The following is a 72,089-nucleotide window of genomic DNA, read 5'->3' as shown; positions in this document are numbered from 1 at the left end:
CAGTGACATTAAAAGTTAATAATCTCATTTAATAATAATACCTAGGTATAAGGACATGGCTGCGTGAAATATAGTAATAAACTCACTCAAGGGAATCTAATATGTTAAATATCCTGTCAAAGCAATCATCTTGTAATTGTGTCTTACTGTTGGTTCACCTGTGATCTTACTTCACTGCCTGTTCTTTCAACTACTTTATGTTTTGTATTTGAACTGCAGCTGTTATTGTAAAGAATGAGTTGGGAGCTACATGTTGTATTACATACCGGTGTAATTCAGTTCAGGTAAATCACAGATGCTGTTTTGTGACACCAAATTCTCATTTTGTTTCTATATTTTATAATGTTAATTACAACATTTTACACTGCATGGAAACATAAATGGAAAATGAAGCTAATAAATTATGTAACAGTGGGTTTGATAAGGCCAAATATATCCGCACCGTATCATAAATGTAATCAAAGCATAGCAGATTTTAAAAAAATGAATTTCAGTAATGCAAGACACATGTAATTTTCATTTAGAGTTTTATACAAAAAAAATTGGTAGTTACTTTTATTTACAAAGCAGCTTTACAGAACCAATTATACTTCATTAATATACAAATAAATTGTGCTGACAAGCATCCAGCATTGGAGAACAAAATGCATTCCAAATTAATATTTAAAAATTCTCAAGTTATGCGCAGAAGGAATCAATTGAGTAAAATTAGAAAATAGGTGGCTATTTGGCAGAAAATGTGAAGGAGCAAAATAGCAGTTCTATCAGAGTTTTCAAAGCATTATTAAATTAAATTGCAGCTCCTTACATGAGCTTTAAATGGTGGTGGATAATATAGTAAGATCTTTGGCTTGGCTTCGCGGACGAAGATTTATGGAGGGGGTAAAAAGTCCACGTCAGCTGCAGGCTCGTTTGTGGCTGACAAGTCCGATGCGGGACAGGCAGACACGATTGCAGCGGTTGCAAGGGAAAATTGGTTGGTTGGGGTTGGGTGTTGGGTTTTTCCTCCTTTGCCTTTTGTCAGTGAGGTGGGCTGGCATATAGTAAGATAGTCAACTGTCAAATGTGAAAGAAGGGCGGGAATTAAAATACTGCTTGATAGTTGTGTTCTCATATTAGTAAGGACATTCTGGAGATTTATCCGTCTTGAAGGGTTTCCACCCACAACATTTACAGCTCGTTGCTCCCTGCTGATCAACCTGCAGGTTGGCTTTGAACTAAATTTATCACCTTGCTCACAATGATCTCTCCCACACCTCTCCCTGCCAACTAATCAACACCTTGAGATCACTACTGACTAGGAACCTTAGAAGATCAAAAACATAGCTTCTGTGGTGAGAAAACCGATCCAGAGGTGGATGATCTGCAAAGTGATTCATATGCTGTCTCTCCAACTTGTCTTTGCCATACATATGGAACAGATTAGCAATTGGGTGGGCAAATCCTCCATTTGGCTTGGTGAATCTAGCTTCACAAGCTTGATATAGATGAGGGCAATGCGTCTTGCACATCTGCATCCAATCCATCAACCTTCCCATGGACTCCCTCCACCAGCTGCAGTGTGTATTGGGTTGACGCGGTAAAGCTATTCACCAATGCTTCTTTGACACCACATCTTCCACCAGGAGCTTTTCTCCGCTGCCATTATTCTGTCCCCAACACTTTAGAATAACCATCGCCGCACTGGCTGCCATAATTCAAGAAAGTATTCCCCTTGCACCTTCTTAAGGATACACAGCAATTGCTGTCCTTGCAGTGATGTGCGCAACCAATAAACAAATAAAAAGAAAATAATGCAACAGGCAAATACTTTCTTCTGATGAACATCCATATAACAACAAATGGAGATAGGATATCAGGAAAATTAACCTTATTTTTGATTGCACATTTACTTGAAAAGTTAACAGTGTTAATTCAGGTTTTCCACATCCTGCTGCATTCCACTAAGTGATTTTGATAAACTTATCTTTTTGGCTCTCTTTTGTCCCTTTACGGATTGCCAATTGCATCAAATGCATATCTCATTACCCTCAAAGTCCTATTTTCATGAGACCCAAGGACAGTTAATTACAAATCTGAAGGTGCCTATTTTTGGACAAGGGTTATCGTGGAAAGTGAAACAGAGCAAAGGAATTGCAGCATTCAGTTTGACTGGAAAATTTATTTCTTTACTAATTTAGCAGGTGCATCAAGTTATTGAAAACAGATAGTTAAAATCTACTGAGAAATAACCGATGAAGAAATTTAATATGACTCCGTTATGTTCATTTGAAGCAATTGCACAGTGACCAACACACACAGTGTTTAAATTAAGAAACTTACCTGCTGAAAAATCTCACCTATGCCCATTGGTCAGAAAGTTCTGAAATAAATAGGTTCCTAAGTTTAGATCTCTTTAAATAATACAGTTAAATGTGATTTTCTCCTATTCTTAAAGAACTATACATTTGAGAAGCACATAAAATCTTATTGGATTTTGGAAAGCATTAAGATCAATCTGTGTCATGAGAAGCATAAGTCTCTTTAATAAGGACTGACAAATTATGCAATGTATTTTCCTCTGTATTCAGAAATTCTATTAGCCTCTTCATAAACAAATATTACTGTCAGGGAATAAGATTAAAGTATCTTTGCAGAAAGTATTCATTTATTTTCATTAAAAAGTTCTCAAAGCATGCAATAAATGGACATTGAAAGGAAAATCAAGATGCCTGCCCTTTTCTCCTTAGTCCAATATATTAAATCATTCTGCTTCAAAGGAAAGGGACTCTTATAATAGCTATATTAGAACAGATAATTGAAATGTAGTGTGTGCTGGCAAAAAAAAATTCAAGTTCTAATGGAAATCTGAATAGAGTGCATTATTGTATGAATCGGCTAAGACTTAATGCTAAGACTTTGGGATATAGATAAGATGGAGAGGGTGCAGAGAAGATTTACAAGAATCTTGCCTAGCTTACAGCATCTAGAATACGGAGAAAGATTAAGGAGACTGGGACTTTATTCATTGGAATGTAAATGGTTGAGAGGGGATTCGATAGAGGTATTTAAAATTATGAAGGGAATAGATAGACTAGACGTGAGTAGACTCTTTCCCCTGAGGGCAGGGGAGGTTGGAATAAGAGGGCATAAGTTAAGGGTAAGGGGGCAAAACTTTGGGAGAAATGTTTGAGGGTGCTTCTTCACTCAGAGAGTGGTGGCAGGATGGAATGATCTTCCAGTGGAGATAGTTGTGGCAGGGTCTTGTCTGTCATTTAAGAGTAGGTTGGATGTGTACATGGATGTGAGGGGGTTAGAAGGTTATGGGCGGAGAGTGGGAGGGGGAAACTAGTGGAGTTATTCAAGTGAACTGGGGCGGACTTGAAGGGCTGGTATTGCCTATTTCTGCGCTGTAAATGGTTATATGGTTATATGGTAAGTCTTGAATATGGAATTGGAAAGATTTTCTGAAATACCTGTTGGAAAATCTGAAATTATTACCCTTATGGTGTTTTGAACTCTGAAGTAAATATTTTTTCAATTAGTTAACAGTTAATTTAGCGAATGATCAAAAATGCTTTGAGGCGATCTCAATGAAAAGGGTAGGTGTAACACAATATCTAAGAATAGAAGTAATTTTTTTATAAACTCTTTCCTTTCCATAAGTATTTTTAAATAATCTTTAAATCTCTCAGGTCAATTATCTCCTTTTGGGATGGTTAATGGCTTATAGTAAAGTTTCATTTTATAATAGGCTTATTCCACCTCAAAGAATTTAATGTAGACAAATATGAAAGATTCACCTAAAAGTTAGGAAAAAAATAACAAACACCTGTCAAGTATTAATCAGAATCAATATCTTGCAATAATTTGAAATGAAAACATAGAAACCATAGGGAAAAGATTGCTATTTTGTGAGGCTAGTCAAATGTATGAGTGAATCGACCATTAATTTTAGTCATGACTGCACATTTGCTCAACCAAATTCAGCAAAATGGAATGCACATGAGTCCACCCCAATGTATCCTCTCACATGCATTAAAGACAGGAAATCTTTACCATCTATATTATTTTGGCGCCCATGACAATAAACTCATTATTATCATTACTAAGTAAGTTCTACGAGGACTGTGTAACACTGATGAAACCCAGTAAGATGTTGATATGACTGATATATGATGAAAAGCTGAAAGAATTTGTGGGAAGTGGGAGGGAAAAAGAGCACCCAGAGGAAACTCTTTACCAACTCCAGAGTCCTCAATTCTGAATCAGGATTGAACCCAGATCACTGACTGTAATGCACCAGCTCTACCATCCTGACAGGGATTTTTCCTAGTTTTTTTGCTCTCAATTCCAGCTCCCTTTTGCTCTCAATTCCACCTCCCTATATTGTATGTAAGAGATTAATGATCTTTCTTATGGGAATGCCCATGTCCACGTGACGTCATGTAATAAGTTACATTCAATATGCGGGTCCAGTTAGACGCCATCTTGACAGAATAAAAAGTGATCACAGTTCCTATCGTGTGAGACTATTCTTAAAGGTATAAACATGACAGAATTGGTGATGAAAATCAAAACAAAATAATTCTACACTCCGGATGACAGAATCTATGGGAATTTGAGTAAAGAGGACATCAGAGGTGAGAATGATTTTGGCAAAAATGGCGTCCAGGACAAAGGCGAGCAGCAACAGGAAGAAAGCAGTGGAAAAATTTGCAATGAAGACAATGAAAGAGTGAGAATAAACAGTACTTGGATAGCAGATTTACTTTGGTACTGGATATTAAATAATGAAAATGGCAGAGGGACGTTTTGGAGAATATAACAAGACTGAAGACTGGCATGATTATGTAGATAGGTTTGATATGTACTGCATTGTCCATCATGTGATAGGTACTGAAACTTTCATTGTTTTTGAGCGAGGTGGGGTGCAGAGCATATGGTCTGAGCAGGATTCTATTAGCACCGGTAAAACCACATACCAAATCTTATAATGAGTTATGTGACCTTGTCAGAGACCATCTGTCCCCAAAGCCAATAGTGATTGTGGAAAGATACAAACTATACCAGAAAGCAAAAGGCTGGCGAAACAGTGAGCCAATATTTGGGCGAATTGCCTAAGTTTTTGGATGAAGCCTTGAGAGACATGTTGGTAATCAGTCTGGCTGATCACCATGCCCAACAACAACTGTTGATCACAAAAATCTTGGACATTAAGTCTGTCTATGAGACAGCATTGAGTTTTGAAATGGCCAATCCTCACATCTATGGTCTACATGGGGAACCACAGAGTGAAGGGAATAGACCGACAGGAATGTTTTGGCTGTGGGAGAAATAACCACAGCCCTGATAATGGTTATTGCAAAAAAGCTCAGTGTTATTTGTGTGTCAATGTGGGACACATCAAGTCAAAGCATCCAAGACAGAAAGAAAAAGAGAGAAAGAGGGTCATGGGAGGAAGAAAAAAAAACCAGAAATGTAAGTATTAAAAAAATCTTCCTATATTAAAAATTTCATGGAAAATGACGTAAGTTCTAGCAGTGAGTCAGAGTACAAAATTGAGTCTGAAAATGACAGGACCTTAGCATTAATATACATCCATAGTGTATTTGATCACAGGTCAGAAATTCTTGTTCGTATTAAAGTTAACAACAAACCTGTCCAGATGGAACTCGACACAAGGGCGGCTGTGTCATTAATGCCGAAATATATGAAAGAGAAACTACTGCCCGAACTTAAAATGAAACAGTATGACATAGTGTTAAAAATGGTTACAGAAAAGAAAGTTAAAGTGTGAGGGAAATGTAAAGTGGGCATCAAATATAAGGGACAGACAAAGAAAGGACCTCCTCTCTACATAGTAGATACAAAAGGACCCATCTTGTTTGGAAGGAATTGGTTGTCATACATCCAACTTGATTAGAAGGCAATTAGTGCAGTTAGGAATGTACAGACTGTTGGTGATAAAAACTCAAAGCTGAAACAGGTGATTCAGAAGTGCCACACAATGTTTCGGAAATCTAGGGAGTTCAGGCCAAATTGCAGTTGAAACCAGATGCCAAACCCAAGTTCTTTAAGCCAATGACAGTACCTTTTGCTATCATGAAGAGAATTGAGACAGAACTCCACAGATTAGAAAGTGACAGAATAATCAAGAAACTTCAGTACAGTGACTGGGCAGCTCCTGCTTTACTAGTCAGAAAATCAAGTGGTGACATTCAAATTTGTGGTCACTACAAGGTTACAATTAATCAACCCTTGCAAGTCCCCAGACAACCAATTTCGAGAGCAGAGTAATTATTTCAAGCTCTGAATGGTGGAAAAATAAATTCACGAAACTGGATTATCACAAGCTTATCAACAAGTCAAATTGGATCCCGAATTGAGAAAGTATGTTGCCATCAACACTCATCTGGGATTGTTCACCTACACCAGGATGCTATATACATTATCATCAGCCCCACCGATAGTTCAAGTTTTTATGGAAAACTATTGCACAGACTGAATGTTGGATGTTACCTAGATGACACCATCATTATGGATCATGATGACACAGAGCATCTAGCAAACCTGGAAAAGGTCGGAACCAGGTTAGAACAAGTTAAAGTCCGACTACGTAAAGACAAGTGTGTGTTTATGTTATTTAGGATTTACGATTGATTGTGAAGGAGTCAGGATGGATGCAGCTGACACCGAAGCTGTCCATCAAAATGAGCTGAGTTGCAATCATTCCTGCAAGCACATCCCCAACGTAGTAACCAAATGTTAGAATATTACCAGAAAGGGTGTTGGAATGTTGAAACTGGCAAAGCTTTCAATCACTTGAAGAAACTATTGACCTCAAGTGACAATGTTCTTGTTCACTACGTCCCAGACAAGGAAGTGACCCTTGCTGTTGATTTAGGTGCGGTATTGTCACATAGCACAGAAAAGGGAGAACAACCAGTTGCATATGCTTCCCATTCTTTGACAGCCTCTAAATGAAACTCTGCAACTGGAGAAAGAAGGATTGGCCATAATATTTGGTCTCAAGCGATTTCATCAATATCTACATGGTAGGAAGTTGATCTTAGTGATGGACAATAAGACATTGAGCTTGATCTCAGGCCCCATGAAAGGTGTTCTTGTGCTAGAAGCCGCAGGAATGGTCTTGCTGATGCATTATCGCACTTACCTCTGCCTGCAACAGGACAGACAGAAGGGAACCTCAATTGGACTCCAGAAGCCACAGCTATCAGGTACAGCTTCACCACTTGCCCATTACAGATAAGGCTGTCAGCAAAGAGGTAAGAAAAGAGGCCACACTATTGAAGACTTTGTACTTTACCTTGAATGGGTGGCCTGTTACCCCCGACATGAAAGCTTTTTATACGTGGAGATACGAAAAATGCAGGTTGCCTGTTGTGGGCGAAAAGAACGATCCTCCCCAAGAAATGGTTGTTGATTACCCATATGCTGACAATGGACCTCACTTTGTGTCAGACGCTTTGAAGCAGTTCCTGCCAAACAACAATATGCAACACCTATTATCTGCACCCTACCCTCCGAGTACGAATGGGGAAACCAAGCACTTTGTGCAGACTTTTAAACAGCAAAGAGTTCATTAAAAATATAATGGAATCATAAAATCACAGAATTTCTGTTATCATACACAACAACACCGCATTCCACTACAAAACGCATGCCAACAAAACTGATGTTTGGATGCAACTTGAAAACCCAACTTGCTGCATTGCCCCCAAACATCGGACTTTGTATTCAGAAGTTGATATCCCTGAGTAAGCCAACAAGGTCTCTGGAGAGTGGAGCACAAGTATTGGTACGAGATTACAGGGAGAATAAAGAAACATGGGAAAGAATTGTGCTTCTCAAGAAACCAAGTCCATGTTCCTATTCTGTACTAGAGGGTGACAAGATATGGAAATGATAAGTTAAGACCAATAGAGGATCCCATTTCAGTGCCAATTTCCGATGATCCTCCTGACCTTCTGCCTTTGGCACAACTCATCTCTGCTGCCCCATGGATAGCCCCATTACCGGTTACTGAGACACCATCCTTAGTGACTGCTCAGAAGCAAGATGCTGGCCAAGTACCAAACACATGGCCAGTAGTGTCAGCCAGCAATGAGAGGTTAGAAGTTCATATTCCTGTTTGGTATCGTTCATCCCTGAGAAGATCCAAGAGAGAAAAACACATCTCAAAGACTATGTGCAGTGACTTAAAAATGTGTGTTTTCCCCAATCTAATGCACTTTCAAGTTATATTGTTTGGTACTTCTAGTTAAAGTAATCAATTGAAGTGGTGCTTAAGTATCACTGCAGTGTCCACAAGTGTTAACATATTTAAGTTAAACTGTATAGTTATTTACAAGTCAGCACAATTTTATTTTGTAGAGTGTTATGGGAATGCTCATTTCTGTGTGATGTCATGTACTGGTAATATGTTACATTCGATATGCATGTTTAGTTAGATATCATCTTAAACAGAATAAAGAGTGATCACAGTAGGGTAAATTCACAGCAATCTTCCCACAAGACCACCAACACAGATGCTTTAGAACAGTGGCAAAAAGCAGAGCATTTGGATTCACAGTTGTTCCAAAGGACCCATTATCTGGAGGAAGAGCAGCAAACAGACATGAATTTTGTATCCAAAAAAATGAATAAGCAAAACTAGCACAAAATAAAAATGGCCCATGTGTTTATAAAACATAAGGGCAAAATAATGAGGAAAGAAAAAGGCATGAAGAAAAGTAGGCCAGGTTTGGAAAGGATCATTTAAAGAGAGGCAGAGTAATGGTTTAGTTCTTCTGTGATATCAAGCTGTTGGAAGAATCATTGAATCAGTGCAGATCAAGTGGTGCTTGCATCTCTGCCAGTTCTCACATAAAAAATGACTCAATTTCTGCAATTTTTTGACATAATTCAATATTTTCCTTATTTGATTTATTTATTTCCTTTCTATTACTCTTCATTTTCCAATTATGGATTCTGTCTCCACCATTGTTCCATGGAATGGATAATATTTCTAATATTCAGGACTCTCCACTTTTGAATTAAATGCCTTTTCCTCCTGCTGGTGCCAAACCAGCCTTTGGCCAAGTGAATCGTAGACCTTTTTCACATGATGGGAGGGTGGAGTTGCATGTTGCCATGGGCCAGGCAAGCTTGACGAAAGAACACCTGCTTTGTCCTTGCTTAAGAGGCAGGCAGGGCAAGCCCTCTTTATAATCTTTCATCCTTGGCAAAGCAACAAAAACAAGTTTGATATTATGCAATTTTATTTCCATGTCTTGATATTTTTCCGACATTATTTTTTCTCTGAACTTTTCTGTTGATTTTGGCAGTCATGACTTTACTGTGACAGAGTATTTAGAGGTGTTTTGGGAAGGATTATTAGAGCAGGTTGCACACAAACATTTTAAAACACAGAATATTTGCAGGACTTTTGCAAAGTGCTTTTTATTTTAAAAAGAGCAACAAAGTTGCAGCATACAGCTTGCCTGGGAGAGCATGTGATTTTTGCAGGGAGACAGAACAGTTTTGCTCTCAGAGAGGGAGAGAATGAAACAGAGAGAGGAGACAGAAATCAGTTCCAGAAGAACAAAGCTGGCAAACATCTGGAAGGCTGCCTGGTCAAAGGAGAAGACCGGCTGTCTGAAAGGTGACCTGAAAGAAGGAGGATCATCTGGAGAACCCTCAAGGGAGAAAGCTTTGTCAGCAAGATTAATTAAATAGGAATCAGGTGCAGATGTCCTGGAACAAAAGGAATCTCTCTCTGAAGACCAACAAGAACCCTCCTGAGTGGTAACCATTTGCCTATTTAGCACCAAAGACTGGTGAACTTTGTTAATGCTAACTTCTGTGCACAGCACATGAATTGCTTGCAACCAGTGAGATTGGACTGTGATCCAAAGAACTTTTCTAATCTTAAATGCACATTACACACACCTGCGCTAAGTATTAGAGGGGGGATTAAATGGGTTAGGTTAAGCAAGTAGGTTAAGTAATAAGTTAAAGTTTAATTCTGATTTTTTTTTGTTCAAATATAATTAAAAACTACTTTTGTTTAAGTACCCCTTTGTGTTCTGGTGCATATCCATTGCTGCTGGTTTTCGAGGTCCTCTGGACTCCATAACATTACATAAAAAATTGTTGAAATAGTAAAACACAATGCTGGTGAAAATGAGCAGGTCAAACAACATGCTTTATGTAGCAAAGATAAAGATACAAACTCATCAAGGAATGAAGAAAATGTAGGCAGCTGCCTGAACAAAATGGTGAGGGGAGGGTGTAGAGGGGCAGGGGGAGGAGCACAGTCCCACAGGCAATACGTAATAGTTGAATAAGGGAGGGAGGGGTGACTCTGTGAATGAAGAATAGGGGAAGTGGAGAGCTGGAGGGAAGAAGATGGTGGAAATGGGGAGGAAGAATAGGGAGTAGGCTAGCAGACACTGGAGAAGTTGACATTAAAGTGATCTCCCAGCCTGCACCCATTCCCTCTGAGATAGAGAAGGACACTATGGGAGCACTTGGATGCAGTTGATGACTCCCGCAGATGCCTGTGAAGTGTTGCTTCACTTGAAAGGGCTGCAAAAGGTGGGGAGGAAGGAGGTGCAGGCACAAGTGTGGGACTTCCTGCGGCCGCAGGAGAAGTTGCCGAGGGGGCGATTAATGGAAGGAAATGAGTGGATGAAGTGCTGGATGCGGAGGCTGGTTGGATGGTAGGGAATTCCTGCTTTTGTTGGTTCTGGAGATAGAGGGGGGTCAGGGAAGATGAGTGGGAAATAGTTGCTGAAAAAGTTTTCTTTCCATTTTTACCACTTAAAATTTGGAAGTCTGATCAGGACTCCTCAGTCCCTGTTCCATTCTCCTTTGCTGTTAAATAATCACTGGCTGACAGACAATGCTTGTGATAGTACAGATCTATCACCAATGTACATAGTGTATATAGTTACTGTATCTAGACTGTGCTTACAGCGATTGGCTGAGAGCTAAGCCACACCTATTGTTTGGGCCTTAAAGGGTTGTGTCCCTAGCCAGGTCGGATCATTCCGGACTGGTCGGCCACCTGTGAAGAGCTCCGGTCTTTTGCTAATAAAAGCCTTGGTTTGGATCAACAAGTCTTTGGTTCTTTCGACGAGCTCTACAATTTTATTAGCAAAAGGAATTTTTTTTGAAAGGGATGGAGCGTTTAACTCGGCCAGAAAAACTTGATATCGACCCACAGTCAGCTACAGCCTTCAAAGCCTTTAACTTCTGGCTGCTGAACTTTGAAAACTTCCTGAGATTCATTCAGGTAGAGGAGGATAACCAGCGTCTAACAGCATTGCTGTCTATGGTGTCCTTGAGAGTCTACGAGAACATCCAGGATGAGACCACTTACACCGCAGCCATAAAGGTACTGAAAGGACTGTATGATCAACCGGTGAACAGAGTTCATGCCCGGCTCATGCTTGCGTCGAGGAAACAACAGCCCGGTGAGTCCAGCAGGGCATATTTACAAGTACTAAAGGCATTGGGCAAGGACTGTAACTGTGTGGACAAAACTGCTGCCGAGATCACGAGCGACCTCGTCCGGGATGCCTATGTGGCTGGGCTCCGATCGAACGAAGTGAGGCTGCGCTTGCTCGAACAAGGGGTAGAAAAACTAGAGGACGTGGCCCGGATTGCAATCACAATGGAGGATGCAGCCTTAAAGTCCACCGAGCTCTCTAGGGACTGGACCCCATGTTCTGATGTGAGTAAAGTGCCCTTCTACCCTACCCCTGACGGCCTGTCGGCTGCTGCTACCCTGCCCCGTGCGAACCCGAAATGTTATTTCTGCGGGAGGAACAAGCACAGCAGATCCCAGTGCCCAGCAAGAAAAGCCAGGTGCCAGAAGTGCCTTAAAAACGGCCACTTTGCTGCAGTCTGTAGGTCTAAAATGGCCGCCAGCAAACACAGTGCCTCGTGTGAAGCCCAACCGCCACTATCCCATTCAAACTCTTCTTCCCCAGAGCTCTCGTCCAATGAGAGCGAGGGCTCCCCTGCACGGCAACGCCTGACGTCACGGAGACGCCGAACCCGGAAGGGGCAACCCACCGTCGCAACCATGGTGATGGCCTGCCTCTCGCCCGCCGCTGCTGCCGCCGCCACAGTCACCCCCGGGGCCGACGCTACCGCCGCTGCTGCCGCCGCCACGGACACCCCCGGGGCCGACGCTACCGCTGCTGCCGTCGCCGCCACAGACACCCCCGGGGCCGACGCTACCGCCGCTGCTGCCGCCGCCACGGACACCTCCGGGGCCGACGCTACAGCCGCTGCTGCCGCCGCCACGGACACCCCCGGGGCCGACGCTACCGCCGCTGCTGCTGCCGCCACAGACACCCCCGGGGCCGACGCTACCGCCGCCGCAGCCACCCCCGCGGCCAACCAGGTGCTCACCCTAGCGTCCATCGCTGACGACCGCCAGGGCCCGACCACCGATCACGAGCAACTACAAACCCCACTACTTACCATTCACCCGCCACAACAGCACTTCCGGGAGGTTCTCCAACCTGCTCCTCGAGCGTTGACTACGTCATCCCGTTGCGTGACGTCATCCCGTTGCGTGACGTCATCGCGCAAAACTCGCCTGTCAACTGCTTCAATAACATTAAACCAGCAATGCTCTCATCCCCTCACCAGAGCAATGGAACTGATTAAAGTGCATGGACACTACACCAATTGCTTATTTGACTCTGGGTCAACTGACAGTTTTATCCAGCCAGATCTGGCCCTCCGTTGGGGACTTGACATTATCCCCACTACCCAGAGGATCTCATTAGCGACGAGGTCGCACTCGACTGGGATAAAGGGGTATTGCATCGCCACGCTGGAAGTACAGGGCGTGACGGTCACCCACTTTAAATTATTCGTCCTTCCCCAATTGTGCGCCCCAGTGTTGCTGGGATTAGACTTCCAGTGTCAGTTCCAAACGGTGTCCCTACACTTTGGGGGACCCCACGCCCCCCTCTCGGTCTGCCATCGCCATCGCCCCACTCCCGAAGCACCCGAGCAACCCGCCCCCGTGCCCCGGGGCCAATCCTGCGGCCTTTCCACACTCCGGATTGCCCCGCCAGCACTCTTCGCAAACCTCACCCCTGGCTGGAAGCCTGTGGCCACCAAAAGTCGGCAATATAGTTACGAAAACAGGCAATTCATTAGGAGTGAGGTGCGTAGATTGCTGGATGAGGGCATCATCGAACCCAGTTCAAGCCCCTGGAGAGCCCAGGTGGTGGTTGTCAAGAATGGGGAAAAACTACGGATGGTGGTCGACTACAGCCAGACCATTAACCGCTTCACACTCCTGGATGCGTACCCCCTGCCACGCATCACGGATGTGGTGAACCAGATCGCCCAGTACCGCATTTTCTCCACTATTGACCTACGTTCGGCCTACCACCAGCTCCCGATCCGCTGCGAGGACCGACCATTCACGGCCTTTGAAGCGAATGGGCGGCTATATCAATTTCTCAGGGTACCATTCGGGGTCACAAATGGTGTCGCGGTCTTCCAGCGGGAAATGGACAGGATGGTGGACCAGAACGGGCTAACTGCTACCTTCCCGTATCTGGACAATATCACCATCTGCGGCCACGACATGCAGGACCATGACGCCAACCTAGACAAATTTCTTCAAACTGCCCGTCAGCTAAACCTGACTTACAATTTGGACAAGTGTGTTTTCCGGACCACACGACTCGCTATTCTAGGTTGTGTGGTGGAAAACGGGATAGTCATGCCAGATCCTGACCGCATGCGTCCCTTAATGGACTTACCCCCCCCCACATACCCAGAAAGCTCTCAAACGCTGCCTGGGCCTTTTCTCTTATTACGCACAATGGGTTCCAAACTACGCCGACAAGGCACGTCCTCTTATCAAGACCACCTCTTTTCCCCTCTCGACCGAAGCCACAGCGGCTTTCGATCGAATCAAATCTGACATCGCTGCTGCGACGCTGCACGCGATCGATGAGTCTGTCCCGTTTCAAGTCGAGAGCGATGCATCCGACTTCGCCCTGGCAGCCACCTTGAACCAGGCCGGTCGGCCTGTAGCCTTCTTCTCCAGAACCCTCCAGGGTCCGGAGAGTAGACACTCCTCGATCGAGAAGGAGGCCCAGGCCATAGTTGAAGCGGTACGTCGTTGGAGACATTACCTCGCTGGGAGGCGCTTTACACTGTTGACTGATCAACGCGCGGTCTCCTTCATGTTCAGCAACACCCAGCGTGGTAAGATAAAAAACGACAAAATCGCCAGATGGAGAATCGAACTCTCCACCTTTAACTATGACATCCTGTACCGGCCTGGTAAGCTCAACGACCCGCCTGACGCGCTCTCCAGGGGGACGTGCGCCAGCATACAGATGGACAGACTACGGAAACTCCATGAGGCGCTCTGTCATCCAGGGGTCACTAGGTTTGCTCACTTTGTCAAGGCGCGCAACTTACCCTACACAATTGAGGAGATCCGCTCCATGACCCGAGCCTGTTCGGTGTGCGCCGAATGCAAGCCCCACTTCTTCCGTCCGGATAACTCCCACCTCATCAAAGCCACCCGCCCCTTCGAGCGTCTTAGCGTAGACTTTAAGGGACCCCTACCGTCGACCAACCGTAATACCTACATCCTTACGGCCATCGACGAATACTCCCGCTTCCCATTCGCTGTGGCCTGCCCAGACACCACTGCCACCTCAGTGATACAGGCCCTTCACAGTATTTTCACCATCTTCGGGTACCCCAATTCCATCCACAGTGATAGGGGGTCCTCATTCATGAGTTCAGAGCTGCAACAGTACCTTCTGGAGTGTGGCATTGCTTCAAGCAGGACCACGAGCTATAACCCACGCGGTAATGGCCAGGTCGAGAGGGAGAATGCCACCATATGGAGAGCGGTTACACTGGCTCTCCGGTCTAAAGGTCTCCCCACCTCTCACTGGCAGGAGGTTCTCACTAGTGCCTTACACTCCATCCGCTCCCTCCTATGTACTGCAACAAATGCCACCCCCCACGAAAGGATGTTCCTTTTCCCGAGGAAATCCGAATCGGGAACCACTGTACCGGCATGGCTCACCGTCCCTGGCCCCGTCCTTTTGCGACGCCACGTCCGGCACTCAAAGAATGACCCCTTGGTCGACCGAGTGACTCTACTCCACGCGAACCCACATTACGCATACGTGGAGTTCCCAGACGGGCGGGAGGACACTGTTTCGGTGCGGGACCTAGCTCAGGACGCGGTAGACCCAGCAAACCCCCCAACTCCTTATGCTCCAGGCCCCGTGCCGCAACAGAAGGACCAACAGCACCCCAATGACTCGGGCCACCCTGCCGACAAAACGACTGGGGAATTGAGCGACGGAGCAGTCGCACCCGATGAGCCCGCTGGTGACACCACTCCAGCGACCCCAATCCCGGCACCACGGCGGTCACGCCGGATGGTCAGACCCCCTGACCGCTACAGTCCTTGACCTACCCCTTTTCATTCTCTCCCTCGTTTTTGTTTTTTTTTTTTCCCCGGGTCAATTCTCCAAGAAGGGGTGAATGTGATAGTACAGATCTATCACCAATGTACATAGTGTATATAGTTACTGTATCTAGACTGTGCTTACAGCGATTGGCTGAGAGCTAAGCCACACCTATTGTTTGGGCCTTAAAGGGTTGTGTCCCTAGCCAGGTCGGATCATTCCGGACTGGTCGGCCACCTGTGAAGAGCTCCGGTCTTTTGCTAATAAAAGCCTTGGTTTGGATCAACAAGTCTTTGGTTCTTTCGACGAGCTCTACAATGCTAAAAACCCTAATCTTGAAGTAAAGGTGGAAGACTCAAGCACAAAGCATCACTTTATGCATCGAGAAAAATAAGTTAAAAGATAGCAAAGAATAATCTTGAAGTTTACTTACAATTCAGGCCACTTCACGCTGCAGGCTAACGGGTTGTTCCACAGAGAATTGCTGGCTTGCTTCAGTGCACATCTCTGAATATAATGAAAGTAAAGATTCAACCATAGAGCATCGAGTGTGTTCCCAATCTATTTGAATGAGGTTATTGACTTACATTGAAAATATAAGTGCTTTGTTTTTGTTTATTTGTATTACTGTTGGTAATCCTTTAATATCAGTTGCCTATAATTTTATGAACTTATTGAGCAAAAATTGACAAATTTAAAATGTCAATTTTTGCAGGTTCTAATTATTACATGCACTTGATGACCAGTAAGTTGATCCTTGGGGCAATGGGGGCCCTGCTTCTCACTTTCTGCAGCCTAGACACCAAACACAGACCGGTCCACCTCCCAGAATGTCCAAAGTAGTGAGGTTAAGCAAGAGTTAGGAGCCGAGGGGCTGCATGATGTTAAAACAACAATGAGCCGATAGAAGGACTGTCTGCAAGCCCGATTTGTCCTATTGTGCATTTGTCAGATGTGATGGAATTATTATCATTACTCTTTAGGAAAATTATATGTAAAGGAATTGTGGGCTGGACAGGGGCACACTCACAGACACCATAGACCCTTCCACGCAGAAACCACTTTGAAAGTCAAAATGTTTGCTAAACCATTGTTGGCTGAAGCTGTGTAAACAACTACAAAAAACTGAAGTGATTCTTCATTGAAAGTAAGACAATAGTGTTTGCTGAGAGATGGCATCTGTTCAGAGAAGCAAGTTCTTGCTTGAATGACTTGTGCGGACGGGCCAGAGTCGTTTGCTCATGATTCATACTTTTGAGGTTGTTTGAAGAAACTTCAAAGACAGCAGTGATGTCATGTCACATGATGAAAGACATTTGAAAAGCTGCATTTTAATATTGCACCAAGAAACATCTGAGGTCAGAAATGCAGGTACTGTTTGTGTTGTGGTCTCATTACCATGGGAGATACACAAAATCAGTGGTAAGGAAAAGCTGTTTCAGCTGTCTCTTTGAAAAGAGGACAGATTCACCATGTCCATTTTTTACATGGCCACTTCATGTAACCTTGTCAGGGTTTGTGAAATCATCGAGGAAGAAAAAGTACTGAAACCTCCGTGCAATAGAGGGAAATCATTTGTATGAAGAAACAATTCTCTGAAAACAACTCTACAAGAATTTTGTAAGTTTGCTAAGGAGAAGTCTGATGCCTCATTCCTTCTCCATAACTGCTTTGGAATAACAATTTAAAGAATCTGAGTTTCAAAACAAAACTGACTGAACTTTAAAAATGGACTTTTCAGAATTGTGTTTAAACTGTAATGATTTGGGGTTTGCTACACACGCACACACACACACACACACACACACACACACACACACACACACACACACACACACATATATATTTGCACATAGTGGGGCTAAATTAGAGTTATTAATAAAAATCATGGTTTTGAAGATACCATTGTCTTGGTGAACTATGATCACAGATATGTAACACAGATCAAGCATGATGCTCCCAGATATATTAAATGCCACGATAATTCATACAAGCTTCGGTAACCTGTTCCCATGTGCCTTTCAGGACACACAGAAACAAACAGTAAATTTTTAATCAAGGTTTTAAGCAATCTTTTAATCAAGGTTTTAAGCTCATTATGGTCATCTTAGTAATGAGGGATATGGGAGCTTTGTAGTCTGTCTGACTGTTCCTTTAATCATTCCGTTCAAATTCATGCAGTTAGGTCCAAGATACTGCATTTCCTTAAATCTTATGATTTTCCAGTCTAGCAAGCTTCAAACTAGTCTCTTTCTTAACAAGCCCTCCAGTGGGAAGTTATATCTTTCCAGCATCCCTTAAACCTTTTGATTTTACTCACAGCAAAGATTCAAGCAATTTTAGTTGTACTCTCAACAGCAGGCTTAGCCCTATTAGAGAACAGATTTCTTAACGTGTTTTGCAGGAGAATCATTTGAAAGCTAATGGAGAAAGGAGAAAGGTCAGGTATTTTTTTTCCTTTGCTCCTTTTGTTACTGAACAGAAGTGACTGCTTGAGAACTGCTTTTTTTTAAGATTCATTTTGGTGAAATAAATGTTTGCATTTTAATGTTTTCTCCATCATGTATTTGGGGTTCTCTTCAATCCTTTTAGGGAGAGAGCTCCAGAATTCTTCAATTAGTGGGAATGAAGAGATATTAATACGAGTCTGATTCAGGGAAAGTGACTTGGAGATGACGATCCTTTTGTACTCCCAGATGAATAACTTGTGGGTTTGGTAGATGATGTTGAAGAAGTCTTGAAAGCCAGTTGCACTGCTTCCTGTAAGAAGCTACGGTCTTCCAGTGGCAGAAGTGACTACTTACATCTACAGGTAAGCTACCATTTCCATTCACAATTTAAATCCTGTGGTATTATGACTGCATGACTTTATTTGTGGATTTTGTGAAACCAGTTGACCAGTTGGCTGCCTCAATATCAATTTTGCTTTTAACACCAATGCTATGCTTGCGCTCTGAAGGCTCCTTGTGTTTGCTGTCACCATGTGCTGATCCCAATCTAATTTGTCCATAAGCATGCCTTCTTCTTCCTCACTCCTGTCTGCATTGTCTGCATGCTTGAAAGATCATAGGGAGAAAGGAAGCATTAAGGTACACATTTCTATCCATCAGTTGTGAACCAGTAGAGAACGTGAGATTCTGGGAAGATGAGATGGGAGGTGAAAGATAGGAATGAAGATTCCTTCACCTTCGATTGCTTCAGCCCTGCCGTTAGCTGCTGTCTCATTAAAGATACTCCTGTAATGGAAAACATGGTTGCCTCCATGGTTTTGAGATGTGGAATCACAGCAACCTGCTCCATTTAGTTCTTGCCCATCTACCACATGCTAGGAAGCAGAGGAAATACATTGGTGAGTTCTGTGCAGTTTTTCTGGATGAATACATAACTATTTCAAAACAGCACAGAAACATCCTTTCACCCATCAAATCCACCCTGTCCCTCTCTTACACCCTTCTGCATCACCCGTACACCATTCTCATTTTACTCCTTACCTTTGACTCCCACTTGATTCAACCACTCAGTTAAGATATAGGAAGAAACCGAAGCACCTAGAAGAATCCCACATGGTCAGTCGGAGATAATACCAGAGATCAGGGCAACACAGTTAGCTTAGCGGTTAGCACAATGCTATTACAGAGCTAATGATCCAGTTTTAAATCTGGTGCCGTCTGTAAGGATTTTGTATGTCCTTCACATGCCTGCATGAGGGTTTGCTCTGGCTCTGGGGACTCTGGTTTCCTCCCGCCTGTGGTCTGGAAGCAGTGTTCCCTCTAAGCTGCACACATTTGTGCACGTGTGCATGGGCGCACAGTTCGGTTTGTGTGAAGGACCTGTTACGGTGAAGTATCAATAAATTTTAAAGAAATTTAAATATAAAATTCCCATTATTGCTGCTGAGAGGCAATTAAACTTCTAGTTGTGGTGCTGTGCCACCCAAAGTGGGGGCATGTAACTTTGAGGTGTGGATGGAAGGCTTTGAATGGTTCTAAATGCGAGGAATGGTGAGTGAAGTGACTGTTGTGATATAGTTTGTGTGATAGGTATCATGAGGTGAACTGATCATTTATGTAAGTTTATTAAAGCTCCTGCAACCTTGTATCCAGATACTAAAGGCTGGATTCCCAGAATCAGCTGGCATGTCATCCACTCTGGTTATCTCTGATCCCTTGTCTGGATGCCTGCAGAGTAACTGGCACAAAGGATAAAGCAAAATGCCAAGAGAATCTATAGGTATATTAAAGTAAAAGGGTGGCTGGGGAAAAAAATAATTCTATGCAAAATCAACATGGCCTTCTTTGTGTTGAGCCACAGGAGATGGGAGACAACTGAAATAAATATTTCTCATCACCCTTTACAGTGGAGAAGATCATGTGCTTTGGACATTACCAAGGACCCGCAGAGGAGTTTAGACTGTGGTTCTTCGTCATAAAGCTTTTTCCTTGGCAGCTCCAAGCTTCGATACGACTCTTAGCACATGCTTCTGTACCCAGGAATATGCCAGTTGGCAGCATTCACTTATAGACATCCCTATTGCACTGAAAGACCAATATCTTTTGGGCAAATCAAATGGAGTATTTCCCCGATAGTTGATGTTTTCGCCTGTGTACTTGGGGACGCTTTGTAGATTAGAGGCTAGAGTTGGTCAGGACAAATCTGAACAAGGACCTTTGGATTCTTTTCCAGACAAAATAGACAGTCTATAATGAGGTGAATGATCATCTTTTCCAGATCACAGCCATCTCAAGGGCAGTGTGAAATAAAGCACATTTCAGGTGAGCTGGATGCCCTAATCATTTGCTATGGTTTCTGTATTGTTTTTCTCCCGTTAAACAGGCATGGACTAACTGCACGGTGTATTTATTTTCAATCGGCTACAGAAGTTTGTTTTCTAAGCATTGTTGCACATGACTCCACACTACTGAATCTGTCAATGCATGCTGGCTGTAATGCAACAAGAATAATGTTCTCGTATCTCTTTGACACAAATTAATGAGGGGCGAGATGTTTGGCAGCATGACAACAGTGATGCAGCTTAGCTAAGCAAAATCATTTCTTAGTTCTTGAAGCGATGTTCTATATTGGATTTCACTCGTACTTCAAACCGCACCACAATTAGCACTACAGCTGATAACAGTTGACAATGGAAGCACAGAATTCAATTTGCTCCTATTGATGCTGTTAGATGGTGTCAAAAATCTTGTCTGGCCCAGTCAATGCACACAAAATGTATTTAGAAAGAAACAATGATGTATAATGTACTGTACATATTTTTGTAATTAACTCTATTACAAGTACAACAGTAAATAATAGGGGACAATGCTGAAAAGGGATTTTATTTATGCACGAGTTAATCCCCAACATATTTAAATCAGTACAAATGGATTTCAATTAATGAGACCATTTGATTAATGGGATCATTTATTTTCCACCAGTGCATCCCAATTAACAGGCTTCAATTGTGTGACTCACTGAGAAGTTATTATTGCAATGCAAATAGCATTGGGAAATTAATAAGCAAATGACATATAGGTTGTGTATAAAGGATGAATGCAGATCCTGATCAATAATGGTGTCATGTGGAATTACCATCTCCACATAGGGACTCATTACCAGTTGAGGACTCTTACAAAGATCACAAACAGGAGTAATAACGGTAACATAGGGCATGGATTCAGAATGGTATTTTTAATGCATATTTAATTCCATAAACCCAAACAAATGGGAGATGTCACCAATGGGTCACAGCATGCAGGGTAACTTTTAATGTTGACCTTGAATAGCTGTGTGGGTGGTCCTGGATGGTGCAGGGATTTTCAACAGATGGGGAATGTAGGACAAAATATATATTTCTAAACATTGCAGATGTAATCTAAATCGAATGTTATTACTTCAGCAAAGTAAATGATTATAACATGAGAACGCATGAAATAGGAGCAGAAGTAGGCCATCTGACCCATTGAGCCTGCTCCATCATTCGATAAGAATGACTGATCTGGCCATGGATTCAACACTACCTTCTCCCAATGACCTTTATTTCCCCTACTATTCAAAACTCTTGGACATAAGATATCAGGTAGTATCAAACAGTGATGAAATTTTTGATTGGGAAGGAATTGCAGCCTGAAAATTACATGAATCAAATCAGAACTCTGATGAAGTATTGTGGTGTATTTTTTTACATGATTGACAGCTCTTGGTCTCTGGAAATATTTAACATCAAAATATCTGTGGCCCACAAAGTATGAATGAAGTGTCCTTTACGTAACAAAGGTAAAAATACATAAATGACTTCTTCGGACGAGCTCTTTTCATCAAGGTTTGAGAGAATGTGGGCAGGTGTCTGAACAAAAGGGTGGGGGGAGAGGGAGGGGCAAAGGCAGGAGGCAATAGGTGGAGAAGGGAGGGAGGGGACAGCAGTGATCAGGGGAGGTCGGATGGCTGGGTGAGTGGAGGGGGAAGGGAGGGAGGAGAACTGGAAAAACTGGAAAGGTGGAGGGGAAAAATGGTGAGCAGGTTAGCAGAAACCATCTGGGTGGAGAGAGCCAGATAGAAAAAAAGGTGTTGTTCCACCAATCTCCGGGTGGTCTGGGTGGTACATAAGACCACGGTTAGACATGTGAGCATGGTAATGTGACTCAGATTGAAATGGTTGGTGACTGGGAGGTCTCTTTTACTGTAGCAGTCAGAGTAGAGATGCTCAGTGAAGCAATCTCTCTATTTGTGACCAGTCTCTCCGATATAGAGAAGACTACAAAGAGAGCACCAGATGCAGTAAATAAATCCGTCCTGTGGATACACAAGTTAAGTGTTGCTTCATTTGAAAAGCCTGTTTGGGACCCCAGACTTTGGTAAGAGAGGAGGTGTGGGTGCAAGTGTTGCCCCTCCTGCAGTCACAGGGGAAGGGGCCAAGGAGGTGATAGGTGGGGAGTTATGGAGAGAGCATCCTTGCAGAAGGCAGAGAGGGGAGGAGAAGGGAAAATATGTCTGGTGGTGGGATCCTGTAATAAGTGCCTGGAATTCTGGAGGATAATGTGTTGGATGTAGAGGCCTGAGGGGTGGTAGGTGAGGATTAGAGGATTCTATGTTTGGTGCATCTGGGGGCAGAGGGGGCCAGGGCAGATGAGTGGGCAATGGAGCAGATGCGGGTGAGGGCTGAGTTGATGGTGGTGGAGGGGAAGTCACTTTTGTGGAAGGCAGACATTTCGGAAGATCTCGACTGAAAGGCTTCATCTTGGGAACAGGTGCGGCAGAGGCGGTAAAATTGAGGGAAGGGAAAGGTTAGTTCGGAAGGTTCAATCAGTAGGTGTGAATATTGAAGAAGTAAAATGGATTCAACAGTGGCTGGATAGGAGATGTCAGAGAGTGGTGGTGAATTATGGTTTGTCAGATTGGAGACTGGTGTTGAGTGGTGTGCTTGAAAGATCTCTACTGGCTCCATTGTTGTTCATTATATACATTACTGATCTAGATGATGGGTGGTAAATTGGATTAGTCAGCATGCAGATGATACTAAAATAATGAAGAAGATTTTCAAACCTTGCAGAGAGATTTGGGTAAGTTGGAAGAGTGGGCTGAATGTTGGCATATGGAGTTTAATGCTGACAAGTGTGAGGTGCTATATTTTGGGAGGACTAATCAAACTAGGACATACATGCTAAATAGTAGGGCATTAAATAATGCAATTGAACAGAGAGATCTAGGAATAATGGTACACATATTCCTAAAAGTGGAATCTCAGGTGGATAGGATAGTGAAGAATTCTGCCCTTTATAAATCAGTGCATAAGGAGTAAGAGTTGGGAGGTAATGTTAAAATTGTACAAGGCATTGATGAGGCCAAATTTGAAATATTGTGTTCAGTTCTGGTCAACAAATTATAGGAAGGATGTGAACAAAATAGAGAGAGAAGATTCACCAGAACGATACCTGGGTTTCAGCATCTAAGTTATAGGAAAAGGTTAAACAAGTTAGGTCTTTATTCCTTGGAGTGTAGAAGGCTGAGGGGGAATTTGACAGAGGTTTTAAAAATTTTGAGAGGGAAAGATAGAGTAGATGTGGATAGACATTTTCCTTTGAGGATAGGTGTGATGGAATGTTTGGGAATGTTTTTGGGAGATAAATTGGGAAAAGTAGAGTAGGTTACATACACACACCTTAAACAGATCTTATTTGAAATACTGAAGAATTCATATTCAGTTGACTTTACAGAAACTATGGAGAATGTTATGGAGATTTCACAAGTGGCTATTAATTGAAGTGAATGAATGGACTATTGTCTTTAAAGCCATAGCAAGAGACAGGCTGTCTCCTAATACCTCATCACAGAAAGGTCATTGAGAGGTTATTGTTTACCTAAAACAACAGATTAACCAAAAGAAAAACTCCTATTGTTTGCTGGAGAAGGTCAGGGGTTTTGCAAGTGAGAGAGAGAAGGGCATGGCAGTTTGAGTCTCAGAGAGAGAGTGAGAGACAGAAGGGAGTCTTGGACTGTGTGTGTGACACAGAAAGCTCTAACAAAGCAGGAGAAGCTTGTTGGAACTGAAACAAAAGCTCCTGAGTGGCGGATGGCTGGAAGTGCTATCTGTCTGATATTTCTTTTGGAATAAGTGGAACAAAAATAAATTTTGTGGTAGCCTGAAAGAAAAGGTTATCATCTGGAGAACCCTGATGGGGCAAGTTTCATCAGCAAGTCATTGAGGTGACTAATGGTGGTACCTCAGTTGTGGAATTCCTGGAACCACACATCTCTCTCTTTGCAAACTCTGCAAGAAACCTCCTGAGTGGTAACCATTTACCTTTCGAGCACCAAAGCCTGGCAAACTTTATACATGTTAAATTCTGTGCACAATATAAGAATTGCCTACAACCAATAAACTTGGAAAAATGAGAAGTGAGATTGAACTGCGAACCAAAGAAATTTTCTTAAATTTACACGCACATTACATGCACATGCACTTAGAATTAGAAGGGAGTTAAGTTAATAATGATAAGCTAAAGTTTGATTCTGTTTTAATGTTTAAAGATAATTAAAAACAACTTTTGTTTAAGTAACCATTTGTCATGGTGAATGTCTATTGGTGTAGGGTTTTGTGGTCCTTTGAGCTCGTAACATAGGTGAGATTCAAACTTGAGGGCATGAGCTTAGAGTTAGGGGGAAAAAGTTTAGGTGTAACACAAGGGGAAGCTTCTTTACTCAGAGAGCGGTGTCCATGTGGAATGAACCTCCAGTGGAGGTGGTGGAGGCAGGTACAATATTATCTTTCAAGAAAAATTTGGATGAGTATATGGATATAAAAGGTAGGGAGGGTTATGGGCAGAATGCAGGACAGTGGGACAGGGAGAGTGTAAGAGTTTTGGCATGGACTGGAAGGGCTTAATGACCTGTTTCCCTGCTGTAATTGTAATTTGGGATAGATTCCTTGCAGGGAACGGAGTGTGAGGAAGTTTAGTCTAGGTAGCTGTGGGAGTTAGTGGGTTTGTAATATATGTTGGTGGAAAGCTTGTCTCCCAAGATGGAGACAAAGAGATCTGGGAAGGGGAATGTTGTGGGAGATGGACCACATGAGTTTGAGATTGGGTTGGAAGTTTGGCCACAAAATGAATGAAATTGACAAGCTCATCGTGGGTGCATGAGGCCGCCCCAATGTATTCGTTGATATACCGGAAGAAGACTTGAGGGGTTTTGCTTGTGTAGGCTTGTAGCATTGATTGCTCCACAAAGCCCACAAACAGGGAGGCGTAGCTGGGACCCATGCCGGTACCCATAGGAACTCCTTTAATTTGGAGGAAGTGAAATGAGTTAAAGGTGAAGTTATTTAAAGTGAAGACAAGTTCTGCCAGGCGGAGGAGGGTGGTGGTAGAGAGTGACTGGTCTGGTCTTTAGTCAAGGAAGAAACAAGCTGCTTTCAGACCTTATGTATGGGGGAATGGAGATATAAATGGATTGGATATCCATTGTGAAGATGAGGTGGTCTGGTTCAGGAAATCTGAAGTTATTGAAGAGATGGAGAACATGTGAGGTATCACGGATGTAGGTTGGGAGGGATTGAACCGGGGAGAAAAGATAGAGTTGAGGTAGGATGAAACAAGTACGGTGGGGTAGGACCAGGCAGAAACAATGGGTCTGCCCGGGTGGTTGGGTTTGTGTACCTTGGGTGGAAGGAAGAAAAGGGCAGGGAGAGAATGAGGTTGGCGGCTGTGGGAGGGAAGTAAGGGAGATGGTTTTGGAGACAGTGGCTTGATTCACCGTGGTGGGGTTCTGTGGGAGGGTTCGATAGAAGAAGGTGTCTGAGAGCTGTTTAATGGCCACAACAAGGTAGAGATTAGGGCGACTGCACCTCCCTTGTCTACGGTTTTGATGGTGAGGTTGGGATTGTTGCGGAGAGAGTGGAAGGCAGAGTGTTCAGAGGAGGTGAGGTTGGAATACTGGGGGGGCGGTGGGATTGTAAATTTGAGACAGTTGATGTCTTGGTGTCAGTTGGAAATTTACACGTCCAGAGCGGGCAGCTGGTCAGGACGAGGCATCCAAAAGGAGGAAGAAGTCTTAAAGTGGGAGAAAGGATCTTAATTGGGAGATGGAGAGTCACGGTCATGGAAGTGGGCCCGGAAGTGGTGATGATGGAAGAAGAGTTTGGCTTCGAGGCGTGCACAGAACTCATTTAAGTGTGGATCAGAGGGGGATGAAGGTAAGGCTGCTACTGAGGACTGAGTGCTCCATCTCAGAGAGGGGAAGGTCAGAGGGGATAGTAAAGACCAAACAGGGATCAAAGTGGGAATTGGTGTTGTGGAGGGTGTTGGGGGAGGTGGAAGATGGGGAGGTTGGAGGGAGGGTGGAGGAAGGTTGGGGTGTGGTGGGGAGAGGGAGAATGTTGGGGAGGTCAGAGGAGGGAGGTGGAAGATGGGGAGGTTGGAGGGAGGGTGGAGGAAGGTTGGGGTGTGGTGGGGAGAGGGAGAATGTTGGGGAGGTCAGAGGAGGGAGGTAAGGGGTGGAGGGGTGGAAAGTTGGGGAGGTTTGGGGAGGTCAGGGAGGGAGAGGAGGGGAGAGCATGTAACCAGAGCGAGGAGGAGGAGATGAGGTCTGAGGGTTAGGGGGTTGGGGAGAAGAAGGGGACAGAGAAGGAGAGATAGGAGTGGAGTAAGAAGTGGTGTAGTAGGATAGGGAAGGAGTAGTAAGGGGATAAGTGAGTGGGATCCATTAGGGAGAACAGGACTCCAGTAGCAGTCTGAGTTGGGAGTCAGCGTTGGGATCTCTGGGTTGGAGTTAGCAGTCATGGCGTCGGGTGCTCTGTCAGGTCCGTGGCCAGGGCCAGTGTACAGGTCGGCGGCTATGGTGTTAGGATCTCCAACAGGTCATTGGCCGGGGCCAAGGTTCAGGTCGGCAGCTGTGGCATTGGGAGCTCCGTGGGGTTGGTGGCCAGGGCCAGGGCTGGAGTAGGCGGCAAAAACTGAGGTGGATGGGGCACCGGTTGGAGGAGGTGGAAGAGTAGGGAACTCCTGAGGGCAGGCGGCCGGGGCCTAGATGGGGGTGCATGTTGAAGGTCGCAGAGGCTGCAGTCTCAAGGGAGGCAATCTTATGATTCTTGATGGATGCTAGTCGGGTGTACAGCCAATGGTTGAACACATGCATCTGAAAGCAAATGTGGAATAGGAGGGGTTCGCTGCAGGTCATGCTCAGTGAGGTCCAGAGGTGTGGCTGAGAGGAATGAGAGGAGTGGGAAGTATGAATGGCTCATTAAAACAGCAGATATAAAATATCACGCAAAGATAAGTATCCATGGAGAGAAATGACCCGTCGATGTTTCAGGTCAGGACCCTTTATCGAAACCCAATAAAGGACCCTTTATCGAAACCCAATAAAGGACCCTTTATCGAAACCCAGTAAAGGACCCTTTATCGAAACCCAGTAAAGGACCCTTTATCGAAACCCAATGAAGGACCCTTTATCGAAACCCAGTAAAGGGTTCTGACCTAAGGTTTTGACTGACTAGTTCGGCCCATGATGCTGCCTGAACCATTGACTCCCTCCACTCCCTTATTCCAAGGGAACTCAATTACTTCTGTTCAGATGACAGCTGAGAATACAACAAATGTAAAATGTGCCAAAAATCAATCTTTAGGAAATGCATGTCCAATTAACCATGCAGTTTAAGCAACTATTGGAAATCATCATTTTTTTCCCCCAATAGTTTTGATGTTCAAACTCTATGCAGTCCCGAGCAATGAGTTGTCAGTCATATTAAAATTTTTGAGGTACAGTACATTTCCAATTATCCGAAAACCACTTAACCAAAATTCTCAGTTATCCAAAATGTTTTAAGTTGAAAAAAAATTTTCTTAAATTTATGTATTTAACTTATTTTGAAAGCAGAGATCATGCTAATTTAAACATTATTTCATTCTTGACAAAAACCTTCATTGTTTTTTTTTTCTTGTTTCACCACTGATAAAAGTATTCTGCTGACGCTACTTACAACATTTTCTCAGTTATCCAAAAAATCCGGTTAACCGAAAGAAAAGCATTTCAGATAATCGGAAAAGTACTCTATTAATAATCAATGTTGACGAATAGCAAGAAACATTGAAAACAGTATCAGTACAGGCTGAGGAAAGTTCATTTGTCTGCCTGGCTTTAGCAAGTTAGCCCTTGTCACATTTGTGGCCCGAAATGTGAAGTTAATAAAACATTAAACACAAGTTTTATCAGGTAAACTTCTCAGTGGCTTTATTTTCCCGTTTCCTTTGTTCTCCTGCTTGTGTTCTTATCTCTCTCTCATACCACGTGACTTCCGGTACATCTCGTACATATTCATTATCATGACATCCCTCCTTTAATCAGAAATAAACTTTACCTTCACTTATCAATAACCCTCGGAAACATACAAACATCGTAACTAATGGTAATACTATAACTCAACTACATAAAATTTACTTCCTACAGCACTCATACATGCACTTTACGATATAAGATTAAAATACTGTCCCAAAGTTATTAAAACTATGGCTGCATAGTGAGAAATCGGGTAAACTGTTGGCTAATCATCTGAAGAATATTTCAGCTAGATGCCAAATTGTGGAGATTCGCAAACAGAATGGAGAACTGACTGTTAACCAGGAAGAGATAAATCAATCTTTCCAAAATTTTTATACATCCTTATATATTACAGAATCCCCTCAAGACCTTAGTAATATGTTTAATTTTTTAGAACATTTGAAACTCCCAAAAGTATTACCTCAAGATAACTTAGAATTAAGTAAACCCATTACAGATTCGGAGATCAATAATACTATTTTCTCACTGAACTTGGGGAAAGCACCAGGTCCTGATGGATATTCTGTGGAATTTTATAAAGCTTTTTCTTCTACTCTCTCTCCCTGGCTGATTAAGATGTTTGATGAATCTATCACATTGGGTAAACTACCACAATCATTTTACAGAGCTACGATTTCTCTAATCTTGAAAAAAAATAAAGACCCGACCGAATGTTCTTCTTATAGACCTATTTCTTTGTTGAATGTTGATTCTAAGATCTTCTCTAAAATTCTAGCGACAAGGCTAGAGAAGATATTACCATATATTATCTCTGAAGACCAGACTGGATTCATTAAAAATCGTTATTCCTCCTTTAATATTAGAAGATTGATGAATATTATTTACACTCCTTCACATAAGTCTTCAGAATGTGTTATTTCACTAGATGCTGAGAAGGCCTTCGATAGAGTAGAATGGCCTTATTTATTTACAGTTCTTGAAAAATTTAATTTTAGTCCGATATTTATATCTTGGATTAAACTTCTTTATAATTCCCCAGTTGCCTCGGTTTTTACTAATACCCAAAGATCGCCATATTTTCGATTATTTCGGGGCACCAGGCAAGGGTGCCCCCTTAGCCCTTTATTATTTAACTTAGCTTTAGAACCTTTGGCAATTGCTATCAGAGAAGCACCCAATATTACTGGTATTATTCGTTGCAGGGATATTCATAAAGTATCACTATATGCAGATGATTTATTGTTATATATTTCCAATCCTGAAAATTCTATTCCTGCAGTTTTATATTTATTAGCCCAATTTAGTAATTTTTCAGGATATAAACTGAACTTAAATAAAAGTGAATTATTCCCTTTTAATGGATGGGTTCCTATTTATGATAGTTTGCCTTTTAAAATAGCTAGAGACCATTTTATATATTTAGGGATTAAGATTACTAAAAAACATAAAGATTTGTTTAGGACTAATTTTTTCCCTCTATTGGACCTGATCGGCAGTTTACTTACAAATTGGTCACCATTATCCCTATCCATGATAGGCCGAATTAATGCTATTAAGATGATGATCTTACCTAAATTTTTATATATATTCCAAGCTATACCTATTTTTGTTCCTAAATCTTTTTTTGATAAGGTCGATTCTAAATTGTCCTCGTATATCTAGCAAAACAAGAATCCTAGATTGGGGAAAAAATATTTACAGAAATCTAAACTAGAGGGAGGGTTGGCATTACCCAACTTTAGAATTTATTACTGGGCAATTAATATTAGTTACTTAAGGTATTGGTTGAATTATTCAGAATTATCTCTAAATCCCCATTGGGTAAATTTAGAAATTAAACCGATACAAAATTTTTCAATTAGCTCTATTTTGGGAGCTGCTCTCCCTTTTACTCTTACCAAATTATATAAACAAATTGATAATCCAATGGCTAAACATACACTACGTATATGGTTTCAATTCCGGAGATTTTTTGGCCTAAGTCTTTTTATCTTGGAAACTCCTATTGTACTAAATTTCCTTTTTCATCCCTCTCTAATTGATCAAGCTTATTTACTCTGGAAAATTAAAGGTATAACATGCTTTTCGGATTTATTCTTGGATAACTCTTTCATGTCATTTGAACAATTATCCATGAAATATGATTTACCTCGATCTCATTTCTTTCGATATTTGCAGATTAGGGGTTTCTTAGTTTCGACTTTACCCTCTTTTCCCAATCGGGAGACTACGACTGTTTTAGAGGATATACTATATTCAAAATTCCCTCCAAAAGGTGTGATATCTAAATTATATAATATAATTACAAAAATAAATTCTGGGACTTTTGAAAAGTTTAAAAATGATTGGGAAAGAGAACTCAACCTTCATATTTCCAATGAAAATTGGAATAAAATTCTGCGACTGGTAAACTCTTCTTCTCTATGTGCAAAACATTCACTAATACAGTTTAAAGTTGTTCATAGAGCTCATATGTCTAAAGATAAACTCAATCGCTTTTATTCTCATATCGATCCTATATGTGATAAATGTCAATTGGAAATAGTTTCCCTTACACATATGTTTTGGTCCTGTCCCTCTTTACAGAATTATTGGACGGAAATTTTTTTCATTATATCTACTGTTTTGAATATTGATTTACAACCACATCCCATTACTGCAATTTTTGGATTACCTATGATAGATTTGACTTATTTATCTCTTCCTGCTGATCGTATGATTGCTTTTCTTACACTAATGGCTAGAAGATCTATACTATTGAATTGGAAAGAGGTTAATCCTCCCACTGTTTTCCAATGGTTTACCCAAACTATACTATGTTTAAATTTAGAGAAAATTAGAAACTCTGTCTATGAATCCCCTTCTAAGTTTGAGTTAACCTGGTGACCATTTATTCAATATTTTCATTTGTGGTGAGTTGATCTGGCTCTGTTTTCTTTCTATGATTATGTATGATAATTGGGCTGTAAGATGAGATCAGAGTGATCGGCGTGGTTTATCTATATCTGTAGGTTTTTTTTAAAGATTTTTTTTTAAGTTTTTTTAATTCAGATTTGTTTTTTCTTATTTTTTGGGGTTTTTTTTCTCTTTTTTCATATATTGTTATTAATTATATCTTTTTTCTAAGAGATAGTTCACACCCTAAACTGATCTAAATTTTTTTTATGATATATTTTTATTCTGTAATATTATTGTTTAATATCTCTGTATTAATTCATTACTTACTATGTATTTTTTATATCTCTTTGAACTGTATGTGTTTATAAATTATAATAATAATAAAAAGATTGAAAAAGAAAGAGAAAAGAAAACTATGGCACAAAGTCTTCGTTCGGGCACTTTCCGGTTTCGTTTCGGCCTGCCTGCGATATTGTCGTCGCTTCTCGGTTGTTCACTCTCAGTGTCGGCAATACTGCTCGCCACGGCTTCGGGTGTTTCTGGCGCTCTAGTCACTTCATCAGGAGTGCTGGTAACTGCCTCTGGAACATCATCAGGTCTCTCAGTTTCAGCATCTCGTATTGGCCTTTCAACCTCTTTGCTTGATGTATCTCTGGACTGGTACCTTTTTACACCTGATACATTTCTCTTATACAGGACTCCAGTCGGAGACTTGACTGTCACCATACTGCCACTTCTGGATACGACAGTATAGCATTGATGGTAATAAGGTGTGTCTAGCTTACCACCAGTTTCATGCCTCACTAGAACATTATCTCCTGGCATGATGTCTGAGTACTTGGCTCCACATTTTGAATCTGTGTACAGCTTTGCTGCACCTTTCTTTTCAGCATCGTGGTCCCTCATCTCCTGGTCATCTCGGATTTCCTTTATTTCTGGCAATTTTGTGCGGATTTTTCTCTCAAAAAATGCTTCTGCAGGACTTTTTCCAGTGGTTGCATGAGGCGTTGCTCGATAGACAGCCACATAAGATAGCAATGCTTCTCGCCAATTTTGTCCTTCTGCGTGTGCAATCCTCAATCGTTTTTCAATGGACTGATTTTGTCTCTCTACTTGCCCGTTGGCTTGCGGCCATTTTGGTGTTACTTTATGATGGTGGATACCTGTGGTCCTCATGTATTCCGCAAATGTCTCTGAAATGAATTGTGGACCATTGTCAGAGTATAATGTAACAGGTAATCCATATCTTGCGAATATCTCTGCTAACGCTTGTATTGTTTTTTCAGTGCTTGTGGACTTCAACACCACGTACTCATAGTATCTGCTGTAGTAATCTATCACTACCATAATTGATTCACCCTTCAGTAAAGGTCCAAGAAAATCAACAGCTACGTCGATGCATGGTCCTGTCGGGAGTTGCATACTCCGGATCGGTTCTGGCGGATTACTCCTACTTGTGATTTGACATCCGTGACAAGTTTTAACAAATCTCTCTGCGTCTTTATCACAACCTGGCCACCATACCTTGGTCCTGTGGTTTTGCTTGGTACCAACAATACCTAGGTGTCCTTCATGCGCTAAGGATACGATCTTCGGTCTCAATCTTTTTGGTTTCACCAATCTGCAACCTCTCAATACACACTGTCCAATGCAACAAAGTTCGTCTCTAATGGGAATGTAAGCCTTGTGTGTACACTTGTCCCATTGTCCACTCTGTATGCATTCTCTTACTTCCATGAGTTCTGGATCACGTTCGGATTCTCTCTCGACCTCCTTCGTAGTCACAGCTTTCGGTGTCGCCTGAATAGCTACGAAGCGTACAAAGCTCTCTGTTTCTGTTCCCAAATCTGACTTGGATTGAGGACCACCAGCTTTCACCAATCTGGACATCGGATCTGCAATGTTTGTTTTCCCTGCAATGTGGATTACTTTATATTTGTAGGGTTGTAGTCTGAGTACCCATCTCTCTATTCTGGCACATGGTTTGGATCTAGGTGCATAGATCACCTCTAATGGCTTATGATCTGTGATGAGTTCAAATTCAATGCCGTATAAATATGCATGGAACCTCGCACAGGCCCATACAAGTCCGAGTGCTTCTTTCTCTGTCTGAGAGTATCTTCTTTCCACATTTGATAACGATCTGCTGGCATAGGCAATGATTCTTGGTCCTCCATCATGCATCTGGACCAACACGGCTCCTAAACCAACCGGGCTGGCATCCGCTATGACTTTGGTTGATGCCGCCGGATCGTAATATCCAAGAGTTTTTGCATCTGTCAGGCTTTGCTTCAGCACTGTGAACGCTTTCTTTTGCTCAGATCCAAAATGAAATGGTACACCTTTCCTGGTTAGTTTCCTTAGTGGTTCTGCCACTGTAGCGAAATTAGGAATGAACTTTGCACAAAAATTGACCAATCCCAGGAAACTCCTCACCTCTGTTGCATTCTGAGGTGCACGTGCCTCTGCAATAGCTTTCACCTTGGCCTCTGCAGGGTTTAATCCGTCCCGTGTAAGTCTGTGTCCCATGAAGTCCATTTCTGACACACCGAACTGGCACTTGTTTCCATTCACGGTAAGGCCTGCCTCCTGTAGTCTAGATAGTACACGCCTCAACCGTTTGTCATGCTCTTCCTTCGTTGGTGCATGGACTATGATGTCGTCAGAAATGTTGGCAACTCCAGGAATGCCTTGAATCACTCGATGGATTTCATACTGGTAGATCTCCGAAGCTGCATTAATTCCAAATGATAGTCTCTTGTAACAATACAATCCACAGTGAGTCACAAATGTAGTTACATCTCGGGAACCTGGATCCAGTTCTAATTGATGATAGCCCCATTTCAGATCATTTTTTGAGAATACCTTGCTGGTAGTTAGTTGTTGAAGTATTTCCTCCACTGTTGGTATAGGGTGTCGTTCTCTAATTATAGCTTCATTGGCCATTCTCATGTCAACACATAGTCTTATGTCACCCTTTGGTTTGGGCACAATCACTACGGGACTGACCCATTGTGTCGAATGTTCCACAGGTTCAATAATGTCTTGTTCGATCAATTCTTTAATTTTGGCTTCGACTTTCCCACGATGTCCAAACGGAGTTCGGCGCATTGGTTGTGCCTTGGGTTTGACCGTTTCATTTACCGCTAGCTTCAATTGTCGACCTTTCAGCTTTCCCACTCCTTGGAAGACTGCGGGGAATTCTTGCTTCATATCCTCGTATGACTGAATTGAATTGACACAAGCTCCAATATGAAGTATTGCCAGGTCTTGCGCTGTGCTTCTACTCAGCAATGGTTCTCCCCTCTCTTCTATGACCATAAACTCTGCTTCGGTGTACTTATCTCCAGCTTCAACAGTTGCAGTAAAACATCCAATGGTCTGCAATGGCTTGGTTGCTGTGTATGGATACAGTTTCTTGGAACACTTCTTTGAGGTACAGATGATCTTTTTCCTTTTCAACTTCTCCCATAAATGTCGATCAATCACATTACTGTCACTGCCTGAGTCTACAATGATCTGAACTGTCACTCCACCAATGATCACTGGGACCTTCTCATGATGTACTTCATTCAACGTAAATTAGTAACAACTCTGTTCCTCCTGGGTATCATCATCATCGCCGTTTATCTGGCGAATGGTATCTTTCTTTCCAGGATACTTTCCTTTCCCCCAGACTTTGCCTTTGGAAGTTGTACTCTTCCTCTCTGGTCTGCATTGGACATGCTTTTGCACTTCTTTGCAAAGTAGTCCTTACCTCCACACTTTCTTCAAACTTTGCCTTTGGCCGGGCAATATGGGTCTTTTCCAAAGTGACCTCGGTTTCCACATCGATAACACTCCACGTCCTGTGTCGACGTATATCTTGCCTGATTATGGCGATGTGAGAGCCTCTTAATTTGCTGGCTTGAGTTGTCTTTCAGGGTCATGGTATGAAATTGCCCTTCAACAGCCTCTAATGCAGCAGCAATGGTTAAAGCATCGGTGAGTTCCAACTCACTCCCTCTTTCCAGTAGACATCTTCTGAGTTTATCTGATCTGCAGTGCTGTACGACTTGATCCAATAATTGGTTGTCCAAATCAGCTGGAATGTAATTGCATCCAACAGCTAGCTGGTGTAGTCTTGTCACGTACTGAGCAATTGTCTGGCCATCTTCTTGTCTCATTCTTCGAAACAAATGGCGTTGAAATGTAGCATTCGGTGTCACTACATAGTGTGCATTTAATGCATCTACCGCTTTCCGGTACTCATCCTTTCTTCCAGTATTCAAAAGTGTCTTAAATGTTTCCCGAACTGCAGGTCACGCAGTCAAAAGAAGTAACGCCCTCCTCTGCGCTTTTTGTTCAACTGTACCGGTATCTAAAAATAGGCCACGACTGTCGGCGTAGGATTCAAATTCTTCCAGCCATGCATTCCACTTCACACTTACAGTGCTTGCATCACCCGTTGGGTCAAAATGAGCAATTCCACTATGTGTTAGAAAGTTACCGTCTGCCCAGCCATGAGGAAATATTCCAGCCCCAAAGGTACTGAGTCAAAGAGAAAATTCTTATCACCTTGAAGTTGTCTGTAATCCTCTGTAATCTTGTTTAGTCTTAAATTTTCTCCAAGCTTCTTTCATCCTCGTCGCCAATGTCACATTTGTGGCCCGAAATGTGAAGTTAATAAAAAATTAAACACAAGTTTTATCAGGTAAACTTCTCAGTGGCTTTATTTTCCCGTTTCCTTTGTTCTCCTGCTTGTGTTCTTATCTCTCTCTCATACCACGTGACTTCCGGTACATCTCATACATATTCATTATCATGACAGCCCTTTGTTCAGGTTTTGGACATATTTCTTTTTTTGGTAAATTTTACTTATTGATCACAATAAATCATACAATAAAAATAAAAGTAAATGCATAATATTTTACCCCATATAATTCCCCACCCGCAAACCTAACCCACCCATCCCTCCCAACCCCCTTCTAAACTACCCCAAAAGACAAAAGAAAACAAAAGAGATCAATCTACATAACAACCTTCAGTCATTACCGTGGTTCGGTGCAACCCCATCAATTTATGGGGGAGAAAAAAACGATTACAAATTCAAACCCATATATCTCATATACGGGATCAAAACTTTAACAAAGAAAGAATAATTATTAGGTAAACTATATGTTATCTTTTCCAACGGAATACAAGACCTCATTTCCAAATCCCCAAGTTGGATACTCAAGTTAGTCTCATTTTTCCAAGTCATTGCCAAACATTTTCTAGCCACAGCTAATGCCAATCTCCAAAAAAAAACAATTTGAGACATTTAATTTTAATTCCAAACTCAATTTCATAATATAGCCCAGTAAAGATACCATAAGATCAAGTGAAATTTTAAATTTAAATAAAACTTCTAAAAGTTCCTTAGTTCTATTCCAGAAAGGTTTCACTGTTTCACATAACCAAGTAGAATGCAAGAAAGAGCCAACTTTTTGTTTATGGCACCTAAAACATAAATCAGAAGAAGTAAAGGTTTGGACATTTTTCCTTGTTCATATGTAGGAGTGCACATGGCAGTTATAGTTAGTCTTTAAGCTCAGAAAAATATAAGACTTTTATGCACATCTTTCTTTAATGTCAGCCACCTTTCTATTTTTAGATTATTATTTTCTTTGCATTCGTTTTAATTGTACCTTTTTAATGATACAGAGCAGTTTTAACTTCTAGCAAAAATGTGTGTTATGTAGGCGAATGTGCTAAACTGACATCGGAATGCTAAAAAAAAGGATTGTGTTCATAACACCAGTTTTAGCATGCTATAATTGATGTTTCCAAGCATAATTGAGTTTAACTGTTACTGCTGAATTCATCTTCAATGGATTTAACTACAACTATCAAATTTCTATTTAGACTTACTACTGTTTTCATCTGGAGCTCTTGATGTTTTAGCCTGGTTTTCTCTCTTCACAAATGCTGCCTGACGTACTGAGTATTTACGATCATTTATTTTCATATTCACCTGATACTCCACACAATTGGTCCAGACTTCAATTGATTAGGCCAATCCATCAGTGATCCCTTGGAGAAATATCATGCTTGGTATAACCTTCATCTGCACGTTCAAACATCCTCTCACTCAGATATACGTCCATCAGCTTGGTTGTATGAAAATTGCATCAAGGTGGTTTTGGAATTAGTGGAATTCTCTTCCCTCTGACTTTCCTCTGCAAATCTACTTTCTATCAGTAAGAGATGACAAAAATTGACTACTGAAAGGTGGAAGAAAATGGAAATACTCTTAACATTGCTGTCAATTCCAGTGGAAAGTTATTTATGTCTCAACTTATCTGCACCATATGTTGAAGTAATTTTATTTGTTAACCACAATTGTATCCTTGTACTGAAATATTAGTTGTGATCCGTTGGAAAACGGTCCTCTGTGTGATCATCATTTCCCCCTTCATTTCACCATTGATTGCAGTTGGTAGGCAATTGTTTCCGAATGTTCAGGATAAACAGGATGATTTTGCAAATTGAAAACCGAAAATAAAACACGATTAATTTTTTTGAGATATTCCAAGCCATTTTTGCACTATATAAACTTGGTATACAAAAAGAGCTGATTGATTATGATAACTAACTATCAACATATTCAAGATAATGCAGGTGTGTGTCCATGTGTGCTTATGCATGTGTGTGTGTGTGTGTGTGTGTGTGTGTGTGTGTGTGTGTGTGTGTGTGTGTGTTTGCATGTGTGTATGTGTGTGTGTGCATGTGTGTGCATATGTGTGTACATGTGTGCATGCTTGTGCATGTGCATGTGTGTGCATATGTGTGTACATGTGTGCATGCTTGTGCATGTGCATGTGTGTGCGTGTGTGTGCGTGTGCGTGAATGTGTGTGTGTGCATGTGTGTGTGTGTGGTTATGTGGCAGACCAGCGGCAATAGAAATTCACTAAGCAAATTTTATATTTGTCTTTTAAAGCACTATATTTGTTAAGAGCTACTAATAATACAACATATTAATCAAATCAACCCCAACTATGTGCAAATGTACGTGTGTGTGTGTGTGTGTGTGTGTGTGTGTGTGTGTGTGTGTGTGTGTGTGTGTGTGTGTGTGTGTGTGTGTGTGTGTGTGTGAGAGAGAGAGAGAGAGAGAGAGAGAGAAAGCCAAACCATTATAGCTTAGTCACAATTCTGGAAAGTCATTCTAAAATTCAGTCTTAGAGATCCCTTGTCAAAAGGCAGACTTCTAAACAGATGTGCAGAAGTAATCATGAAGGAGATGGGAGAGACAGAGTGACTGGACTGCTGAAAACTCGTGAATCCTTGTTAAGTTTCTTCCAGAGAAAAGATCCTTTTGTACGAACAGTTGTCGCAAGTCTCCTTTTCCTTGCATAGGGGAAACAAAACAAATGACTTCCAAGATGCGTCCAAAACCCAGGTATGGGTCAATCAAAGTGACCTTTCCTTTGGTTACAGTGAGATTCAATAATTCCCCTGACAGAGAGAATCAACTGAGTTGTCCTTTCACACAGGGTCACTCCACCTCAGTGTTCCATGAGATGACTGTTGGTCCATTATGTCCTGTTTCTTCAATGTTTCACCCATAAGACTCTCTCACCACCTGTCTCCTTAGAAAAAGCAACAAATGTTCCTTCTGCTCTCCGAAGTAGCGAAGTTGGGTCCAGTCTGTTGCCACCCAGTCTCTTCACAGCTGTGAATGGTTGCAGCCAGTACTAGCCCTTAAAGTGATACTCACGCTAAACGAAACAGGACCTCATAATAGTATGTATATATACATATTTCAAATTAAGATTCCTTTATTGTCATGTAATGAAAAAAACAGTGCAATATTACACATATTGTCCTTTAGTCTGCCACAGGGGAGATAGATTTGCCATCGGCAGATTTTGCCTGAAGTGCCTTTAGTTAGAGAAAGAGAAGCAAAAGAGTGTCCCCCCCAGCGTCACCAAGTGTCCATGGATTCACCTCCAGTGCTGCCGCAGCTCCTGTAGCCACATAGAGTCCAGACCAAACCATCAGCAGCCTGAGCTCCAAATCTGAAATCTTTAGCGCCCTCTGCAGCCTCTCGCATCCCGCTTCCAATACCTGGTACCCCTTCAGCCAGACTTCAAATCAGTCTCTGGCAGCCCGCTGCCAGGTGTGAATTCTTCGACCTCAGTCACTTGCAGCCACAGCCTGCACGGGTTCCTTACACAAGTTGAAAGTATAAGCACAGACTCCTATCTTCTTGACAAAACGAACTGATGCATTATATCGCAGTAATTTGTTTTTTTTTTAATCTTATCCTTATCCTAGGAAGAGAAGTTATAAAGTCATGGCCAAACCATTGAATTTTAAAGATATATTATTTTAACTACAAGGGAGGGGGAAATCAAGATAGGTTCAAATTTGGTCATGTACTAACTATGGCTTATTATTCTTATTCTTGTTTTGCTTTGTTAAAATTAAATTAAAATAAGATTCTACAAATGAATTACAGTGCCCTCCATAATGTTTGGGACAAAGTCACTTTTTTAATCCTTTATTTGCCCCTGTGCACCACAGTTTTAAAATTATAATCAACTAATTCACATATGGTTAAAGACAACATTCCAACATTCCTCAAGAATATTTGTACATATTTTGGTTTGACTATGTGGAAATTACAGCACTTTTTATACATAGTCCCTTCATTTCAGGACACCATAATATTTGGGACATTTGGCTTCCCCGGTGTTTGTGAGCACTCAGGTATATTTAATTGCTTCATTGGTGCGGGTATAAGAGAGCCAGGCTTGATTCTCAGCTTTTCATCACCTTTTGAGTCTGTAGTTGCCATTTTTCAACATCAGGACTAGAGTTGTGGCAATGAAAGTCAAAGAAGCCAATATGAGGCTAAAAAAACAAGAATAAAGAAGGCAGAGGTATTGGCCAACCCTCGCCAAAAATTACCGAACTCAACAGTATAGAACATCATTAAGAAGAAAGAGTGAACTCAGTAATTGCAAAGGGACTGGCATTCCAAGGAACGCCTCCACTACTGATGACAGAGGAATTCTCATCATAACAAAGAAAATTCCCCGTATGTCCAATAGATCAGAAACTCTCTTCAGGAGAAGATGGAAATAATAATGTTAAATTATTAAATTAATGTTAAATTATTACCTTAATTAAGGATAAATTATAATTTCACAAGATGTGAATTCAGCAGTTTATCTAATGTTGAATCTGGAGATCAATTGTTTACAACTAAATGTCTAACAGTCATATATATATATATATATATATATATATATTCTTCTTGAGATGGTAGTGCCAATCTTTGCAATATCAGGAATTTTAATAAATGAATATTGAGATATGACCTTTGTTTTCATTAAGCAAAACACATGGTGGTCTTCTCTAATCATTTATTCATCCCATATAATGTTCAGATATAATTTGGAGCACTATTTTCTGGAAGATTTTTCTTCTAAGGCAATGATAATGAATTTATTGTCATATGCATTGTACAATGTACAGGTGCATCTGAGATTTTCACTTGCTGCATCCGAGCTGGTCTGTGCCCAGGGTGATGGCAGTTTGTTATGATGCCAGCATACTTCCTGAGGCAGCGCCTCACCTCGGTGACTTGAATGGATGGGAGGTCAAAGCCTGTGATGGACAGAGCTACAGTTGCTAACTTCTGCAGCCCTCTGCGTTCCTTGAATTGCCGAGCCAGACTGTGATGCAAATGGTCAGTACATTTTCCACAGTATGCTTGTCAGTTTGATAGAATATTCAATGACATGCCAAATCTCCTCAGACTTCTTAAAAAGTATAGGCAATTGTGTGCTCTATTCATATTTGCCTTTTTGTGCTGGCTCCAGGAGACATCTTCTGATCTATGGATACCAGGTTCTAATCCTCTCCACCTCCATTCTATTAGTTCAGACAGGTAGATAGTTGCTTAGCCTCCCCTTTTGAAAATCTTGATGATGTTGATGTGAAAGTGTCCATGTTTTTACTACTGCTTTTACAAGCAGGACAGTGGGGAATGAAAAGTTAGTTGGCTAAGCAATAAAACAGAATGAAAGTAAATGAGCCAAGGGGGATGATAAGAAAATGAGGCATTTTGTCTTGGTGGCAGTTGGCAATAGAAAATAACCTCTTTTATGTTAAGAGTGTGGCCTTGTTGAGACATAATTCATGCTTTTTACATGCTGTATACACACTGAACGTGCTATGTTGATGGGAATTTGCTGTGCACCTGGAGTATTTATTTTTGTTTTTGTTATAAAAAGATTGTTCTCATCCTATGCGCTGAGCTCACTCACTTTAAATTAAAATTTTTAAATGTAGACATGCAGCATGGTAACAGGTTATTTTAGCCCATGAGCCTGTGCCACACAATTTACACCCAATTAATCTACAACCCAGGTATATTTTGAACGGTGGGAAGAAACTGGAGCCCCCCGGGGAAAACCCACACAGAAAATCTCCTTACGGACAGCATAGGATTCGAACCCCAGTCCTGAACGCTAATCGCTAGACTAACAGTGCCACCCTGATGCCACTGTGTCGTCCCAGAGAAATAGCTGCTGGGCTGCAGATCTCTCTCTGTAACTGTGTTCCTCTTGCTTTGCAAAGCAAAAAAATAAAAGAAGGTTTACCTTGTTTCTCAGTATGAAAAGATTTCTTATAGTTTGCGAGAGGTTTGGAAATCAGTGGAGTACCAACATTACGAGCACAATTGTTGTCCTGGACTCGCCTGACCTTATTCTCAAATTTCATTTGGTATTCCGGTTACTTGACCAACAATAGTGGAATTATTAATAATTTATAATTTGAGTTGGACTTGAATGTAGCCATAAGTGTATTGGGTATAGAGCAGGGGACTAAATTCACAGTCTTGGGGCACCCATGTGTTGATGATCAGCAAAAGTGATATTGTCGATCCACTTAGAATCGGTCTGCCAGGCTATAGTTAACGAAGGTTACGACAGGAGTGAAGGAGGTGCTTGGCCATTAAATGCAAAATGCATTTTGCTGATGGTTCCAGTATTGAAAAAATAATATTTGAGAAAACAATAGATGATTTTTTTTTTTCAAATTATCAAAATGTTCTTATCTCAGAGAACTAAGTTATTGCTAATTGGAGCAGTGGACAACTTCAATTGCCACCTTAATTTATTTTGACTGTTGCTAGGAAATGGAACTATGATAATGGGAATTAATATATTTCTTAGTAAATTTTTTGCTGCTCTCATAACTCGTGACATTAACGATTTAGGAATGCACCAAAGAGATAAAATCCTGCCTCTTTGATTCAGTCAGCCTTTGTTTTCACACAGTAATTCACCTAGATTCAGTGCCCTTCTGAATACATACAGTGCATAAATTGCACATTACCAGTGGGAAGTGAACACTGAAATCACAGCGCTTTCAATGAGATACTCATTCCTGATGGAAAGCGAGGCAGCTGAATGGATATTGGCATAACCACAAATCATCCTTCTGTTTCCCTGCAGTTGGAGAGGAGGAGTTCAAAAAAAAAGTGGTTATCAACCCATTGATAATAATTGTCTTATGAGATCACTCACTTCAGCAATTGTTAGGGTTTCACAATGCAGAAGGAAATATTTAATTCGCAGTCACCACATTGTACATTTTCGCTGGTACCTTTCCACATTATTCTTGTTTCAACCAGTGTCTCTTCTTTTTAAGGGGGTCATATTTAGAAATAATTAATTTATAGTTTGAGTTGGACCTGAACTAGACTACGCAGCCATAAGTGTATTGGGTATAGAGCAGTGGACTAAATACACACCCTTGGGGCACTCATGTATTGATGATCAGGAAAAAGTGATATTGTCGATCCACTTAGAATCGGTCTGCCAAGCTATAGTCAACGAACGTTATGACAGGAGTGAAGGAGGTGCTTGGCCATTAAATGCAAAATGTATTTTGCTGATGGTTCCAGTATTGGAATAATAATATTTGAGAAAACAATAGATGATTTTTTTTTTTCAAATTATCAAAATGTTCTTATCTCAGAGTTATTGCTAATTGGAGCAGTGGACAACTTCAATTGCCACCTTAATTTATTTTGACTGTTGCTAGGAAATGGAACTATGATAATGGGAATTAATATATTTCTTAGCAATTTTTTTCATATTGTGTGGAAATTATTCTTGAAACTGTGAATCTAAGGAAACCTGCTCTTTGAACTCTTCCAGTATTACAATGCACGGTATGTTTCTATTCACCATCCAACAGCTGGAAATAGGGAATAAATTTACTTTACATTTTCATGGCTCTTACACAATCTGTGAATCAGAAATTATATATTCTTTGGGTTAAAATGGTGAATATTCAAGAAAAATGCATTCTCCTATGAATTGCACTTAGAATGGAAATAGCTCCTGAAACAGAATTATTCAAAATATCTATCCTCTATTTTATAGTTTTAGGCAATATAAAATAAATGTCAATCCAGGTGTATGTTTGATTTTTATTTGAAAGTAAAAGAATAAAAACCTGTCAATTACTTCAGCTTATGTCTTGGCTGCTGAAGTGTATGCAGTCCTTTCAAAAATTCATTTCACAAGAAATGGCTGTCACATCCAAGGCTACCATTTATTCCCTATCCCTTGATTGCTTTGACAAGTGGGGCTCCATCTGATGGAGGTAATCACATTGAGTTGTATGGGAAATTTCAGAATTTTGAACAGTGTACGGAAGGCTTTGTATTTCCAAGACAGGATGGTGAGTCACTTGGATAGAAACCTATCCAGTGGTCTGCAGACGCTGGAGTCAAGTGCTGGAGGAATTCATCAGGTTGTGCAACAATCGTCGGAATTTTTAAAAAAGGATTCAACTCTTCGGGCCTGAAACCTTTGCTTAGGGCTCTGGAAAAATATAGATGCCATGAATTAAAAGGAGAAGAGAGGTCATTGGTGGGAGGGTGAAGAGAAAGAACCTGAGAAGGGATGAGGGATGTGATACAGGCATGGAGTTATTCTCATGGGTTTGATGCCTTTGTCCCTTTTGACTTTTAAAAACTATACTTTATACGCATCAAAGTATGCAGGAAGTTCAATGCAATGCAATTCCCCATCTGTCCTGGTGGCAACGGTTGTAGGTTGGGGATGTGCTGAGGCCAGTAATTGCTTTGCATCCTGATAATGGTAGACACTGCAGCCACAGTAAACTGATGATGGAGAAGAGAATATTTAAGGTGAGGAACAAGGTGCTAATGGTGTGGGCTATCCTGAATCTTCATTACTTTAATCAGTATTAAAAAAAAAACAATTGTCAGAATACTCCTGCCAGGGCAACTTTTTTTGTTGACCATGTGACGAGGTGATAAAAGAAATCCAGAAAGTTTGCACAATTAATGGTCTGGTACTTCAGCAATCACAATGTTGCAACATCCTGTTCCACTGTTAGTCACTTATCATCATATAGATTCAGCACCAAAAGGGCACTAAAATAGATACAATGGATGCCATCTACTTACTTCATTTCTGGAACCTAGCAAAAATGCATCAGTGTGTTTTGGGTGCAAAGCAAAGGAACACAAAGATGGTATGCATGGCAATGAAGGAATCTTTTGTGTATATTTTATTTAATATAAAACCACAGCAAACATATCACAATATTTCAAACTTAATCCAAATACATGTGGTATTTTCATAAAAAAAGAAAAGAGAGTAAAGAAATACAAAAGAAAGAAAAACCTTCTATTAATCACCCACCCCCTTCCCCCAACCCCCTACAAACTAAAAGAAGAGGGACAAGAAAACCACAGCAGGAGACTTCACTCTCCGATACCTTTAAACATGTAAATATACAGAGAAACCAATAAGAAGGGGATGGTTCGAGACTCATTTAAATTTTAATACCAACACTTTGTAAATATGGGCTACATATTTCACAAAATATATGATATTTATCTCTTACATTGTAAGCAATTTTCTCAAGTCCATTACAACCCTGCACTTCTGCATGCCATCTGTCCATTTCCCAAATCAGTATTCGACTTCCAAGTTATAGCAATACATTTTCTAGCTATTGCCAAGGCAATTTGAACAAATTTTACTTGATACATATTCAGTTTTAATTTAGGTTTTAATCCCTCTAATATCTCCCAGTAAATATAACATTGGATCCTGTGGGAATTTTACTCCAGTTATTCGTTCTAATAAATTATCCAAATCAAGCCAAAAAGGTTTAATTGTGGAACACTGCCAAGTCAAATGTAAAAAAAGTACCAACTTCTTGTTCACATCTCAAAGATAAATCTGAAAAGGTAAGTTCATATTATGTAACTTTTGTGGTGTTAAATATAACTGATGAATAAAATTAAATTGAATGAACTGATATCTCACATTTATTGTACTTTTCATACTCTCTCTACACATCTGAATCCATCTACAGGCAATGAAGGAATTTTGAATTTGAAGAATCCACTTCCATTTTCTTCTTCTTTGGCTTGGCTTCGCAGACGAAGATTTATGGAGGGGTAATGTCCATGTCAGCTGCAGGCTTGTTTGTGGCTGACAAGTCCGGTGCGGGACAGGCAGACACGGTTGCAGCGGTTGCAAGGGAAAATTGGTTGGTTGGGGTTGGGTGATGGGTTTTTCCTCCTTTGTCTTTTGTCAGTGAGGTGGGCTCTGCGGTCTTCTTCAAAGGAGGTTGCTGCCCGCCGAACTGTGAGGCGCCAAGATGCACGGTTTAAGGCGATATCAGCCCACTGGCGGTGGTCAATGTGGCAAGCACCAAGAGATTTCTTTAGGCAGTACTGGTACCTCTTCTTTTGTGCACCTCTGTCACGGTGGCCAGTGGAGAGCTCGCCATATAACACGATCTTGGGAAGGCGATGGTCCTCCATTCTGGAGACGTGACCTACCCAGCGCAGTTTGATCTTCAGCAGCGTGGATTTGATACTGTCGGCCTCTGCCATCTCGAGTACTTCGATGTTAGGGATGAAGTTGCTCCAATGAATGTTGAGGATGGAGCGGAGACAACGCTGGTGGAAGCGTTCTAGGAACCGTAGGTGATGCCGGTAGAGGACCCATGACTGGAGCCGAACAGGAGTGTGGGTATGACAGGCTCTGTTTAAGCCTATTAAAAATAACGTTAGTGTTTATTAAAATAGATGCAACGGATGCAATCTACTAGTTTTATGTCTGGAACATATCTCACGAATTGCAAGTGTTCATTAATTTCTTTTTTCACTGATGACTTACATTTTTTAATTAATTAAAATAATTGTTAAGATAAGGCCCAGTTACAAAAATAAAGGGAAAGAAGTTCAGATCAGTTTTTCAATAAGTCCATCCAGTCTAATATAGAAAAGCAGGATTTTTGTTTCCATATACTAAAACATTCACTGGTCATCCATGTTTTAAAAAAAATGCTGAGCTACATGAATGAACATTGGAAGCAGCTCTAACCACACCACAATATTACCACTGATAGGTCAAGGGCAGAGGAATATATTCATAAGGATTGTGTGCAGAGGCTGTGGGCTCATCAGAATATCATTGTAGAGTTAGAATGGTTTTTTTTAATGTTGCTCATCCACGACAGTCCACCATCCAACATTAAACAATATCTCTGATCTTAGTGATTTCACGAGATTTAACTTCTTTCCTTCACAAACAGGAGCCTGGAATAACACATTCACCCAACATTTCCATTTGGGCTCTCATAAATTAACGACTGCTTGGCCAGGAGATATTTTGCGTGGGGATAGCTTCTGTCTGCATTGTTTGCCTCATGGAAGTAAATATAACGAAGTTTCAGTGTTAGGTTGTGTTAACCCCCTGAGGAGAAATCAGCAGATCTGTTAAATAAGATACAGCAGCTGTAACCTTCAAATATCACTGAAAATAAGAGGTTAGTCTCCTGTTGCCCAGGGTAGGAAATGCAGTTGAGTCATGGCCAACATGGCCTTTGCCAGCTTATTTTAGATATTACTGGCATTGGATGCACATGGAGTGCCATTATTCATTGTGGGATGAATTTTAAGAGCATTGCCAGGTGAAATCAGGTCACACCTTTCTGCTCTGGGAAAAAAAGGAAGGAAACAAGTTTTTATAGCTCATCATGTGAATCAGGTGATTCAATGGGTCATTTTCACAAATGACACTCACTTTTAATTTTGAAGGCTGCTTGCTGATGTAGGAGGCTGTTCAAAGCCCCTCTGAAGTTTTGCGTGATGTGTGCCTCCATTTTGCAAAGCATTACTTCTTTGCCGTGAGTGGTGCCCCTATTAAATATTTGGGGAATCCCACAAAATAGAGGATGTTCATATCCACATTCGCAATGCTGCGGAATCCTTTCTCCAGCTTCAGCTGCCTGGTACTGAAGTTTTCCGTGTAGCGATGACAGAAATCTGTGTTCCTCTTTTGGTAATTGTGTACCCATGCTTGAGTTATCTGCCCCTGAAGGTGAAGGTCACATACCCTCAGCTTTTTGACCTTCCACAAAGTGCTGAAAGTGGCTTGAAACTGACTTTCTATTCTCGTGTTGTCAGGCAAGGCTGGAGATCGCCCCAAACTTTTCAATGTGCTTTTGCATCATACTTTGCACAGTTCATTGCCCATTTAGTCCTCATCCAAGTGCCACGATGCTGTGGAACCTCCCTCCCGGGAACTGACACAGCAGCTCCCCTCTCCTTTAGGCCCAGCTTGTGCTCGATGTCTTTCCAGATGAAATGCATACCTTGTTCAACCCTCATAATGCCATTTGGTGGAAATAGATTGAATTCACCTCTCGTTGTTCTTGTGTCTTGATGATTGAACTGTCTATGTTTTATAGGACCATTGGGTTATTATATCCAGCTCTCACACAATCCCTTTATTTGAAGGATTATGCTCAAAAATCATCTCTCCACCCTTTTTCTTTGGGTTGAATGAATATCTCTTCGTCTAAATTTGGTGCCTGTCTAACAAATCATTTGCAGTTTTAACTTAGCACATTCTGCTTGTATTGATTTTGTTTGCTGCAGGGAGCAGTTGAATAACACTGTCTGCGTGCTAAACAAACCCATGATGTTTCAGACCATCCTCCCTACCTTCCTCTCTCTGTAATCATAAGGTTATCCAAAACTCCACTTCCATTCCTCAACGAACACAAAACCCCATTTACCCATCACCCACCCTGACCTACATTGTCTCAAAGTTGAATCATACACTTCAATCGACCTTTGATCCTTGACCCTTATGTGGTAATAGAAAAAAAATTCTACCTTACCTTTTATTTAATCATTGCATTGCCAAATGAAAATATTTTTAAATGTAGTTATTGGCAAAAAAATTCCAATAATAAGTAGCCAAAAACATAGAAAATAATTAATAAAATCATACACTTAAATACAATAGTGCGAAAAATATTTTATTGTTTATCTGAACTTATCCAAGGCTAAACTTCATGCGAAATGATTAACTCATTTAATGTTGAGGTACAAACACATTTGATTGAATATTTGAGGATCTTTTAAATAGTCACCTTGAAAGAAAATAGGTTTTATTTTTAAGTTGATTATCTTGCATTTTGTGTTTTATATAGTCCTGGCCACTTAAGGCTGCACATGTCATAATGTCTGGAGAGGCAGAGGTAATGTGATTGGATCATATATCTTGAATGAAGCAGATTCTTTGAAGCAGCCATGATATCAAGCTCTGCAGTGTTCCCCTTCCCCAATAAAGTGAAGAAGGTTTGCAGTGAGGTTAATGAATCCATACACAACTTCCGCAAAATCATTGCACAGAGGTCGACCATGGTCCAAGCTCCATTTATTTTGCACTTTTCCAAATCTCGCATATTTGCAGACACTTGCACACTCAACCAAGTTTGGAGCTCAAGAATGTCACTTTTTGCTTTATCTAATATTTCAAGGCCAATAGAATAATGAGCTGCCCGTTTTTAAAATAGAAGACACAAAGTCCTTCTCCATTTAAGGGTCAGTGATTGCCTTTGAACTTCTCAAATGACAAGGTGAGCATGAATGGTCCTGCTTATTTAAAAGCCAAGGGTCTGCACCCCAGGAGGTTGTCTGGCTCTGAAGAGAAACAACCCATTTCCTCACACAGGTTTCTTTAATTTATGCTGCTGATGTGCTTTACTTTTATAAAGGGAACATCAATGTTCTCCCCTAAAAAATTTCTAATCACATATAAATATTAAAAAATAAAACAAGTTTGTTTAGGAAAAAATGGCCAATGAGCAATCATATTTACAAATAAGATTTCTCCCAACAGCAATTTTCCTTCAGATATTTTGCCTTCTTACCTGTTTTAAAAATTGATCAGTTAGGATATTATAGCGGTGCTTTTTCTCTGGGGCGTTCTTGATTGATTGTTGAATTCACGGTAGTGCATAAGCCATTGTTGCTTTAGTATAGGTCACAGGATGGAATTCTGAGATAGACCTAAACTCTGACAGCCTAACCTGATGAAATTGAATCTAATTGGATTACGTAAAAGTGCTTCCTTCAATGAGACAAGATTCATCAATGGAAGCTCAGGAATAAATCGATAATTTTCTCAGCCACACGACATAGAGTCTATTATTAATCAAGTGCCCATGTACAATTGCAACAAGTTTTAATTTTATTCCTTTCAATGTACCTATTAACGCTGTAATAAAAAGTATGATAACGTGGGATAATTTAATAATTGTCTCTGAAGCAGGCTAATGTTTTCAAAGACAGGAGATAAAATATCCCCTAATGCGTTAAAACTGGCCCTTTTATAGAGCGTGGGTGACCTCGGCTTATTCCGCAGACAGCAAGACAAAATAAGCCAGCGATCAACACACAACAATTTCACTTACCTGTTTACAGGCACTTTTGATTTGAACAATAAAGAAAAGAAACATTCTGCCCTCTGCAGGCAAAATAGATTTCCATTACAGATCTGGAGAGATTACATTATGAGCAATGCATTAGTTTGCCGAGAAGTAATTAATGATCGATCAAGCTCTAGTTTTAGTTCCTGCAGCATTAACTCTCAGAAATACAGTAATCTAATAATTAGAGTGGTATTTAATTATTAATTTCATAATTAAACATGAATTATGCCTTCAGCCTGCAGATGCAACCTATCGTCAAAATCACATGCAACCACTGGAGAAAGTGAATGCTGGAGTAATGTACAGTATGTCCCTCGTGCTCCAAAGCTATTACATTAATGGAACATTTCATTTTTACCATCTGGTATGTGTTTGAATTGGATGAAGCGAAGGTATTGTCCTCTGTTCCAATACTAAAGATGCCTCTATTTTGCCGCAATGCTATGATCACGAAATGGTGCTTAGTTTCCTCCACTTTCCCATTTCAGACGCTGTTTTAATAATTGCCTGGACTCGTGCACAAGGGGAAAGTCAGCAGGAGGATTGTGCACACATACCACAAGCCATCTGACTTTCTAGCCATCAAAATGAATGGATTGAACATGAGGTAAGCTGAGATATGAGAAAGTGATCCTTCCTTTATACATTCACCCAGGTGGTTATTGACACAGAGCACGGGAAGCAAAAGAAGTAATCATTCTCAAAGTTTCAGAAACTGATAAGATGTTATAACTGCCGTAAGGTTTACATTTATGTTTAGTTTGTGGATATTTTCATGAGCTTGCTCTCTGACGGTGTGATTCTGAAATGTGGTTGTGTATTGCATAGGATTTGCCAACTACTTAATGGGGCAATTATTGAGAGCAATACATGATTTGCACTATTGGGAGACATAGACTCCACGTGAATACACGCACACAATATGCGTGCTACCACGATATTTCTTGTTCATCTTTGCCCATTCTGAAGAATGAGTCCCTGTACTTTTTCCACGGTTGCTCTTCGGAGACTACAGGATCACTTAATCTGAAAGCCTGGTCGGCATGGTTTTCCGATAAAATGGAGGCATCCACATGTAGCTACTGGACCTCAGGCGGTGGCTGCAGAGGTCCTGCTCCCAGAAAGCCCTGAACCTCTTGTGACAAATCGCATCCACATGTAGCTACTGGACCTCAGGCGGTGGCTGCAGAGGTCCTGCTCCCAGAAAGCCCTGAACCTCTTGTGACAAATTATCATTGTTAAGTATTTTTAACCAGATTCAACTCATTAAAAATGATTAAAACCAATAGAAAAATAAAGGCAAGTTGGATAAAACTGCAAAATATAATTTTTTTTTTAAAAAGCTAAGCATTCGCTTCCACTTACTGTTTAATCAAGGTAGGTGACACATTTTAAGAATGCCATTCTGTTTAAGCCAGCCATGGATGGTGTGAGTCTGAGAGGCAGGATGTGAAGTCCATTCAGTGTTTCATATTAGACTTGTTAATGAGCCAGCGTCAGAGGGAGAGATCAGGAACGCAGACGTCTGAGCTCGGGCTTGTAGTTCAGTGCACATGCTTGGGTGTCACAGCTGAGCTGACTTGTGCACTAGAGTTTGTCATTAGCTATCTATAGAACTAAAAGCTACAGTTAAGTCTGGCCTCTCAAAGGTCTTCAATCATATCTGCTCTACTTGCTGAAATATCTTTCTAAATGCCTAAACCTCATTATTTCTCTCATTGAAATTTTGCTCTTTGACCAGTCTTTTGCTTATTGTGTTCATATCTTTAACTTTGATTCAAAATTATTATTTTTTTTTGCGAAACAGCTGGGAATATTTTTCTGTTAAAGCAGACACTGTTTGATTACAGGCTTTAGTGGTGTGGTAACAAACAGAGGAGCAGAATTCTTCCAGGGCTGCAGTTCTCTCAGGCCTGGGAGCATTCGAGGAAGTTTAAAAACTGCTCTACCTTCAGAACTGTTAACGGGAGCCTCCAGAAAATGTTACAAATAAAAGCAGGAAATGTTGGACAAGAAATACGTTTGCCTCAGGAGTAATAAAAGCAAATTTGGAAGGAGCAAGTGTAAGCAACACTTCAGATCTTATTCCTTTCCAAAAATATCACTGACCCCACCTTACTTATTTGCGCAGGGAACATTATACAGAATGTCTCCCACAAACTGACACCAGCAGATTCCCAGGATATGTATTTAATACTTTATTCAGAAGTGCCCATTTTCTCTATCAAAATGGCATGCCATTGACCCAGCTGTACACATCTATTATATTACATAGAGTTGAGATCCAGTGCTTGCTCCGTTGATTTTCAACAACACACAAGATTTCTAAGGTTTGGCTAAATATAAATTGCTGCCAGTAAATTGTCAATGAGGCATAAGAACAATGAAGCAATTTCCCAGACTGCGTCTAGTCTCTCCAAGGTAGAGGAGGCCACAGCGGGAGCATTGGATGCAATAGATGACCCCTGCAGATTCACAAGTGAAGTGTCGCTTCATTTTGAAGGACTGTTTGGGCCCCTGAATGGTTGCGAGGGAGGAGGTGTGGGTCCGTGTAGCATTTCCTGCAGTCTCAGGGGTAGATGCCAAGAGGGCGTTTGTGGGAAGGGAGAATAAAGGATAAAGGATCACTCCGTATCATAGGCAGAGAGGGGAATATGTATCTGGTCGTGGGATCACGCTGAAGGTGGTGGAAATTACTGAGGATATGTGGATGTGGAGGCTGGTGGTGAGGTGGTAGGTGAGGTCAAGAGGAATCATGTCTTTGCATCAGGGGGTGGGGGGGGAAGAGCAGATGTGGAGGAAATGGAAGATATGTTGGTGAGAGTCGAGTGCCATGGTTGAATTGTGTGGTTTAGCCGGGAACATATGAAAGAGGTTTATAGCCTGTGATGATAAGCCAAGCTTCTCATGCCCTATGCCATGGGAATTAACAGCCTAAAGCAAATTTGAGAACCTTGAGATTTTCTTTTCTTGAAGATTTTCGAGGTGGAATTGTGGAGCAGCATGAGTAACGTGGGTTCAATCTTTACCTTCAGTGCTCTTTAAATGGAGTTCCTACATTCTTCTCATCTCCAAATGGATTTCCTCTAGGTCAAGTCAAGTCAAGTCCCCACTTTACATTAAGTGGCCACTGTAAATACCTCCTAGAGTTTAGATGAGTGGTCAAATTTGGGAATAGGGAAAGGATGAGGGGAGGATAGATGGGAGGAATGAGAATAAAATAAAGCATGTTAGTGCCTGAATTTCCTCAGGAGTTTGCGGAGATTTGGTGTGACATCAGAAACCCTGACAAATTTCTACAGATATGTGGTGGAAAGTGTGCTGACCGGCTGCATCACAGTCTGATATGAGACACAAATACTCCTGAGTGTAAAGCTCTGCAAAAGGTAGGGCACACAGCCCAGGATATCCCAGGCAAAACTCTCCCCACTATTGAGAACATCTACAGAGAATGCTGCTGTTGGATAGCAGCAACAATCATCAAGGATCCACACCACCCAGCACACTCCCTGTTCTCACTGCTACCATCAGGAAAGAGGTATAGATGCCACAAGTTTTGCACCACCAGGTTCAGGAACAGCTACTACCCCTCCACCATCAGACTGCCCAACATCAAACTCAATCACGGACTGATTGAAGGACTCTTATTTGTGCACTTTATTCATTTTTCAAATTCTCTCCATATTGCATAGTCGGTTTGTTTACATTCATTATCTGTTTACAGTTCTCTATTTGTTTACATGTTTATGCTGTGTAGAGTTTTTTTTTGCACTACCAATACATGGCAACTCTGTCTCACCCACAGGAAAAGAAGCTCAGGTTTGTATGTGATATCATATACGTACACCGACGATAAATCTGAAATCCGAAGTAAAAATCCAAACTGTGATCACTGAGGGATTAGAGTAAAAGTGTGTTTGATATTAGCACCAACTCAATGGGCTGAAGGGCCTGTTCCTGAGCAGTATGACTATGATATTTGAACAAGCTTACTGCAATTGCTCATGCCACATTTCCAAGGAGCCAAACATTTTCTGTGTCAGAGTGAAATCAAGGAAACATGTCCTTGTTAACAATGAACCGTTAAAATATCTTGATGTTCTATGGCTATTTCAATTTAAACAATTCGTTTACTTTAAAAATACTTGCAACTTTCTGTCAAGTTAAATCGCATTTTAAAATAATTCTCTTTGAGTCTTTTTATTCTTTCCAGATAGGAAAGTGATGCTGTTTCCTTATGTCTGCAGAATTTTCCACTTTACTTTGTGTCTTTCTTTTCTCTTCCGATCCTTTTATTAACATGTACGTACAGCCACAATTTGCAGGCTTTTAATAATCAATGTTTTGACAGGATGTGCACTTTAATATGTTGGTTTATAACCTGTTTATTATGCTGGAAGATTTTAAAATAATAAATTCATTCAATGTACTGTTTGTAATTGTAACATTGATCAAAACTCTTCCGTTAATCAGAAAGAGTCCAACATTTCACAAAATGAAGCTTTTACAGATGGAATTAAAGAACAGAATGGTAGACATGGAACTTAGAAAAAAGAGAAATGTTTTTTTTATTTTATTAAAGCTGCCATTTAAACCTAAAGCAAATTTGTTACTCATTAGCATTTGTGAAATAAGGGTGATTTGAACTAAACCCCATCGGCTATTGAGGTATCCTGGAGGGAATAAAGGTTTTAAGATGTAGGCCACTCAGAATGAGAATCAGAATTGAAGTTCCAAAAGAAGCCTCTTGATTTCCCCCAGTTTGAAACACTGTGTAGGTGGCCACTGCTCTGAAAAACAGTTCAAGGATGCAAATAGCTCTTCTTTTGTTGTCTCTTTATTTCACTGAATTAATGAAACCCCCATGAAGGGCACTGAATACATACTTGAGGCACAATATGAAGCATGTAATGGCCTTCAGGTTCTTTTAGCGGGGAGCAAATGAGAATTGAAGTCTGCTCCAGAGACATGTTGCTGTCTTTGTGAGAACAGGAAATGAAATCTATAAGATTTTTTTTGTTAATTTCTTTCCTCCATCTGCTTCTATTCTTGCAATAATTGTTAATTTCTTCATTGTCGAAGTCACAGTTATCACCACAAAGCAATGGACAGGACTTGATTCAGTTTTGGTTAGTTTGCCTTGTCTCCCTCTAAAAACATTTTTACATGTTCAATTAGTATGCCAAAAAAAATAGAAAACTGCATTTTAAAACCTTTTATGCTGTGGTTTGAGAAAACTCAATAAATAAGCCCATAAGACATAGGAGAAGAAATAGGTTATTCAGCCCATTGACACTGCTCTGCCATTTAATCACGAGCTGATTTATTTTCCCACTCAGTCCTACATAATCCTTGATGTCCTGGCTAAACAAAAACCTATCAATCTCTGCCTTAAATACACCCAATGACCCGGAATCCACAACCACCTGTGGCAACAATTTTCACAGATTTCCATCCTCTGCTTGAAGAAATTCCTCTGCATCTCTGTTCCAAGTGGACACCCTTCAATCCTGAAGATGTGCCCTCTTGTTTTCCCACCATGGGAAAGGATTTAATCTTGGATCTTGTTGTAATTTGGGTTACTGTAACACAGATTCTATTTAAAACAATTTAAAAAATCAAAAATGCTGAGGTGTGCTTAAGATTTCAGCTCAACATCCTTTCATCAAAGATAATTGATCCAACAAGATAACGCTTTTCAAAGTTCAAAGTTCAGATTTATTGTCAGAGTTCATACATGACATCAAATTCAACCCTGAAATTCATTTTTCTGCAGTATTTCTACTTATTGGTAGTGCAAAAAAAACTATACTCAAGAAGTATGTACAAAAAAAGAGAAATTTAAACAAAGAAAGAATTGTATATAGACTGCAGTTCAGAAATAAATATTCAATAATAAATCATTTGCAAAGTAAGAGTCCTTAAATAAGTCCCTGATTGAGTTTGTCTTTGAGGAGTCTGATAGTGGAGGGGTAGTAGCTATTCCCGAATCTGATCATGCGAGTCTTGAGGCACCTAGACCTCCTTAATGATGGTAGCAGCAAGAACAGAGCATGTGTTGGGTGGTGGGGGTCTTTGATGATCGCTGCTGCCCTCTGACAGCAGCATTCCCTGTAGATTTCCTCAATGGTGGGGAGAGTTTCGCTTGTGATGTACTGGGCTGTATCCACTAGCTTTTGCAGGGCTCTCCATTCAGAAGTATCGGTTCTCCCCATACCAGGCGGTGATGTGGTCGGTCAGCACATTTTCCACCACACATCAACAGAAGTTTGCCATGTTTTTCAACATCATATCAAACCTTTGCCAACTTCTGAGAAAGTAGAGATAATGGCGTGCTTTTTTCAAGATATCATTCATGTGTTGGGTCTGGGAAAGGTCTTCTGAAATAGTGACACCCGGAATTTAACTTTGCTCACCCTCTCCACCCCTGATCCTCAAATGATCACTAGATCATACACCTCTGGTTTCCCCTCTCCTAAAATCCACAATCAGCTCCTTGGTTTGGGTGATATTGTGCGCAAGGTTGTCGATAGTGCACCATTCAGTCAAGTTTTCAATCTTCCTTCTGTATGCTGTCTAATCCCGTTCCCTTATACAACCCACTACCATGATGTGGTCAGTGAATTTGTAGATGGTGTTTTTGTTCTACTGAGCCAACAATCATAGGTGTAAAACGAATAGAGCAAGAGACCAACAAGGCAATCTGTAGTGCTCTGGTACTGATGGAGATTGTGGAGGAGATGTTCTTACCAATCCTCACTGATTGTGGTCTGGAGGTGAGGAAATCCAGGATCCAATTATACAGTTGGGTATTGAGGCTCAAGTCTTGGAGTTTGCTGATCAGTTTTAAGGGGATGATGGTGTTGAATGCCAAACTGTAGTCAATCTTAATGAGCACCTTGATGAATGCTTCTTTCCTGTCCAGATGTTCCAGGGTTTGGTGTAGAGCCAGTGAGATTGTATCAGCTGTAGACCTGTTGCTGCGGCAGGCAAAATGGAACGGATCCATGTTGCCACTCAAACAGGAGCTGATATGCTTCAACACCAGACTCTCAAAGCATTTCATCATTGTAGATGTGGGCACCACTGCTCAGTAGTCATTTAGGCAGGTTACCACACTCATCTTGGGCACAGGTATGATTGAAGCCGGTTTGAAGCAGGTGGGTAGACACCCTGTCAGTATGCAATGTTGAAGATATCCACGAATACAGAAAATTCTGTCCAGACCAGGTTTTCCTTGGTTTCACTCTCCTGAAGGCATCCTCAGATACTGACAGTTAGAGGATCAATGAGGCCATGGGGGGTGTGCAGTGGTTCTTCCTTGTTCTGGTGGTGAAATCAGGTGTAGAATGCATTAAATTCATCTGGGAGTGAAGCTTTGCTTTCTCCTCCTGCCCCAGATTTGGATTTATAGCATTTAGACCCCGACACGGATATTAGCTATCCTTCTTTGTTACCATCTACGTCCATTTCATTAATTCTTTTAATAACAAAACTACATAAAAGAGTGCCAAAGTATCTTTTAGATGCACGGACAGATGAATTCACAGCCTTTGAACTGAGTGTGGTAACAAAAACATATAATTACCCATCACACTGCTAAATGGAAAAATAACATACATTGCAGGGTATTTTACATTTAGATGATTCATGAAATTGAACAAAATACTTAGATTACAATTGACATGTGATGTAGAAAGTAAACATTCTAACTGCAATCATACCAGCACAAGCTCATTATATCTGAAGATATTGATAAATAAAGGGAAGTTTAAATTATCTTTTCTGATTGCAATTCTTAACAGGCATTTTGCTTATTGGAGATAAGGACACGATAGCTGCAGGTTGTGAAGTGAATAGTCATGTTGTGAATAAAGGGTTAAGGTCTTTGAGGGATGTGTAAATTTTTGCAACCCTTTGAATTTCTGCCTTTAACAAATAACAAGCATCTTTTATGTTTGCAAAAGGCAAGCACTTCTGTTAATTTGAGCTAATTACTCAGTTTGGATCCTCTCATTTGTGTGGGTTAATTAATGCACTTTTCCAATGAATACTGAGAAGCCCTACCCATCGCTGCCTTGAAAATAAAGTACACACTGGGTACTTCTCCTGTTTGAATACATGGCTGAGCTAATCCAGGATTGTGAAGGGAAAAGTAGATGGCTTTGCAAGCAGAACTTTTTGTGTACATACTGTGACCGTTGATGTGGGAAAACATTCATGGGAAGGGTATTAGTTGGTCTAATCAGACTGAAGTATTTATTCAAAGGCAGAGTGCAATTAGGCTAGAATTACAATTGGACTAATTACAATTCAGGAGCTTTATTTCTTGGTAAATGCATAATTTTAACCCTATTTTGGCATCTCTTAAAATTTTATGCCATTATATTCCATAATGCATGGGAACAGATGTCTACAGTAGATAGAAAATTAAATAAAGAACTACTTGCAGAAGAATAAAGAACTAATTCAAACAGAGGTCGGAATCATGTAATATCCCTTTCCTTTATTCAAAGACTTAGAGGGGAGACAGCCAGGTATAGCAGAGGTTGGTTAAAGCATATCATTTGGGCTGCGTAAAAAGAGCCATTCTGTGTTTTAAAGGAGTGTGACCTGCCCTGAAAGAGAAGCTGAAAATGTTTATAAAGAAAAGACAACCCACCTTTTGGTATGAAGTACAGGCGAAGTATCCCTTATTTGAAAATCAGAAATCTGAAAGGGTCCTAAATCCAAAACTTTTTCAGCACTGACATGACAGCCACAAGTGGAAAATTCCACACCTGACCTCACTTGCCTACGTGGGGTTCTGTTGGCACCAGTTTGCTACTAACCATCATCACCACCAGATCTGCGTGCATTATTCACTCTGTTTTTTTCCCTTATTCTCTGCTCTGTGGTACAAAGATTTTGCCGAAAATGATCCGTGCTGAAATGTTTCTGAATCAAGGTAAGTACAAAACATTATTTTCATGTGAAATCTGAAATTCCTCTCTACCTAAAAGCCCATGTTTGAGTGTAACTTGATCAGCAACATTTTTACATTGAAAAAAATACTGTGTACTTTAACCTTTTGATCAGAAAACAGACTGAAAGTCTGCCGTTGTTTGTTGTTATTGTTTAACAACTGATACAGGCGTTTTACTGATGCTACTGGGCTGCTTAGATACCCTCAACTCATAATTCCAAAATCCAAAAAAAATCCAGTATCTGAAACCCTTCTGGTCCCGTGCATTTTGGATAAGGGGTACTCGACCTATCAACAAATGAAAACACCTCATTTTGGTTCTGGAGAACACCAAGACCTGCCTCTTGAAAAAAAAAGAGTGGTCCAATCAATTTAATTTTATTTACTTTACAAAGTACCAATAACTTGTCTAATGGATAGTTATGATAACAGTTAACACCAGATGCAATTGTCACCTCAGCATGTTCACTTCACGATATAGAATTTTGTCATCTTCCTTCAGAACTGTAAAATTTTGCTTAATAGGCAACTTCCTGACTTTTACGCATCTAAAATTGGCCTATCTGTGAATGAATCTGTCAGCCAGATTCAGATTTACTGGAACTGGCAGGCTTGAATTTATCAGGTGAGGATGGATAAGCTGGAACTTTTCTTGCTGGTGGATAGGTTGCCAAGGGGGACCTACCAAAATCTACAAGGATTTCAGTAAGGCCTTCAATAAGGTTCCACATAGAAGGTTGGTAAGGAAGGTTCAGGCACTAGGTATTAATGTTGAGATAGTCAGATGGGTTCAACAGTGGCTAGAAGGTAGATGTCAAAGAGTCATGGTGGATAACTGTCTGTCATGATGGAGGCTGGTGACGAGCTGTGTGCCTCAGGGATTGGTGTTGGGTCCCTTGTTGCTTGTCATTTACATTAATGATTTGGATGATGGGATGGTAAATTGGATTACTAAATATGCAGATGATACAAAAATAGGGGGAGTTGTGGAGAGTGAAGATGGTTTTCAGAGACTGCAGAGGGATTTGGACATGCTTAGAAGAGTGGGCTGAAAGATGGCAGATGGAGTTTAATATAGAAAAGTGCTAAGTGCTTCATTTTGGGAAGAATAATCAAAACAGGACATATGCAGTTAAGGGGAGGGCATTGAGGAATGCAGAGGAATAGAGAGATCTTGGAATAATGGTTCATTGTTCTTTGAAAGTTGAATCTCATGTGGATAGAGTGGTAAAGAAGGGTTTTGGTATGATGGCCTGTATAAATTAAAGCATAGAATATAGGAGTTGGGAGGTGATGTTGAGACTATTCAAGGCATTGGTGAGGCCAAATTTGGAATACTGTGTGCAATTCTGGTCCCCAAATTATAGGAAGGTAGAGAGGGTTCAGAGATGATTTACTAAAATGTTGCCTGGATTGCAGAATCTAGATTACAAAGAAAGATTGAGTAGACTGGGACTTTATTCACTGGAGTGCAGAAGGTTGGGGGGAATTTGATAGAGGTATTTAAAATTATGAGGGGGATAGACAGAGTAGATGTGAATAGGCTCTTCCCCTTGAGGGTAGGTGAGATTGGAATGAGGGGTCATAAGTTAAGGGTTAGGGAGCAAAAGTTTAGAAGTAACATGAGAGGGAGCTTCTTCACTCAGAGAGTGGTGGATGAGTGGAATGACCTTCCAGAAGAGCAAGGTCAATTTTGTCATTTAAGAAAAGGTTGGATAAGTGCATGGATGTGAGGGGATTGGAGGGTTGCGGGCAGGGAGCAGGTAAGTGGGACTAGAGGAGATCACTTAAATCGGTATGGACTAGAGGGGCCGAGATGGCCTGTTTCCATACTGTAATTGTTATTTGGTTATATAAATCGCCATAGCCTTTGTGACCAGCGTAGAGGAAATCTAAAACTAGAGTGCATACATTTAAGATAAGAGGAAAAAGATTTACAAGGAACCTGAGGGGTATCTTCTATTTTCAGAAGGTGGTAGGTATTTGAAATGGGAAGGAAGTGGTACAAGTGGGGACAATTGCAACATTCAAATGACATAAGACAGATACATGGATAGGCAAAGGGATCGAGCTTGTCAGCATGGGCTGAAGAGCCTGGTTCCATACTGTAGAACTCTATAGCTCTAATAATATTTATGATGGAAGCTGAGACACGAACTCCCGTCCCAAACCAAAACAGTGGCAGGGGAAGAGATTAGGATTTAATATGCTCTGCTTCATTCTAACTCATTTTCAGGAACATAAATCAATGATTTTATTTTCTTTCTTGGTCTTGAAAAGAAGGACTTCAAGGATTGCTGCCTGTGCTATCTGCCAGACATGAGAGGAATGGAAGGTTGTGGCAATGAATGTGTGGGTGAAGAGTTGGTGCAGGGAGGCAGGGGTGGGGGTGGGAACCAACGTGTGATTGCAGAGAATAGGGCAGAAGGTGGAAAGGATAATGCAATGTGTTGTGGGCTTGTGAGGAAGGAAAGGCAGGGGAGGGTAGTCAGTTGGAGGGTTTCAAATGTGACTATTTCAATGCAAGAAGTATTAGGAATAAAGGATGGATCAGTACGTAGAATTATGATGTCGTGCCTGTTACAAAACTGCACTGATGGAAGGACAGGATTGGCTGATCCAGGAACTGAGGTTTAGGTATTTTAAAAGGGATAGGATGAGAGATAACAGAGGGAGGGAGTAGCATTAATGGTCAGGGAATGTATCATGACTGGCGTTTCTACTATGGGTGGGTCAGAAATAAAAAGGGAGCAATCACCATTTTGGAAGTAGTCTATAGGTCCCCAAATAGACCTCAGGATACTGAGGAAGAGAAAAGGAGGCAGATTTTGGTGCATAAATTACAGGGTTGTTGTTATGGGACACCAACTTCCCAAATGGCATGTCCTTACTGCAAGAGGAATAGTTGAAGCAAAATGCGTCAGGTGTGTCCAAGGTGGATTCCTGACAGAGTATGTGGACCAGCCGACAAGAGGATAAGCCATACTGGATTTAGTTCTGGATAATGAACTTAGTCAGGCGACAAACCTCTCGGAGGGGGAGCATTTCAGTGACAGTGACCACAACACCCTGAATTATATCACAGCTACAGACAGGGATAAAATCAGTCAAAATAGTGTTTAATTGGGGAAGGGTAATTATGATGGGATGAGGCAGGAACTAAGGAGAATAAATTCAAAACCAAGGGAGAAAGCACAGAACTATTGTGGAGAATCTTTAGGGACCACTTGTGCAGGGTTCTGGGTAGGTTTGAAACACTGAGACAGGGAAAAGAATGTAGGAAAAGGGAACCATGGTTGACAAAATAGGTGAGATACTAGTTAAGAGGATGAAGGAAGCATACATTTAGATTTAGGAAGCAAAAAACAGGAAGGTGTCATGAGAAGTATACTTTAGTCAGGGATGATCAAAGAAGGATTTAGGAAAGCTCAAAGGGGGTCATGAGAAGGCCTTAGCAAGTAGGATTAAGGAGAAGCCTAAGTCATCTATTCGCTCTTGAAGGGCAGAAGTTGGTGAGAGTGAAGGTGGGGCCACTTAATGATAAAGGAAGCAACATGTGCCTGGAGGTGGAGGTGCTCCTAAATGAATACTTCCCTTTAATAATCACAAGAGAAAAGCACCTTGACCAGGGTGAGATCAGAATAGAATAAGCTTGTGTGCTGGACCATGTTGAGAGTAGGAAAGAGGAAGTGTTGGAGCTTCTTAAAAACATTAAGATTGATAAGTCTCTGTTGGCCAGATGCAATATACCCATAGCTGGGGCATCAGCAATGATCTTTGCTTCCTTCTTGGTCATGGGGAAGTTCCAGAGAATTAGAGAATGGCAAATGTGGTCCCTTGTTTAAAAAAGTTAATAGGGAGAATCCTGGGAATTATAGATTAGTGACTCTATTATCAGTGGTGTGCAAACTATTGGAGAGGATTCTTAAGGACAGGATTTATGAACATTTGGAGAAGTCACCATGGCTTTGGGAAGGGAAGTTCATGCCTCATGAGCCTAATTGAGTTTTTGAGAAGGTAACAAAGGAAATTGATGAAGGTAAGGTGGTAGATTTGATGTCCCTGTATATGGACTTTAGTAAGTCATTTGACATGGTGCCCGATGACAAACTTGTTGAGAATGTCATGAGGCATGGATTTCATGGAACCTTGGCCTGTGTGGGCTTGCCTGTAGAGAGCAGAGAATAGTAGTGGACAGAAAGTATTTTGCCTGGAGGTCAGTGACTAGTGGAGTTCTGGCACCCCTGCTCTTTGTGATTATTTTAAAAAAAGACCCAGATGAAGAAGTGGAAGAATGGATCAGTAAGTTTGTAAATGATACAAAGGTTGGAGGTGTTGTGAATAGTGTTGAAGGCTGTCCTGTAGGTTACAACAGGATGCAGAGTTGGCAGATGGAATTCAATCCAGATAAGTTTTAGGTGATGCATTTTGGAAGGTCAAATCTGAAGACTGAGTACAGGGTTAATGGTCAGATACTTAACAGTGTGGAGGAACAGAGGAAACTTGGGCCCCAAATCCATAAATCCCTCAAGGTTGCCACAGAGGTTGAGAGGATAGTTAACAATGCCTAAGGTATGCTGGGCCTCATTAGTTGGGGGATTGAGTTCAAGAGGTTATGTTGCAACTCTACAAATCTCTGGTGAGACCACACTTAAGAGTATTTGTTCAGTTCTGATCATCTCATTATAGGAAGGATGTGGAAGCTATGGAGAGGATGAAGAGTAGATTTACCAGGATGTTAATTGGAAAATAAGTCTTATCAGACAAGGGTTGCAGAGCTGACACTGTTCTCTTTGGAGCGAGGAAAGAAGAGATGTGATTTGATAGAGGTCTATAAGATTCTGAGAGGCATAGATAAGGTAGACTGCCAGCACCTTTTTTTCCCAGGGTAGAAGTAGCCAACACCAGAGGACATCTGTACAAAGTGAAGGAGGAAATTTAAGGGGCGAAGTCAGGGGTAAGTTTTTTACATAGTGTGTTGAGATGCTTAGAACACCTTGTCGGGGGTGGTGGTGGAGGTTGAAACATTAGGGGCATTTAAGAGACTCTTAGGCAGGCACCTGGATGGAAGAAAAATGGAGGATTACGAGGAAGGAAGGGCTTTGTTTTTTTTGGTAGGGATATATGGGTCGGTACAACATCAAGGGCTGAAGGGCCTGTTCTACCTTTTATGTCTTATGTTCTTTTCCATTGATCTTCAGCATAATTCATGTGTAAAACTACACAGTCTTAAAGATTCAGTGAAAATATGAGGAAAGTCTGCATTGATTGAGATTGTTTAAATAGCATGGATAATAATCTGGTGGAGCTGAATGTAATGTATCTTAAAAGTCCTTTCTTCCATAAGTTTAAAGAAAATAATTGAAGGAGTTGATGAGAGCTGTGAAAAATATTTTTCATCTACGTAATGGTAACGCCTGGCCATCTGTTTTAAAAGATGGCAGACATCGGAGCTTTTATTGAATTCAATGATCATTTTGCATTATAAGTGAAATTCCCCTTTACTACTTAATTCTGTCTTGGGGAACATAGGAATAATCTTGGAACTTATGGGACCATGATATGAAATGCAATATGCCACTGTTGCCCTGTGCTTGGAAAAGACCATGATACAATTACCTCATAGGCTGGGGACAGAGAAAATAGACTGGAATACTTTTTGGATAGGATAACATTGGCTTCCTTTTGTGCTGTAAACTCGTACCATTCCACTGTTGAATGGGTACAGAACACTGCTTAATTATTGTTAATTGAAGGCAAGCCTTTCCTTCAGATCCTGCCACCTTCTCAGCTGGTTTTCCTGCTAAAGAAAAAATGGGAGAACAACAGCGAGTCTGCCTTCATCACGTTTGATCTGAGAATGCTTGAGCCAATTGCAGGATGGAAGTGAAAAGTGCTTTCTTTCCCAGCAATATCACCCTCTCATTATCCACAATTATTACAATCAAAGAAGCAACCAGAACCTCAGGATTGCGCTGCCTCAGATCTGAACAGTAGGCCTTTTCAGAGCTGGCCTCCACTTGGAGGCCAGCTAAAAGCCTGTTCTGATGCCCCCTTTCAGCCTGGAGGTGGCTGGGGCATTGATGAGGTGTTCAGGGGGCATGGCTGCTGGTGCCACGATACCATACAAACGCGCCGAGCAATGGCCGACTTCATTACCCATAAACCCCCCCCCCCCCACACAACTGGAACCGCTCTGCATTTCCCAGAACGGTTTCAGCTGCATGGGAGATTGTGGGTAGGATAGACAGCCATTGTTCTGTCATATATTGAGCCACTGGCGCCGACTAACAGGCCCAAAGGCCCAAGTGGCCCGGTGAGGTGCTGGAGGCTGGAGTGGCCAGTGAGGTTGTCACACTCTGCCCTGGCCACCCCGTGATGGCCCAGCCCCCACTGCCCTGATGGCCCCCACCAGCCACCCCTGCCCTGATGGCCCCCGCTGGCCACCCCTGCCCTGAGGGCATCACAGAGAGAGAGGGGTGAGTGAGTGGAAGAGAGAGGTGAGATGGGTCACGGGCTGACGGCATCACAGTGACATCATCAGCCCGCCCCTAGCCAGCCGCTTGCAGCGGCATTACATTCATGCTGGGCGGCAGAGCGCAGTGCTCCACTGCTGACTCTACCCCAAGGAGGATTCAAGTCAGCGCCTTGGAGCCGGCCACGATGCATTCATGTAGGTAAGTTTCCTGATGTAAGGGGGGAGAATCTCTGCCCTTACGCTCTGGTTTTCTGACTTTATGAAAGGGCCTATTGACAATAAAACCATCTCTGCAAGTAACCCACTCTTGATCTGTTCATTTCTATTTGCTGGCAAAACATCAATCGCCTCAACTTCTCCTCTCTTCTCATCCAATCCGACCTCAACTCATCCAAATGTGCAGCACTCCATTCACTTCACACCAAATTAAAACCTGCAGATAAGGGCAGTGTCATTGTAGTCTGGCAGGCTGGCAGATGGCAGCTCTTCAATACTTCCTCATACTGTCCCCTGGACCATAAGCACATAAAAGAGAGGAGCAGGTGTAGGCTATCAGGCTTGTCGAGCTTGCTCTGTCATTTGATAAGATCATGGCTGATTTTGCTGTGGACTCAGCTCCACTTGTTTGTCTGTTCCCCATAACCTTTAATTCCCCTTTTGTTGAAAATTTGCCTCAGTGAGACACCTACGACTACTTCCTTGAGCTGAGAATTCCAGGGTCACTAATCTCTGGGTAAACCAATTCCTCCTCATCTCTGCCCTAAATCTATTCCCTAAATGTTGAGGCTATGTCCCTTAGTTCTTGTCTCACCTACCAGTGAAAGCAGCTTTCCTGCCACTATCTTATCTATCCATTTCATAAGTTTATCTGTTTCTATAAGATCCCCTTTCAGGCTTCTGATTTCCAGTGAGTATAGTTCCAGGTGACTCATTCTCTCCTCATAGATTAAACCCCTCATTTCTGGAACAAAGTAATGACACAACATGGTCGAAGGCCATTCTGATTCATGAAAGCCATGCTACTCAATTAACGTCCCAACCCTGTATGTTTTGAAGGGTGAGAGACTGGCATCTGGCTAACACTTACATTATTCTATCTGATTTTCTTAACATATATGTGACATGACTGGTTATATATCTCATTGAATTTTGTATGCAAATCTATATATTAAATTCAATAAAAATATTTTTAGAAGAGAAAAAGGAGGGTGGGAGTATCCCAGAGAGAGCCCAGTCATGGGGAGAACTTTCAAACTCCTTATAGACAGTGCCAGATTCAAATTCAGGTCACTGGCAGTAATAATGTTGCTCTAACCATACCAAATCAGCCTAGTGGAACTCCTTTGCACCACCTCCAAAGCCAGTATATCCCTTCTCAAGAGAGGAAATTGGAACTGCACACTGTTCTCCAGGTACAGCCTCAACACAACCCTATACATCTGCACCAGAACCTCCCGTCTCTTAATTTCAATCCATCTAGCAATGAAGGCTAACATTCCATTTTCCTTTTCCATCACCTGTTGCACCTGCCAACTAACTCCAAGCAGAAGATCTCCATGTCCCTGAACAACTGCAATTACAGATATACTGCAATTTTTCACTATTTAACTGACAACACAATCTACTAGTTTTCCTTCCACAGTAGATCTCAATGTTGGACTCCATCTGCAAAACTATTTATATCTCTCTGCACTCTTCTTGTCACCACACAATTTGCTTTTCAATTCAAGTTAAAATCATCAGCTAACTTAAATAGATTACACTTTGACTGTCCCCCAAACCACTTAAGTCCATTGCGAAATGTTGTGGGCCCAGAGCAATCCCTGTGGCACCCACTAACCATGACTGTCCCCCAAACCACTTAAGTCTATTGCAAAATGTTGTGGGCCCAGAGCAATCCCTGTGGCACCCACTAACCATGACTGTACCCCAAACCACTTAAGTCTAATGCAAAATGTTGTGGGCCCAGAGCAATCCCTGTGGCACCCCACTAACCATGACTGTTCCCCAAACCACTTAAGTCTTTTGCGAAATGTTGTGGGCTCAGAGCAATCCCTGTGGCACCCCACTAACCATGACTGTTCTCCAAACCACTTAAGTCTATTGCGAAAAGTTGTGGGCCCAGAGTAATCCCTGTGGCTCCCCACTAACCATGACTGTTCCCCAAACCACTTAAGTCTATTGCAAAATGTTGTGGGCCCAGAGCAATCCCTGTGGCACCCCACTAATCATGACTGTTCCCCAAACTACTTAACTCTATTGCGAAATGTTGTGGGCCCAGAGCAATCCCTGTGGCACCCCACTAACCATGACTATTCCCCAAACCACTTAAGTCTATTGTGAAATGTTGTGGGCCCAGAGCAATCCCTGTGGCACCCCACTAACCATTGATTGCCCACCAGAACACCCATTTATCCCAACTTTCTACCTTCAATTGGTCAACAAATCCTCTATTTATGTTAATAGATTACACCCAATCCATATTTTTTTTTAAATCTTATGTAGAAACCTTTAGTGTAGCACCTTAATCTGTACATTCAGGTATACCACATCCTCCAGCTGCCTTCTATCCAATGTGATCATTGTTTCCTCCAAGAAAATTAGTTAAACATAACGTGCGCTTCTTTAATCTATGCTGTATCTACCTGATGGAACAACCTCTAACCAGGTCTCTCACTATTTCTTCCTTAATGATAGCATCAAGCATTTTTCCAGACTGTGCACATTAAGCTAATTGGCTGAGAGTTACCTACGCTTGTCAACCTATGTTTTTAAAGAGTAGCATTTCTTACCTTCTAATGAACCAGGATCAGCCAGAAGTCTAGAGAATTTTGATAAGTTATCATAAACGCCTCCTGCCTTCTCTTTCAGTATTCTGGGATCCATTCCATCAGGATCAGGCAACCTATATTCCTTTTGGGCCACTAGTTTACCCAATGCTACCTCTTCAGTAGTAGCCATTGTATCAAGGTCTTTACCCATCATGTCCTTAACAACACATTACTCTTGTATTCCACTTAAAAGACTGATGTAAAATGGTTGTACAAGGCCTTGGCTATTTCTGCATTACCCATTAGGCAAATAGCGCCTTTGGAAGACTACACAAAAGAGTCTGGAAAAACAACCAACTGAAAAACCTCACAAAGATAAGCGTATACAGAGCCGTTGTCATACCCACGCTCCTGTTCGGCTCCGAATCATGGGTCCTCTACCGGCACCACCTACGGCTCCTAGAACGCTTCCACCAGCGTTGTCTCCGCTCCATCCTCAACATCCATTGGAGCGCTCACACCCATAACGTCGAGGTACTCGAGATGGCAGAGGTCGACAGCATCGAGTCCACGCTGCTGAAGATCCAGCTGCGCTGGATGGGTCACGTCTCCAGAATGGAGGACCATCGCCTTCCCAAGATCGTATTATATGGCGAGCTCTCCACTGGCCACCGTGACAGAGGTGCACCAAAGAAAAGGTACAAGGACTGCCTAAAGAAATCTCTTGGTGCCTGCCACATTGACCACCGCCAGTGGGCTGATAACGCCTCAAACCGTGCATCTTGGCGCCTCACAGTTTGGCGGGCAGCAGCCTCCTTTGAAGAAGACCGCAGAGCCCACCTCACTGACAAAAGGCAAAGGAGGAAAAACCCAACACCCAACCCCAACCAACCAATTTTCCCTTGCAACCGCTGCAATCGTGTCTGCCTGTCCCGCATCGGACTGGTCAGCCACAAACGAGCCTGCAGCTGACGTGGACTTTTTACCCCCTCCATAAATCTTCGTCCGCGAAGCCAAGCCAAAGAAAGAAAGAAAGATTACAGATCAAGTACCCCTTATCTGAAATGCAAGGAACCAGAAGTGTTTCAGATTTTGGATTTTTTTGTATTTTGAAATAATGTGTTTAATAATGCAAATAATGTTTTATACTTACAAAAAAAAATGTTAGCTTACAGAAGAGGATAAATGCAGCTCCAAATGCTAGAAATCCTGCTGAATGGTATAAAACACCGTGAGTAATGTGCGTAGGTCTGGAGAGAGACGATGGTTGGTCACAAACTGGCGTCCACTTGTGGCATCATGTCAGCGCTCAAAACATTTTGGAATTTGGAGAATTTTGGATTTCGGAACTTTGGATAAGGGGTACTCGACCTGTATTAATTCCCTCTTCCCACCTTCCTTGTGGCCTTCGTTTCTTTCCACTTTATATATTTATATGATCTCACAGTAGAACAGCCTTGGCCACTGTCTTGCTCACTATCACAGATCTCAGAACATTAGGTGATTTCCTAAACACAGCCTCCAACCTGATAGTGCGCAAGATCACCAAACAGAAATGTCTTGGTAAGCCCATGTTCCTGTCTGCTCTTGCCCACTGAACTTTTCTTTATACCTTGACACTATTCAGCATCCCCTTGTTCAGTCTCCTCCTACCTACAACTGGGACACTCCACACGGCCTCCAATATTGACTCTTTTCACTTCCTACGTATCAAAGGAACTGACATAGACATTTCCATGGATCCTAGCTATGTCATATTTTTTCATTGGTTACCTGGGACCCTCCCCATCCTATCCTCTCTCTCTACTGTCTGTCCTTATGCAGGCAGGAGCAGGTCATCCAGCCCATCGAGCCTGCTCCGCCATTCAATGATATCATGGCTGATCGGGTGATAGGCTCATCTCCACCTACCTGCCTTTTCTCCATATCTCTTGATTCCACGACTATGTAAAAACCTATCCACCCTTGTCTTAAATATATTTACTGAGGCATCCTCCACTGGTTACATGGGCAGAGAATCCCATAGATTCACCACCCTCTGGGAAAAGCAAATCCTCCTCATTTCTGTTTTAAATCTATTACCATGAGGTTTTGTTCCCTAGTTTTAGTCTTCCCCACCCATGGAAAGATCTTATCTACCATACCTCTATCTTATCTATGCCTTTCATAATTTTCTTCTAAGTTCTTCTAAATTCCAGTGAGTACAGTCCCAGGTGACTCAATCTCTCTTCGTAGGCTAACTCCTTCATGGCTAGGATCAACCTCATGAATCTCCTCTGCGTCATCTCCAAAGCCAGTACATCTTTCCTCAAGTAAGGAGACCAGAACTACACAGTTGAAGCATAAACTCCCTGCTCCTGAATTCCATCCCTCAATGGATTAACATTTGCCTTAAATGAGCAGAACGATATTTTACATACTCCAGATGAAGTCTCAACAGTGTCCCCTATGACTGAAACATTACCACCTGACTTTTGTGTTCAGTTCCCTTGCAATAAACAACATTCTCTGCCCTTAACAACATTCTATGGATAAGGGTATCCAGATCCTTCAAAATCTTAAAGTTCTGCACTCTATTAACATTTAGATATTAAGTTTCATTTTGTTTTACTTTTCCTGCAAAGTAAAGAATTTCACATTTTCCCATCTTATCCTTAATTTTCCAGATCTTTATCAAGTCACTTAATATTTCCTCATCTCCTTGCGTCCTCCTTACTTCAACTTCAAAACTTTCCTTTCCTTCGTATCATTTAGCAAATTTAACAACAATAAGACTGATTGATCCAAACCATTGATTTATATGTTTAGAAAATGAGTCCCAGCATAAATCCATGCAGTATATCATGTGCAACAATAAAGATTAAGGATGCCTTCAATCTTTCCTTTTAATGCAATGTAAATATGTTCCCTCCTGAGCTGTTATGTTCATGTAAAACTTTTGTCAAATGCCTTCTGGAAATCTGAGAATAATACATTGACTAATTCTTCTCTATCTAATAGCATAAACCTTCAATACGTTGGTCAAACATGGTTTTCTGCTAACTTTAACATTTTCTAGCAAAACAAGTGCAATAATAGCATCTAAATGATGTTAGCACCATAGAATGCTAGAGTGCAGAAAACTGGCCATTTGGCCCCTTTAGTCTGTGCCAACCATCATCTCCATAGTCCCACTGACCTGATCCCATTCTGTAACCCTCCAGGTGTCTCACATGCATGGATCCATCTAATTTACTCTTAAAACACATGATCCAGCCCACATTCCATGCTCCCACCACTCTCTGAGTAAGGAACCTCCCCATAATATTTCCCCTTAAACCAGTGATTCTCAACTTTTTTTCTTTTCACTCACATACCACCTTAAGTAATCCTTTGGTAATCACAGAGCACCTATGGCATAGGGTGTACTTAAAGTGGTATGTGAGTGGAAAGAAAATGGTTGAGAACCACTGCCTTAAACCTTTCCCCTCTCAACTTAAAACTATGACCTCTTGTATTTATCTTCCCCGAATCTGTGGAAAAAGCCTACTTGCATCCACTCTGTCTATACCCCTCATCATTTTGTAAACCTCTACCAAATCTCCCCTCATTCTTCTTCACTGCAAGGAATAAAGTCCTAACCTGTTTAATCTTTCCCTGTAACTCAACTCCTGAAGACATCCTAGTAAATCTTCCCTGCACCTTTAACTGCTTCCTATCTATCTCAATTTGAACAATGAAGCTATGTTGCTGTTTTAAAATTTATTGGAGTCTTTCTTATCTGGAGAATATAGGAAATTAAAATCAAAGCATCAATCATCTTCTTTTAAGATCCTAAACTGAAGTCCATAAGATTTGCCAGTCACAGTTGCAACTATTTGCTCAGATTTAATTAAAATCATTTGAAAATTCAAAACATTGAAATCAATTCTGAAAA

This window comes from Narcine bancroftii, chromosome 1 (genome assembly GCF_036971445.1).
Source record: "Narcine bancroftii isolate sNarBan1 chromosome 1, sNarBan1.hap1, whole genome shotgun sequence".
NCBI classification, from domain to species: Eukaryota; Metazoa; Chordata; class Chondrichthyes; order Torpediniformes; family Narcinidae; genus Narcine; species Narcine bancroftii.
Note: the sequence above shows the minus strand (reverse complement) of the source record.